This window comes from Diplotaxodon limnothrissa, linkage group LG13 (genome assembly GCF_057381915.1).
Source record: "Diplotaxodon limnothrissa isolate DT_005_m linkage group LG13, D_limnothrissa_male_GT1.1, whole genome shotgun sequence".
NCBI lineage: Eukaryota > Metazoa > Chordata > Actinopteri > Cichliformes > Cichlidae > Diplotaxodon > Diplotaxodon limnothrissa.
Window position 1 is genome coordinate 27,632,435 of NC_140608.1, and position 71,237 is coordinate 27,703,671.

General features: G+C 43.8%; 4 protein-coding genes and 1 pseudogene across 5 annotated transcripts; 1 reads left to right on the forward strand and 4 right to left on the reverse strand.

Moving 5' to 3' along the window:
* Positions 1-1,994: 1,994 nt before the first annotated feature.
* Positions 1,995-3,607, reverse strand: LOC146620408 (uncharacterized). Its single transcript, XM_085369598.1, has 4 exons — positions 3,478-3,607; positions 3,085-3,336; positions 2,427-2,516; positions 1,995-2,254 (listed from the first exon to the last, which is right to left on the reverse strand). The coding sequence occupies exons 1-4, from the start codon at positions 3,605-3,607 to the stop codon at positions 1,995-1,997; spliced, it is 732 nt and encodes a 243-aa protein (XP_085225724.1).
* Positions 3,608-13,383: 9,776 nt separating this feature from the next.
* Positions 13,384-20,799, reverse strand: LOC146620409 (G2/M phase-specific E3 ubiquitin-protein ligase-like). 2 transcript variants are annotated; one of them, XM_085369600.1, is made up of 5 exons: positions 20,632-20,799; positions 20,207-20,396; positions 19,258-19,419; positions 18,880-19,094; positions 13,384-13,619 (listed from the first exon to the last, which is right to left on the reverse strand). In XM_085369600.1, exons 1-5 carry the CDS (start codon positions 20,789-20,791, stop codon positions 13,384-13,386), a joined length of 963 nt encoding a protein of 320 aa, XP_085225726.1. In that variant the 5' UTR covers positions 20,792-20,799. The 2 variants fall into 2 exon arrangements, with proteins under 2 accessions (XP_085225726.1, XP_085225725.1); XM_085369599.1 differs by having other exon boundaries at positions 19,258-19,400; positions 20,194-20,396; positions 20,632-20,791.
* Positions 20,800-21,021: 222 nt separating this feature from the next.
* LOC146620410 (uncharacterized) lies at positions 21,022-23,145 on the reverse strand (annotated as a pseudogene).
* An 8,736-nt stretch (positions 23,146-31,881) lies between these two features.
* Positions 31,882-57,482, forward strand: LOC146620411 (carboxypeptidase D-like). The gene is made up of 2 exons (XM_085369889.1): positions 31,882-32,379; positions 57,315-57,482. The coding sequence occupies exons 1-2, from the start codon at positions 31,882-31,884 to the stop codon at positions 57,480-57,482; spliced, it is 666 nt and encodes a 221-aa protein (XP_085226015.1).
* A 9,475-nt stretch (positions 57,483-66,957) lies between these two features.
* LOC146620412 (uncharacterized) lies at positions 66,958-70,339 on the reverse strand. Its single transcript, XM_085369890.1, has 4 exons — positions 70,059-70,339; positions 68,749-69,809; positions 68,522-68,677; positions 66,958-67,499 (listed from the first exon to the last, which is right to left on the reverse strand). Exons 2-4 carry the CDS (start codon positions 69,778-69,780, stop codon positions 67,182-67,184), a joined length of 1,506 nt encoding a protein of 501 aa, XP_085226016.1. The 5' UTR covers positions 69,781-69,809; positions 70,059-70,339; the 3' UTR covers positions 66,958-67,181.
* Positions 70,340-71,237: the final 898 nt, after the last annotated feature.

Genomic DNA, 71,237 nt, shown 5'->3' on the forward strand with positions numbered 1-71,237 from the left:
CTGGATGACGGCAGATTCCAGCGATATCATCGTCTGTCACCCGGCCAGTTTGAGGACCTGCTTTCCCGTGTCGGTCCCAGAATCGCCCGCCTAGACACCAATTACAGGCGCTCAATCCCACCTGCAGAGCGCCTGTCCGTCTGCCTGAGGTTAGTAAAAGTGGTCAATACGGTAGTCCTTTATTGATACCTGTGCTAATATATGCTAAACCATCCATTTATACACTGCTAACATGGATGTGCTATGCTAACAGTGAATGCTGTCGGTGTTTACTGATGGCATAGCACATCCATGTTAGCAGTGTATCGTGTATACACTGCTAACATGGATGTGCTATAACAGTGAATGCTGTCGGCGTGTATAAACTATCGTTTATACACTGCTAACATGGATGTGCTATGCTAACAGTGAATGCTGTCGGCGTTTACTGATGGCATAGCACATCCATGTTAGCAGTGTATCGTGTATACACTGCTAACATGGATGTGCTATAACAGTGAATGCTGTCGGCGTGTATAAACTATCGTTTATACACTGCTAACATGGATGTGCTATGCTAACAGTGAATGCTGTCGGCGTTTACTGATGGCATAGCACATCCATGTTAGCAGTGTATCGTGTATACACTGCTAACATGGATGTGCTATAACAGTGAATGCTGTCGGCGTGTATAAACTATCGTTTATACACTGCTAACATGGATGTGCTATGCTAACAGTGAATGCTGTCGGCGTTTACTGATGGCATAGCACATCCATGTTAGCAGTGTATCGTGTATACACTGCTAACATGGATGTGCTATAACAGTGAATGCTGTCGGCGTGTATAAACTATCGTTTATACACTGCTAACATGGATGTGCTATGCTAACAGTGAATGCTCTCGGTGTTTACCGATAGCAAACTGGTACTGTTTATAATATTTCTAGTGATACTCAGATGGTCTCATCAAGTCCCGATTTAATTTAATTCGATTTATGCTGTTATCAGTGGTTGAATGATAGCATGGCTGTGGTGTCATAGGTATGGTGAGCCAGATCATCCCCCAGGTAGCGACGGCCATCTGGGACTGTCTAGTGGACGATTTCACGGCTGTGCCTTCAACTGAAGACTGGCGGTCCATCGCAGAGGGATTCCAGGAGCGCTGGAACTTCCCCCTCTGTTGTGGAGCTCTGGATGGGAAGCACGTCCAGACGAAGGCACCCCCCAACTCAGGATCCATGTTCCACAACTACAAGGGAACTTTCTCCTTTTTAAAATTTTCTTAATAAATGGATCTCTACTCCAAAATAACCTAACCTCTCTTTATTCTCTTAAGTAACTTGTCTTCACTATGTTCCTATAACCAGTGTGATGCAAAAGTTTGAGCAACCTTATTAATAGTCATTATTTTCCTGTATGAATCGGTTACAGTAAAAAATGTCAATTACATATATCATATAGGAGACACACACATTGATATACACTACATATTTATGTTATTTCTCTTTTTATGTGTTGCCAATATATGCACCTGCTTTATTTAGTGTAAAGTTATTGCACACTTTCTGTAAATCCAGTGAACTGCATTTCACTTCTCAAATATCACTGTGTGTGTCTCCTATATGATGTATTTAACTGACAATTTAAATTGTGACAAATAACGATTTGTACAGGACAATGATGGCTATTAACAAGGTTGCCCAAACTTTTGCATCCCACTGTATCAGTATATTTTGTCATTAGTATAATATGAAATAAATTCTACTTGTGTCAAGTCGGGTGCCAATATTTGCTGTGTAGTAGAACAGAGACATTTGTCATTATAAATGTTTATTTGATAAAATATATAAATTCAGTAATAAAAAGATTCAACATAAATATATAAAATTTAACTATTTACAGAGAGACAGGAATAAAAAGGACCCAGCTTGGAGTGGAAGAGCCTCAGGGGAGAAGGAGGAGAAGAATAAGAACATTGTTTCTGCCCTGGAGAGCTGCTGCCTCATCAGAAAACTACTGATCATTAGGGTCCAATGTTTCCAAATTTAGCACAGCTGTGCTGTTGTCAAAAACTAATTTATGAATTTGGAATTTCACGAATTCTCGTGTCTGAGGCGGCATGCTCTCCAGAGCAGGAACAAGGCCGAGGAGGAAATACTCTGTTGCAGACGGGCGTGGCCTCTTTAGGGACTCCAGGATAGCCAGCTCCACCGCCGATGGACCATCCTGGGACCCTTTCCTCGACCGCCTACGAGCTCTCCTCCTCTGTGGGCCTGTAAAAAACAGAACAAAACACCACAAAGAAATGAGAAGGCTGCTACTAGATTGTCATTTTCAAAATTGAAAAAAAAACAGGATATGAACAGATTGGTTGTAGATATTTAGTAAAGGTGATCACAAGGGAATCCAAGCAAGTAAAAAGCTATCAGTGCTTGATGTTCATACCTGTGGGTGCAGCAGCAGGAGTGGAGGGACCAGGGACTGGGGAGTCAGGAGAAGCAACAGGGGAGGACTCTGCTACATGATAACTTGACTCTATCAAGACAATATTAAATGTTAACAGGTTGAAGACAATAGTCATAGAGAATATTATATTATTATATACTTATTATTATATACAGTGGTCTCCCATTTATTGCAGCACATGAACAGTAGTCACAGTTCTCACAAGTTGATTCTCAAAGTGCAAACCTTTGTCGATTTTAAAACGTAAAAGTATTATGCAGCGCTTTTTCTCCGTCTGCGGCGCCACTTTTGTGCGCCTTTTTTGCTCCCGGTGCAGGTGTCTATTTCCGAATGAGGGTCATAGTTATGAGTGTTTTTGTGCTGTTTTTTTCTATTTGAAGTGATGGTTATCAAAACCAAACATGATAAGTTTGGCAAGCGCAGGAGACACGACACGGAGGAGATTTGTCATTTGGGCTGCAGAATGCAATGCGCATCGTTGAAAGCTGTACGGTGCAATAAAAAAAATCAGCGAAAAGGCGAGGCAGTGACGGATGAACAGCGGGACTACTTTATACTGTTTATTAATAAACAAAATATATTCCTGTATGACAACACGCATAAATTAACTGCCTACATTAATTAATTGTAAACATACCTTCTGACTGACACTCCCCTGCTGCCTCTTCGGGCTGTCCCTGGTCCTCGGGGGAGAAGTTCTCCACGGTCCGCACCATATTACCGCTGGTCTCCCGCGGGGTGAGGAAGGGGTCCAGAAACCCCATGACCGCGAAGAACTTCCATCTCCTCCCCGATCCTGCTGCAGACCCACTCCTCTTCTCCTTCTCTGTCCTCTTCTCCTTATTATATGTGTCCCTGAGGCTCTTCCACTTTCTCCTGCAGATGTCCTCTGAATAAACGCATTATCTGGTTAGCGGAAAGGTATTTGTACAACAGTGGGAAAATCGCGGGACAGTAGGCGCGCTTGCTAGCTTTTGCACGGCTTCATCGGGTCAGTCTGAAAATTAAAAAGAAGAAGGAATGAACTTACCAGGTTGCCCGATCTCCTCACTTATGTGTCTCCAAGCTAGGTCCTTTTTATTCCTGTCTCGGTAGAAATAGGAGCTGGCATCATATAGCTCGGGGTGGTTAGCCACGGCGCTGATCAGCTTTTCCTCCATACTGAATGAAGAATGAAGGGCTTTGGCTGGATCTGCCCCTTTGACCTAGGTAACAGCCACGTCACCAGGCTCCTGATTGGTTGTCGCGGCGCGATTTGACGCTGGAGTTCAGATTTTTCCAACTCGAGCGGTAGACGCGAAACGCGCGTATGCACAAAGTGCAACACAAAAACTCACGCGCGTGGTTTTATTCGCGCGTCAAACGCGCCTGACGCGCTACACTGACGCGCGTTTCGCGCGTCAAACGCGCCTGACGCGCTACACTGACGCGCGTTTCACGCGTTTTGGCGTTTTCGCGACGCAAATCTGCTTCCAAATTTTCGCGGGACCCGCAATCGCGCATCATCGCGCCTTTCCATTGACTTTACATGTAAACCTGACGCTCTATTCGCGTCCATCGCGTTCGGTGTGAACACACCGTAATACCTTGTTACTTATTCTGTTGAATAAGTGCTGGAGCCACAGTGAACCTTCTGTGTAGGTTACTGGGCGACACCTGAGACACTCTGAGACTCGTCAGTCACACTGGGAAATGTTGCTTTACTCTATAGCATTTGTACTTATGGTCTCCATTTGTTTAAAAAGTAAAATTTGAAATGATTAGGATGAAATCCAGGTAGCTTGCATGACCCTTTGACAGTGTGCTCAATGAGTTATGGATACTTTTAAATTGTTTCCTGTGGATCTGTTCATGTCTTTTATTACAATGATTTGTCAAAAACGAAATCTCTGAGATACTTTGTGAAATTAGCTTTGTTCTTTATAAAGATTTTATTAAGCCAACAGTGGATTTGTGTGGTCTAATTTCAGTTTAGTGCTAACTGCATTAAAACATACAGTGCAATAAACAGCAGTGACAAAAAGCTCCAAATTCTTTAATTTCATTGTCACTTCACTGCAGGTGATTGCAGAAAAAGACTGACCCACACAAGTTCCTTTCATTTCTTTCCGATCTGAAGTCTGTTCAGCTTCATATGATTTTGGACATGACTTTGCTGTCTTTGGACACATGATGTCATGGTCGGACGGTCCTTCCCGGGGCGACCTGCCTGTGTGTGTATGTGTGTGCTTCTCTCTCGCTCTCTCCTCCTCCACCCAGTGGCTGACACACCTGCACCTAATTTGCCACCCAGCTGTCACTGATCATCCTTCGTTGTGGGCTGAGGTATTTAACTGTGTGTCCGGATGGCAGTCGATGCTGGATTGTACTGGAAGCTTGGTAGTAAACAGTGTTTGTTACTTGTAACATAGCTTTAGCCGTCTACCCTTCTCACCTGTTGTTGTCGTCACTCGTTTGTAGGAGGAAGTGATACGGAGCAGAAGGTTGGAGAGAAGGACCCCGCTGGATTAAGCTCTCGGAGGAGAAACACACTTGGATAATCACTTGGGAGACTCACCTGCACACCACTGGGAATTTGGAGATGATCACCGTTGAATTTTTGCACTTCGCTTTGTGTTTTGAGACTGTTTTTGAGCACTGTAAATAAACGCACTGTTTGCTTCGCATCCAGAGCTCCGCGACTGAGTCTGTATATTGTGTATGTCCATTTTTATGGGTTTTTCAGATCGACAGTGCTGGTTCAGTGGATGTCCACTGTCATAAAACACAGTACTATGCTACAGGTGGCTGGTTGTCTAAGGCATGTTTCCACAGTTGAGGAAAAGAAAGACATTGTGTCTGACTATCTCCGGTGGTATATAATTGCTCGAAACTCTGTAATTGACAGGTGAGACTATTATAGAAGAGACTATGCACAACACCGTCATAACAATAATTCTATAATTTCCAACTGAAATGTTTTACATTCTCCAAGGTTTCCAAAGTTCAAAGTGTGTCCATAGTTTGTGCATGTAACTGGTAAATGACAAAAAGTTCTCCTCATTCTTTAGATTTAAAGAGGGTCTTTCAGCACTTAATTTCCTGAGTGCGCTCCAGCAACACCCTACTTTGCTTTCCCCGGTCCTGTGTCACATGGAAAAGAAACTCACAGCTCTTGAACTTGAGAGACTTTTCAAACCTGACTTCAGCCCATCTGGAAGTAACAGGAGACATCTGGAAAGTCAAACTGTGGGCTACTGGTCCAACTATCTGCTTGACTGTGAAGGTTTATACAGTGGGGCAAAAAAGTATTTAGTCAGCCACCGATTGTGCAAGTTCCTCCACCTAAAATGATGACAGAGGTCAGTAATTTGCACCAGAGGTACACTTCAACTGTGAGAGACAGAATGTGAAAAAAAAATCCATGAATTCACATGGTAGGATTTGTAAAGAATTTATCCGTAAATCAGGGTGGAAAATAAGTATTTGGTCACCTCAAACAAGGAAAATCTCTGGCTCTCACAGACCTGTAACGTCTTCTGTAAGAAGCTTTTCTGTCCCCCACTCGTTACCTGTATGAATGGCACCTGTTTGAACTCATCATCTGTATAAAAGACACCTGTCCACAGCCTCAAACAGTCAGACTCCAAACTCCGCCATGGCCAAGACCAAAGAGCTTTCGAAGGACACCAGGAAAAGTATTGTAGACCTGCACCAGACTGAGAAGAGTGAATCTACAATAGGCAAGCAGCTTGGTGTGAAAAAATCAACTGTGGGAGCAATCATCAGAAAATGGAAGACATACAAGACCACTGATAATCTCCCTCGATCTGGGGCTCCACGCAAGATCTCATCCCGTGGGGTCAAAATGATCATGAGAACGGTGAGCAAAGATCCCAGAACCACACGGGGGGACCTGGTGAATGACCTGCAGAGAGCTGGGACCAAAGTAACAAAGGTCACCATCAGTAACACACTACAACGGCAGGGAATCAAATCCCGCAGTGCCAGACGTGTTCCGCTGCTGAAGCCAGTGCATGTCCAGGCCCGTCTGAAGTTTGCCAGAGAGCACATGGATGATACAGCAGAGGATTGGGAGAATGTCATGTGGTCAGATGAAACCAAAGTAGAACTTTTTGGTATAAACTCAACTCGTCGTGTTTGGAGGAAGAAGAATACTGAGTTGCATCCCAAGAACACCATACCTACTGTGAAGCATGGGGGTGGAAACATCATGCTATGGGGCTGTTTTTCTGCCAAGGGGACAGGACGACTGATCCGTGTTAAGGACAGAATGAATGGGGCCATGTATCGTGAGATTTTGAGCCAAAACCTCCTTCCATCAGTGAGAACTTTGAAGATGAAACGAGGCTGGGTCTTCCAACATGACAATGATCCAAAACACACCGCCCGGGCAACAAAGGAGTGGCTCCGTAAGAAGCATTTGAAAGTCCTGGAGTGGCCTAGCCAGTCTCCAGACCTCAACCCCATAGAAAATCTGTGGCGGGAGTTGAAAGTCCGTGTTGCTCGGCGACAGCCCCAAAACATCACTGCTCTCGAGAAGATCTGCATGGAGGAATGGGCCAAAATACCAGCTACTGTGTGTGCAAACCTGGTAAAGACCTATAGTAAACGTTTGACCTCTGTTATTGCCAACAAAGGTTATGTTACAAAGTATTGAGTTGTATTTTTGTTATTGACCAAATACTTATTTTCCACCCTGATTTACGAATAAATTCTTTACAAATCCTACCATGTGGATTCATGGATTTATTTTTCACATTCTGTCTCTCACAGTTGAAGTGTACCTCTGGTGCAAATTACTGACCTCTGTCATCATTTTAAGTGGGGGAACTTGCACAATCGGTGGCTGACTAAATACTTTTTTGCCCCACTGTACAAGGGTAACAGGAAAAGCTATAAACAGCTTGTCCTGGATGGGAGAAAAATAGAATTGAAATCTCAACTGTGATGAGCCTGATATGTTCATCTACACAGATGCAAATGTGGATGCAATTTTGCTCACATACCTATACTAATATATGTATATTCATGCATAGTGTTATCTATATATACACGTACCCATGCACTCATACAGAAATACTGATACACATAAATAGATCTGTGTGTAATTACAGAATTTAATTAGATGATGTAATTAGGTGCCAGTATTAATAATAGAAGAAGACATTTGCTGGAAGGATCTGAAAAGATAAATAACAACCCCGAGAAGTTGAAAGGGAAGCTTGAGGTGGCAGTGTTCAAATCAACAATATTAGTCTGAGTAAGGTGGTTGGTGATTTCCAAAGTTTGACACCATCTTTATTGTCCTTAGACTGAGGTCTGCCAGCTCTATTTTTACTAGAACTAATGGATGTTTTTATTACATTACTTGCATTAAAAAAAATTCTATTATTAATAAAACTGTTACCGCAGTTGTACCAAATATATTGACTGCACTGTTTACTTCTCAAGCACACCATCATACCTACAGTAGAATGGTTGACAAAAGAATGAAAGAACTGCAGTGGTAACGCCTGGTAAAGGTCCAGACCTCTCCTTGAAGGAGTAGTAACAGATCTAACAGTTTATGATAATAATAGTAATAACTGGATGATTGTTTACAAGTGCTGCAGCCTCTGCACTGATAAGGGTAACCCCACAGTGCCTGCATCTGCACTATACAACCTTACTGTCACGGTTCTGTATTCAGTATTCAGTTCAGTATTTTGAGTTTATTATGTTTTGGTTTATTTTTGCATTATGGATTGTTTTCTGATGTTCTGGTGCTTTGTTTATTATTATCATTATGGATCTATTTCTGTTATTCTTGGTGAGGGATCAGTTCTTAGGTTTTGGGTTCTCATGTGTATTGCAGTTTCTGTTCAGTGTCATGTCTGCATCTGGTTTAGTACTTCTTGTTTCCTGTCTTATTGTGAAAGTCTTTGTCTTATGTTAGTGTGTGTGCAGCCTAGCTCCCCCGTCTCGTTAGCCCTGATCTCCCCCAGCTGTGTCTCCCTTCTGTGGCCCATTCCCTCATTACTACCCTGTGTATTTAAGCCCTGTGTTTTCCCATGCTAGGTGTCGCGTCGTGCCATCAGATTATGCCTGTGTGTTTCGGTTCTCCATATTCCATGTTCACTTCATGTTTTGCTTTCGTACCAGCAATAAAGCTGAGCTCTTTGAGTTTCAAGTTAGTGTCTGAGTCCTGCGTTTGGATCCTCCTCTCCGCCTGCCCGCACACAGAGCCCTGACACTTACAGTCTCATTAAAAATAATCATCACTGGCTCATAGTAAAGCTAGTTTCCAGAAACATTACCAAATGTGGCCGCAAGATGGGACTCGTTTACAGGACGGCTGGAGCAATAAAGCACAACAGAATGATTGAGGTTGTCTGCAGCATTTGTTTTGCTGAAAAAAACCCTGCAAGATAAAATTAAGGTGGGCCGCTCTGCAGCTGTCACTATAGAAATGCTGTTTCATGAGTCTTTGTGCTAAATGTTCTGTTGGTTTCCCTTTACATTCAGGTTCTGTTTCCTTTTATTTCCATCTACACATACAAACATCCAAAAAATTCCCTTTGCTATGATCATGTGACATCAGGATCTTGATGCTGCATCTCTTTATTAAAATCCAACACCAGATCATTTCTGTTCACATTCTTCCTGAGCTCCATTTGAAAGCTCGACGATGTAAAGCAACTGGCCAACAATCCATAAGGAAAATCCTTCATCTTGTGTCTTTCTGCCTGGAGCTAAAAGACTGTATGTTATAGAGCTCTTCTCCCTGACTTCAGCTCTATGTCGCTCTGTCTGTATTGTGCTGAAGTCTTGAGAGGACATGATGACTCCATGTTTTTGAAGGGGGACCTCAGAAAGCCAAGAATATCCCCCTGAAGCTCCTGGTCTTAGCGACTAGGGGCTTTCTGGATCTCCACGAGTGCTTCTCACCACTGTAACCGAGTCAGCTGTTCTGGAGTGGAAGAAAGAGGAGAGACATGTGTGTTTGGGTTGGTGGCATCAATTTATTTACTTTTTATTTATTTTAACTAAAGACCAGAGATGGGCAGTAATGCGTTACTATAATCCGATTACTTTTTTCAAGTGACAAATAACGTAAGGGATTACTATCGCACACTATAATTAGATTACTGTTGCTTTCCCGTAAGCTGCCTTACTGCGTTACTAAATTGCCATGATTTTGTTTGTGAGAGTGTCATGAGACACCCTCTTCAATTCTTACCTCTGTACAGACACAGCCTGCTCAGTTTCAGCCATATGGAAGGTTTATTGGACAGGTCTTCACGGTGCAAATGACAATGACGAAAAAAGCAACTGGAAAAACATCCATACACTGCAAAAGATGGACGAATCCCCCATGATGTCACAAAGTTATTGCTCAAATCTAGTTGTGTAATCTCCAGGTGAGCATTTTAAAGGCTGTGACTCTGGTGGCTTGACAGGAGAGGTATATTACGGTGGCTGGAAAGTGCAAATCGCAACAAATTAAACTGCAACAAATTAAAAACCCGCAACAAATTACAAAACCCCACAACAAATTACAAAAACCCGTAACAAATTACAAAAACCCGTAACAAATTACAAAAACCCGTAACAAATTAAAAATCCTTGACGGAAAGGGATTGTCTGAAATACCGGAAGTGACACAACGATTAGGCTTACTCCATATTTGTAGCTCAGAAAAGTGATTTGGGATGTAAACAAACGTCGAGAAACGCACTCCTCACAGCGCTTCCTCATTACCCTGACTGTGCTCGCTGCACTACATAGAGAACCGGAAAATGTTTTGCCCGTTTTGTGGCGTTAGCTTCTGCCTCTTCACCCCTTTTTGTGCTTCCTGTGGACGGTCTCTGGAGCTTTTGCGGGACACAGACCAGGCCGAAGGATCAGACAAGCTACAGTACTGCATTAAATATTTCAACGAAGGTCACTCATATAGTGTTATCATGGACATGATGTTAACTTTGCATGGTGTAAAGACGAGTTTAAGGAGTCTCAAAAGTAAACTCAATAATGCTGGACTTTACCGAAGAAAACATTTTCACTCCAGAACAACAATCATTAACGCAATCAGAGCGGAGCTTCAAGGACCTGGGCGATTGTTTGGGTATCGAACAATGTGGCAGGTACTTAAACAAAAGCATCATCTTAAAGTGAAGAGGGATGATGTGATGAAAATACTCCGGGAGCTTAATCCTCATGGATGCCAGATGAGAACACGCAGAAGATTCATTAGGAGAACCTATCATTCGCTGGGACCCAACTACATGTGGCATGCTGATGGTTATGACAAGCTCAAACCATTCGGTTTGGCCATTTCAGGGTGCATTGATGGATTTTCACGCAAGGTTTTGTGGCTAGAATGTGGACCAACCAATAATAATCCAGTGGTCATAGCTTACTATTACTTGTCATGTGTTGGGAGCCTTGGTGTTGTACCGATGAGACTGAGAACTGACCGTGGGACAGAAAACGGCATTATGGCTGCAGTTCAGTGCGCACTACGTCACCATCATGATGACCACTTCAGCGGAGAGTCCAGTCACATGTTTGGTTCATCAACGAATAACCAGCGAATTGAGTCCTGGTGGTCCATATATCGAAAAGGAAGGTAAATATAACATTTAAGTTTGCCTGATATTTAAAGGTATAACAAATTTGAATGTTGTGCAAAAGTTGATTTATAGTCAGTCTGCCCCAGGGCAGCTGTGGCTACAACTGTAGCTGCCTCCACCAGTGTGTGAATGTGAGAGTGAATGAATAGTGGAATTGTAAAGCGCTTTGAGGGCCTCGAAAAGTGCTATATAAATGCAATCCATTATTATTATTATTATTATTATTATTATTATTATTATTATTATTATTATTATTATTATTTCAGTAATTCAACTTAAAAAGTAAAACCGATATTAAATACTCATTATTTGCCAAACTAGACATTTTTAGCCCATTTAGTAATTATGATGATTATGATTTTGAACTTAAGAAAACCCAACTTCAAAACCAGAATATTGTGAAAAGGTTAAATATTTTAGACTTAAAGTGCCACTCTACTATGAGCTAATTAATTCAAATCATCTGCAAAGGGTTCCTGAGCCTCTAAATGGTCTTTCTAATTTAGGACGACTCACAGGATGGACATGACTGCTGTCCTGACAGCTGTGGGGGAAAAAACACATAATTGACACCCTCCATAAAGAACACCTTAAAAGACATTGGCTGTTCCCAGAGACTATCAAAGCACATTAATAGAAAGTTTTGTCCAATGTAAGTGTGGATGAAAGGGGTGTCACATAGTGTAGTGGCTAAGACCGCAAGGCTGCTACTGAAGCATCCTGGTCTTCCATAACACCTCAACAGATCCACAGACTGATTGCATCCATACCACGCTGCATGGAGGCAGTAATTTATGCAAAAAGGACCCAAACAAATAGAACAGGTTTTTCATAAGTTCTACGTCTTAATTATTAACATTATAACAAATACTTGAAATGCCTCACTTTGTATGTAATGAGTCAATATCGGTAATTTCACATTTAATTTGAATTACTAAAATAAATGAACTTTTGCACATTACTCAAATGTTTTCGATTTTTGCCTGTATGCAATCCCTTTCAATAGAAAACATTTAAACTGACTGGAGTCTATATATGATTCAGTTAAAATGAACTGTAAAGTGCCATGCGATGACATGTTGTGAAACGATGCCATGTAAACTAACTAAACTATTTCTAAACAATTTTTTTAAACAATTTCTGTAGGGCTCAGTTTTGGTTGGAGCTGTTTGCGGATCTTCGAGACGCTGGATACTTCAATGGAAGTCATGAGCATCAGTGTCTTTTGAGATTTTGCTTCACTGACATTGTTCAGAAGGATCTTGATGAATGTGTGAAGTTGTGGAACACTCATCGGATTCGTCCCTCAAGAACAGCTTCATGTCCAGGAGGCGTGCCAAATGAACTGTACTACCTACCCCACAGGTAATGGATAATAATGATCAAATAATTACTTTGTGTAAACATATATTAATGCAATTGTCTTCCATTGACCACAGATACGGCTCCAGGGACTGTGGATTCCTGATTCAACAATCTGAACTGGACACTTTTCTTGAGTCTAGGCTGTCAGTAGTTGTATGTGGGGACTCAAACATACAGGAGTATCTGAATTTTGTAATGGAGCAAAATCATTTTCAAAAGCCAGTCTGCTGGGAGTCTGCCACTGAACTCTACATGAAGTTATTAGAAATTGCAAATTTCAAAAAAAGAAAAAAAAAAAACCCACCTTTTTTCTTTTTTCTTTTTTTTTTTTTTTTTACCAAAACCTATAGCATATGCTGTATTTTTGTACTAGGCTACATGAGTTGGCTGAAGATGCCAAAAGTTTAAGTTAGTGTTTGTAAAAGCACATTCTTACTGCAATGTCTTGCTAATTGTGATCCTTGTTTAGCTGATGGAAGTTGAGATACAGTCCTGAAGATTTCGATAAATAATAAAATCAAATCTTGCACTGTATTGTGGGTTTATTACAACTTTTAAGAGTAGAACACGGTGCACTTTTAAATGCCTTTACTTTTAGCAGCACTGTCAAACATTTGAACAAATCAAGTCAAGCCATTGTATTTTAAATCCCCTTTGAACATATGTACCTACATTTTAGAATAAAAAAAAAACACACGCTCAAATTCATAACTGATTTCTGGATAAGTCCTGTATCAAAAAACCTACAGAATTTACAATGTAATGCCAAGAAGAAGCAGCTGTAAGTGACTGGGTTATCTAATAAAATTACAATAAACCTGGTAAACCAAAATGGATTTGTGCTGTACCACTAGTATGTCCCACCTTCTCCTATTCATAACATATTTAAAAAAAATCTTGACTTAAAAACTTGAGAAACAAATCAACAGCAGGTTTGAAATACAAGGCCAGACATCCTAGAAACATCCAAATCCTGGGGAGTTTTGAATTCCAAAATCCATGTTGGATTTAAACACAGAATATGAGGTTGTCATGGGTAGTTTCAATGAGTTTAAGCATGTATTTGCCATCGGGAATAAAGAGTCATCCAGGAACTGTAGGCTTGGTAGTGGATCTAATCCAGAAGGTGGCAGTGATGTTAGCCCAGTTGCAAACATCAGAACATCGCCCACCGACACAGCAGTTTGTGATTCTGCAAAGAATAAAAAATAAATTAAAAAAATTATATATGTATATGTGAATTCAACACATTGTCTTGTAATGAGTACTAAAAGAAATACTGGTACAGTGGGGCAAAAAAGTATTTAGTCATTGTGCAAGTTCCCCCACCTAAAATGATGACAGAGGTCAGTAATTTGCACCAGAGGTACACTTCAACTGTGAGAGACAGAATGTGAAAAAAAAAATCCATGAATCCACATGGTAGGATTTGTAAAGAATTTATTCGTAAATTAGGGTGGAAAATAAGTATTTGGTCAATAACAAAAATACAACTCAATACTTTGTAACATAACCTTTGTTGGCAATAACAGAGGTCAAACGTTTACTATAGGTCTTTACCAGGTTTGCACACACAGTAGCTGGTATTTTGGCCCATTCCTCCATGCAGATCTTCTCGAGAGCAGTGATGTTTTGGGGCTTTCGCCGAGCAACACGGACTTTCAACTCCCGCCACAGATTTTCTATGGGGTTGAGGTCTGGAGACTGGCTAGGCCACTCCAGGACTTTCAAATGCTTCTTATGGAGCCACTCCTTTGTTGCCCGGGCGGTGTGTTTTGGATCATTGTCATGTTGGAAGACCCAGCCTCGTTTCATCTTCAAAGTTCTCACTGATGGAAGGAGGTTTTGGCTCAAAATCTCACGATACATGGCCCCATTCATTCTGTCCTTAACACGGATCAGTCGTCCTGTCCCCTTGGCAGAAAAACAGCCCCATAGCATGATGTTTCCACCCCCATGCTTCACAGTAGGTATGGTGTTCTTGGGATGCAACTCAGTATTCTTCGTCCTCCAAACACGACGAGTTGAGTTTATACCAAAAAGTTCTACTTTGGTTTCATCTGACCACATGACATTCTCCCAATCCTCTGCTGTATCATCCATGTGCTCTCGGGCAAACTTCAGACGGGCCTGGACATGCACTGGCTTCAGCAGCGGAACACGTCTGGCACTGCGGGATTTGATTCCCTGTCGTTGTAGTGTGTTACTGATGGTGACCTTTGTTACTTTGGTCCCAGCTCTCTGCAGGTCATTCACCAGGTCCCCCCGTGTGGTTCTGGGATCTTTGCTCACCGTTCTCATGATCATTTTGACCCCACGGGATGAGATCTTGCGTGGAGCCCCAGATCGAGGGAGATTATCAGTGGTCTTGTATGTCTTCCATTTTCTGATGATTGCTCCCACAGTTGATTTTTTCACACCAAGCTGCTTGCCTATTGTAGATTCACTCTTCTCAGTCTGGTGCAGGTCTACAATACTTTTCCTGGTGTCCTTCGAAAGCTCTTTGGTCTTGGCCATGGCGGAGTTTGGAGTCTGACTGTTTGAGGCTGTGGACAGGTGTCTTTTATACAGATGATGAGTTCAAACAGGTGCCATTCATACAGGTAACGAGTGGGGGACAGAAAAGCTTCTTACAGAAGACGTTACAGGTCTGTGAGAGCCAGAGATTTTCCATGTTTGAGGTGACCAAATACTTTTTTTCCTCCCTGATTTACGAATAAATTCGTTACAAATCCTACCATGTGAATTCATGGATTTTTTTTTCACATTCTGTCTCTCACAGTTGAAGTGTACCTCTGGTGAAAATTACTGACCTCTGTCATCATTTTAGGTGGAGGAACTTGCACAATTGGTGGCTGACTAAATACTTTTTTGCCCCACTGTATGTCCTCGTCTTGTGCTACTGTTGCTACTGTTACAATACAGACAGAGCGACATAGAGCTGAAGTCAGGGAGAAGAGCTCTATAACATACAGTCTTTTAGCTCCAGGCAGAAAGACACAAGATGAAGGATTTTCCTTATGGATTGTTGGCCAGTTGCTTTACATCGTCGAGCTTTCAAATGGAGCTCAGGAAGAATGTGAACAGAAATGATCTGGTGTTGGATTTTAATAAAGAGATGCAGCATCAAGATCCTGATGTCACATGATCATAGCAAAGGGAATTTTTTGGATGTTTGTATGTGTAGATGGAAATAAAAGGAAACAGAACCTGAATGTAAAGGGAAACCAACAGAACATTTAGCACAAAGACTCATGAAACAGCATTTCTATAGTGACAGCTGCAGAGCGGCCCACCTTAATTTTATCTTGCAGGGTTTTTTTCAGCAAAACAAATGCTGCAGACAACCTCAATCATTCTGTTGTGCTTTATTGCTCCAGCCGTCCTGTAAACGAGTCCCATCTTGCGGCCACATTTGGTAATGTTTCTGGAAACTAGCTTTACTATGAGCCAGTGATGATTATTTTTAATGAGACTGTAAGTGTCAGGGCTCTGTGTGCGGGCAGGCGGAGAGGAGGATCCAAACGCAGGACTCAGACACTAACTTGAAACTCAAAGAGCTCAGCTTTATTGCTGGTACGAAAGCAAAACATGAAGTGAACATGGAATATGGAGAACCGAAACACACAGGCATAATCTGATGGCACGACGCGACACCTAGCATGGGAAAACACAGGGCTTAAATACACAGGGTAGTAATGAGGGAATGGGCCACAGAAGGGAGACACAGCTGGGGGAGATCAGGGCTAACGAGACGGGGGAGCTAGGCTGCACACACACTAACATAAGACAAAGACTTTCACAATAAGACAGGAAACAAGAAGTACTAAACCAGATGCAGACATGACACTGAACAGAAACTGCAATACACATGAGAACCCAAAACCTAAGAACTGATCCCTCACCAAGAATAACAGAAATAGATCCATAATGATAATAATAAACAAAGCACCAGAACATCAGAAAACAATCCATAATGCAAAAATAAACCAAAACATAATAAACTCAAAATACTGAACTGAATACTGAATACAGAACCGTGACAGTAAGGTTGTATAGTGCAGATGCAGGCACTGTGGGGTTACCCTTATCAGTGCAGAGGCTGCAGCACTTGTAAACAATCATCCAGTTATTACTATTATTATCATAAACTGTTAGATCTGTTACTACTCCTTCAAGGAGAGGTCTGGACCTTTACCAGGCGTTACCACTGCAGTTCTTTCATTCTTTTGTCAACCATTCTACTGTAGGTATGATGGTGTGCTTGAGAAGTAAACAGTGCAGTCAATATATTTGGTACAACTGCGGTAACAGTTTTATTAATAATAGAATTTTTTTTAATGCAAGTAATGTAATAAAAACATCCATTAGTTCTAGTAAAAATAGAGCTGGCAGACCTCAGTCTAAGGACAATAAAGATGGTGTCAAACTTTGGAAATCACCAACCACCTTACTCAGACTAATATTGTTGATTTGAACACTGCCACCTCAAGCTTCCCTTTCAACTTCTCGGGGTTGTTATTTATCTTTTCAGATCCTTCCAGCAAATGTCTTCTTCTATTATTAATACTGGCACCTAATTACATCATCTAATTAAATTCTGTAATTACACACAGATCTATTTATGTGTATCAGTATTTCTGTATGAGTGCATGGGTACGTGTATATATAGATAACACTATGCATGAATATACATATATTAGTATAGGTATGTGAGCAAAATTGCATCCACATTTGCATCTGTGTAGATGAACATATCAGGCTCATCACAGTTGAGATTTCAATTCTATTTTTCTCCCATCCAGGACAAGCTGTTTATAGCTTTTCCTGTTACCCTTGTACAGTGGGGCAAAAAAGTATTTAGTCAGCCACCGATTGTGCAAGTTCCCCCACTTAAAATGATGACAGAGGTCAGTAATTTGCACCAGAGGTACACTTCAACTGTGAGAGACAGAATGTGAAAAATAAATCCATGAATCCACATGGTAGGATTTGTAAAGAATTTATTCGTAAATCAGGGTGGAAAATAAGTATTTGGTCAATAACAAAAATACAACTCAATACTTTGTAACATAACCTTTGTTGGCAATAACAGAGGTCAAACGTTTACTATAGGTCTTTACCAGGTTTGCACACACAGTAGCTGGTATTTTGGCCCATTCCTCCATGCAGATCTTCTCGAGAGCAGTGATGTTTTGGGGCTGTCGCCGAGCAACACGGACTTTCAACTCCCGCCACAGATTTTCTATGGGGTTGAGGTCTGGAGACTGGCTAGGCCACTCCAGGACTTTCAAATGCTTCTTACGGAGCCACTCCTTTGTTGCCCGGGCGGTGTGTTTTGGATCATTGTCATGTTGGAAGACCCAGCCTCGTTTCATCTTCAAAGTTCTCACTGATGGAAGGAGGTTTTGGCTCAAAATCTCACGATACATGGCCCCATTCATTCTGTCCTTAACACGGATCAGTCGTCCTGTCCCCTTGGCAGAAAAACAGCCCCATAGCATGATGTTTCCACCCCCATGCTTCACAGTAGGTATGGTGTTCTTGGGATGCAACTCAGTATTCTTCTTCCTCCAAACACGACGAGTTGAGTTTATACCAAAAAGTTCTACTTTGGTTTCATCTGACCACATGACATTCTCCCAATCCTCTGCTGTATCATCCATGTGCTCTCTGGCAAACTTCAGACGGGCCTGGACATGCACTGGCTTCAGCAGCGGAACACGTCTGGCACTGCGGGATTTGATTCCCTGCCGTTGTAGTGTGTTACTGATGGTGACCTTTGTTACTTTGGTCCCAGCTCTCTGCAGGTCATTCACCAGGTCCCCCCGTGTGGTTCTGGGATCTTTGCTCACCGTTCTCATGATCATTTTGACCCCACGGGATGAGATCTTGCGTGGAGCCCCAGATCGAGGGAGATTATCAGTGGTCTTGTATGTCTTCCATTTTCTGATGATTGCTCCCACAGTTGATTTTTTCACACCAAGCTGCTTGCCTATTGTAGATTCACTCTTCTCAGTCTGGTGCAGGTCTACAATACTTTTCCTGGTGTCCTTCGAAAGCTCTTTGGTCTTGGCCATGGCGGAGTTTGGAGTCTGACTGTTTGAGGCTGTGGACAGGTGTCTTTTATACAGATGATGAGTTCAAACAGGTGCCATTCATACAGGTAACGAGTGGGGGACAGAAAAGCTTCTTACAGAAGACGTTACAGGTCTGTGAGAGCCAGAGATTTTCCTTGTTTGAGGTGACCAAATACTTATTTTCCACCCTGATTTACGGATAAATTCTTTACAAATCCTACCATGTGAATTCATGGATTTTTTTTTCACATTCTGTCTCTCACAGTTGAAGTGTACCTCTGGTGCAAATTACTGACCTCTGTCATCATTTTAGGTGGAGGAACTTGCACAATCGGTGGCTGACTAAATACTTTTTTGCCCCACTGTATAAACCTTCACAGTCAAGCAGATAGTTGGACCAGTAGCCCACAGTTTGACTTTCCAGATGTCTCCTGTTACTTCCAGATGGGCTGAAGTCAGGTTTGAAAAGTCTCTCAAGTTCAAGAGCTGTGAGTTTCTTTTCCATGTGACACAGGACCGGGGAAAGCAAAGTAGGGTGTTGCTGGAGCGCACTCAGGAAATTAAGTGCTGAAAGACCCTCTTTAAATCTAAAGAATGAGGAGAACTTTTTGTCATTTACCAGTTACATGCACAAACTATGGACACACTTTGAACTTTGGAAACCTTGGAGAATGTAAAACATTTCAGTTGGAAATTATAGAATTATTGTTATGACGGTGTTGTGCATAGTCTCTTCTATAATAGTCTCACCTGTCAATTACAGAGTTTCGAGCAATTATATACCACCGGAGATAGTCAGACACAATGTCTTTCTTTTCCTCAACTGTGGAAACATGCCTTAGACAACCAGCCACCTGTAGCATAGTACTGTGTTTTATGACAGTGGACATCCACTGAACCAGCACTGTCGATCTGAAAAACCCATAAAAATGGACATACACAATGTAAGCTTATGTGTCTGATTTTCATTCCTGTCACGGTCTGGCTGGCAGACCGTGGGGGATGTTGGAGAAAGGACCCAAACGCTGGACTTAGTGGAATGAGCAGTGGGTTTATTTACAGTGAGGTAAATGTACACCATACAATAAATCTCCAAAGTGCTCCCTCGACTCCCGTGACGTGTCTTCCTCTAAGTGCTGGTATTCCGTGCTCTCTGCTCCCGTGCCTACGCACACCCTGTGCGTCCTGCAGTCCCGTGTTCCGCTCTCCTGAGGGAAAAACAACAGACACCGCCGTTATGGCACCAACTCCAGCAGGCATACACTGACCAGTACTTTAAACACTGACATGCAGTCTAACTCAACGATCCTGTGCCGGAGGAAGCTCCATCGCTCTGTTAAGTAGCTCCCCCGACGAGCCCGATCAGAAGCAGGTGTGTGAGAACCTAGGCATGACCGGCAGCCGGCAGGGCCACGCCCATCAGGCCTGCAGGTGGCTGTCCTTCATTCTTCAGTCACACCCGCAGACACCCACACACCCACACCAGCATGGAACACAAGAGCACAGTGCAGCAAACATACATCCAATACACTAATAACAATAATAATAACAATAACAATAATGGTTCACACTGTTCACGAACCCCGAGTCCCCGGAACCGGGTCCGTGACAATTCCTGTTTTTTCCCTACACAAAGAAAGAATATTTTAATTTCATACAGATGAAGAAACTGTAGTTCTATCCTGCATTCAAATCCTGCGCTGTCCTCACCTCTTGTAAAGCTTTCCCTATGTCGTCATCTGTGACTGAGGCAACTGTTGCTTTTACTGAAGTCTGGCCTACAAGATAATGTACCAGCTCTTCTGACAGGAAATGGGGCCCTGGACCACCATGCACAACTGACACAGCTATCATCTTTCCTGCTAGGTAGTAGTCATTCTCCCTTACAGCTGTGAATGAATACAGTAAATGATAAACTCTCTCACACACACACACACCTCTCTCTATCGATCGATCAGAGCCGATCGATGTCAGATCAATCGACCAGATAGACATACTAATGCTGTGTTGAAATAATCCAAAAAAATATTATGAGTTGCTTCTGATAATAATTTAAAAAAATTGATTTACAAGTCCCAAAAATGTTTTTAAATTAAGTTTATCAAACATCTGATCATTGCATACCCTTTGCATTGTAGACGAGGAATCGATGTCCTTCTGGTCCATCAAAAATGGGAAGATCTTTCATGTGTTTCATTAGCAGACTCAAAAACTCTCGTTTTGGGCCACCTGCATCAAGTCCTTCTTCTAGAATGCCAGCATCATCAGTAAATTTAACCAACATGTCATTGGTTTCAGAGTATGACAACCGCCTGAAACCCCTGACTGCTCCATCCCAGACATTTGCTCTTGAGATGTTGAATCTGCTGACACTTCCATGATGAATAGCACTGGATAAGTTTGCAATGATGTCAGGTAGAGTAATGTTAACGTCTTCCCTGTAATCACAAAAATGAAAGACAGAATGCAAGACTATACAATTTAGTGTTGTTATTTGAAGTAGTATTTGATATTTTACAGTGTTTTGGAATCCATCAGTGAAGTAACTTCAACCAGCTCTTCATCCTCGTCCTCAATGCATGGGGCACACAGGTCTGCATATTTACTGTTGAGAAATTATAATTCCAACATTAGAAAAACTTGTGTTGACCCTATAACTATCTTTACCCATTTCACAAACCCAATCCTGTACTGTAGTTACAGGTTTAAAATTACGTATAAGACACAATTTTATTTACCTATAGGGACTCATGACTGGATTTGTTTCGTTTTGGTGATCAAGATCCTCTGTATCAGATATTACAATCTGAAAAACAAGAAAAACAAGGATTGCATACTGTACATAAACATACATAGCATTGTATTATTTCAACAATAGCAAAAAACCTCATGCTGACATAAATTGCCCAAATACCTGACATGGCTGTATGGTAGATGAAGGTCCTGGAGCATGTCTGAAACAGAATAAGAGTATTGGAATTAAAATGTCCAGATAAGAAGCTCATACAGTTTAATATTTTTTATGATACCAACATTATAAAAATGCTATGAAACCAATAAATATTTTTATTAGGGCGGGGCAATAAAATAACAACAATATGTATTGCACTATACTTTTTTCTCAATGGAAATATGAGACTATTGCAATAGAGCTATCCATCCATTTTATATGCTGCTTATTCCTCTAATCCCTCTTTTTTTTCATTGACATAAGAATAGTCAATCAATTCAATTCAATTTTATTTATTTATTTATATAGCGCCAAATCACAACAAAAGTCGCCTCAAGGCGCTTCATAGATACAGAGAAAAACCCAACAATCATATGACCCCCTATGAGCAAGCACTTTGGCAACAGTGGGAAGGAAAAACTCCCTTTTTTAGTTATCTGAAACGAATGTAATATGTTAATACATCTGTCTGTCTGAACGTATGACAGGAAATAAATATTTAAATCAAAACAAGCTTCTGAGGATTTCACATCTTACTTATGAGCAACGGCACATTTAATATGCACAAATCTAGCTGTTTATATTGTGATGTATATCAATATTCCCTGAAATAAAACAAAGAAATATTGTGACATATTGTATTGCCCAACTCTAATATATAGCAGAACAAGCTCTGAAATAACTTACTCCTTCTCTGCATGTTTACCATTAGGGGTACTCTGGTCTTGTGGTTTGAAAACCTAAGATGAAAAATATGCACTTTTCAAAGCTTTCAACAACTTCGTATTGCATTTAGATAGTTCATCAAAATAATAATAATAATTTTTTTAAAGAACATACAATCACACAATGAAAATAATCCACCCATGGATGTTACAGAATTATGATCATTATAGAGAAAAAAATAGAGCACTCAGCCTGGGCCACTCACAGGCCTCTGGCATGGTGGAGGGGGGAAAAAGTACACACCAATGTGTCTGCCTGGTTGAACTCAGCTGTGCTTCTTGATGTAATCACAATCTCAGGGTCTGAGTCTGAGGTACCATCCTCTGCAATCAGAGCTGAGAAAATAAACACATTATTAGTTGTTGTATATGTAAATACATCAAAATATAAAATTAACAAACCTTGTTTGAAGTGGCTCTCTGGGCAAATGAAAAGAGAAATCCTGTTGTAGTTCTTTCCTATTTCCTCTTTGTAGTCTGCCAGTCGGAGTGGCCTTTCTGTCCCAGGCACATTTATCACCTCTGTGCAGTCGGGATACAAAAGGACATATGGTCCCTCCACCAAGTCCTTGTTGAATGTTATCATTTTTTCTACAGCCTGCTTTCAGGAGGTCAGGGGCTGTAATTTCGGGGCTAATAAATAAGGGCAGTGTTTTCCCTCTTAGCGGTTTTAAGTCCGTTTGTTGTGACACCATTATTCCTATATTGATCTAGAAACAAATAATAAAAGCAAGATCACTTTAAGAATAATTGCCAAATCCTCGTTTATAAATTTACCTGTGATGGCTTACCTTGACAGGTTTACTCTGTAACTTGAGTTTAAATTTTGCTCCACAGTTGAAGGCTTGACGCTCTTTGGATTTTGATTTTTTGTACTCCATGAACTGCTTGTATGACGGACATGTTTGTTCTGGTTGAATGAAAAACGTTTAACATCAAAACGGGGTTATAAGCACTCTCCATTACTAAACGTAGACGAGAATACAGTATAAGGAAACATAAAAAGAAATCGGAGCCAAAATGGTAAATAAACGTGCTATTTAACTGAAATAGTATAGACTGTCTGAAGAGAAAAAAAGTGAGTAATATATCAAAATTACTTTGTACAGAATTTTTTGTATGTTTTGATGTCCCTGGGGAGTTTGATCCTTCGGCCTGGTCTGTGTCCCGCAAAAGCTCCAGAGACCGTCCACAGGAAGCACAAAAAGGGGTGAAGAGGCAGAAGCTAACGCCACAAAACGGGCAAAACATTTTCCAGTTCTCTATGTAGTGCAGCGAGCACCGTCAGGGTAATGAGGAAGCGCTGTGAGGAGTGCATTTCTCGACGTTTGTTTACATCCTGAATCACTTTTCTGAGCTACAAATATGGAGTAATCGTTGTGTCACTTCCGGTATTTCAGACAATCCCTTTCCGTCAAGGATTTTTAATTTGTTGCGGGTTTTTGTAATTTGTTGAGGTTTTTTTTTTTTAAATTTGTTGTGGGTTTTTGTAATTTGTTGTGGGTTTTTGTAATTTGTTGTGGGTTTTTGTCATTTGTTGTGGGTTTTTTAAATTTGTTGCGGGTTTTTTAAATTTGTTGCGTTTTTTTTTTTAATTTGTTGTGGGTTTTTGTAATTTGTTGTGGGGTTTTTTAATTTGTTGCGGGGTTTTTTTGTAATTTGTTGTGGGTTTTTGTAATTTGTTGTGGGTTTTTGTCATTTGTTGTGGGTTTTTTAAATTTGTTGCGGGTTTTTTAAATTTGTTGCGTTTTTTTTTTTAATTTGTTGTGGGTTTTTGTAATTTGTTGTGGGTTTTTGTCATTTGTTGCGGGTTTTTTAAATTTGTTGCGTTTTTTTTTTTATTTGTTGTGGGTTTTTGTAATTTGTTGTGGGTTTTTGTAATTTGTTGTGGGGTTTTTTAATTTGTTGTGGGTTTTTTAATTTGTTGTGGGTTTTTGTAATTTGTTGTGGGTTTTTGTAATTTGTTGTGGGTTTTTGTAATTTGTTGCGGGTTTTTTTTTATTTGTTGCGATTTGCACTTCCCAGCCACCGTAGTATATGAAGCTGAAAATGAAGACACGAAGTTGCAACAATTTATGAACTTACACTATTTCTCTCTTTTGATATTAACTGAACATGAACTTAGTGTTTTATTTTGTATGATTTGGCACTATTTGAGAATGATTTGAGCCCATACATTAATGAGGTTCCATCTGAGGGAGTCTTTGCAGCTTAATGAGTTACCCCCTGCAGGTCATTAATTGGGATTTTCTGAATATTGTAGCTGCAGAGAAGAATAAAGTGAAGTTCCAAATGGAGTTAGGGTTTTTGAGATGTTTTTAATCCAATTTATTTTGAAAGTGTAATTTAGGGAGCTGAAATCTATAAAATCTAAGCCACCATTGTTATAATTGTTCATAACTACGGATTTGCAAATGTAGTGAATTTTGTTTTTCCACAGAAAATTAAATAATATTTTATCAACAGATTTGCATGCAGAGTTATTGACATGTAAAGATTGAGCAGCATAGGTCAGACGAGACAAACCCTCGGCTTTGGTGAGCAGTGTTCTACCCTTTAGGGACAAATCCCTTTGCAACCAATTGTTGAGGACATTTTGAGTTTTATTGATGATAGGGTTAAAGTTTAGAGCGTTCCTAGAATTCATATCCTTGGTAATAATGATTCCCAAATATGTTACACAACTTTTCACTGGGATACCGGAAACATAGGACCAGAGATGGGCAGTAACGCGTTACTTGTAACGCGTTACTGTAATCTGATTACTTTTTTCAAGTAACGAGTAAAGTAAGGGATTACTATTGCAAAATCGGTAATTAGATTACCGTTACTTTCCCGTAGGAACGCTGCGTTACTGCGTTACTAAAACCGTGATTTTATTTGCGAGAATGTCTCATGACAGTGACGTAAGCAAGTGCGACGTTGGTGACAGCAGCTGTGTGCAGATCAACAATGGATAATATATCGAGTGCGGGAGAGAGTATGAGCGTGCAGCGTTTAAAGCGTGGAAGTACTGACCTTACTTTGAGTTTGATTCCATAAAAAGTGACAAAAACATTAGCGTCCATCGTGCGTGGGAAGAAAACTTCTTTTTACAGCGAAAAAAACCCCTAAACTTCCGAGCAAGCACCGAGTAGCTACGACGTGATGGGAAACTCACAGAGACACTCGCGCGGATTCTTCAACTGACCGCAGCACACCTACACCAGGGTAACCCTCCGCCTACCCTGCTCCTGCTTTACAGGTGAAAATAGAGCAAAAGGACCGCTGAGTCTTTGACTTTATTTATTTTCTGCTGTGTTTTACTTGCATCTGTTTGAAAGAGTGAGTGAAAACACAAAAAATATTTTATTTTATGTGCTGGAATGTGCAGAAAATAGGTTTAAATGTTAAACTAATTTATTCAAGTCAGAGAATGTTGCATATAATTAAATGTTTTGCTTGATGCATAAAGTTAAAAGATTAAAACTGATAAAACAAGTTAAAAAAAGAGACTTTTCCATTTGATTACATTTTGTATGATGGATTATGTAGAAAAAGTAGAATTGGGCTGAAAGATCTATCACTTTATCACCTCTTCAGGTTGTAAATCGTGTTTTTAAAAAGTAACTAAGTAACTAAGTAACTAAGTAATTAATTACTTTTGAAAATAAGTAATCAGTAAAGTAACGGGATTACTTTTTGGGGGGAGTAATCAGTAATTAGTTACTGATTACTTTTTTCAAGTAACTTGACCAACACTGCATAGGACACGGTACACTTGTTCACATCTTTAAGGAAGAGCACTGTGTCATCTGCCAGCTGACTGATAAAAATCTTTCTTCCTGAGGTCTGAGTCCAGCTTTCCAATGCCAGCCAGGTCACATGACACAGGGGTGTGCTCTGATGTCAGCAGGCAGGTCAGTGGATCCCTCTGGTGATGGATATATGGCAGTGAAACAGGAGGAGGCCTGAGAACAGATAGCAGGCTTAACTAGCAGGACAAAGTAGCATGTAGTACTTGAAGGAGTCATCACAGCCAATCAGTTCTCAGGAAAATGGAACATCACATAAATATTTCTCTTCTTTGATTTTCATCAATGTATTTCCTTTGATATATTTTCTGTCAATAGTTCTGCCTGATTAGAAGCTCATAGGCACTTCCTGTCACTCTACAATAAAATGATGTAAAGGCTGCCCTCTCTGCCCTCCCACTAGCTGACCTAACTGACACAAGTAAACTGTGCTAAGATACCCTACATGGACTAAGGTTCTTGGCCACATATATATAGATTTGCTTGGCTGTAGAAATCCATGTCATGGAGCTCCCAGCGCACATTTTTGATGCTTCTGTTTGTGGCAGAGGAGGTTTGGAGCTCTGCAGAGCCTTGGTGACTTTTACTGACTGTGCACCCCTACCCATTTATTATGAAGAAACAGCACAAAAGTTTTTGCTTTTTTTTTGTATAATACAGATGTATGATTTAGATTTATACTTATGTGGCAGCTATTTACTGACCTGACAAAGTTATTGGAAATGATTTCATGTCATGAATTACACAAGTTATTTTCCATGAAAACTAAAAGTGGGGAGATTTAGATTGTCCAATCAATGTTGCTACTAATTCCCTGATTGATACATTTCTTTACATTTGCCCATTTTTTTGTTGATTCAGAAATAATTCATTTATCAAATTAAACTCCAATTCCTGCAAGCTTTGACAAAGCTGAGCATGTTCGGTCTGTTGTGTATACAGTCGTGGCTCTAAATACAAACTGAAGTGGCAAAGTGCGCAAAAGTAAACTTTGTACTACTGACAAAACATGAGACCACAACTGTATTCATAACTCAGGCTGACTCAGGCTCTGTTAGAGCTTCTGCTCTGTAACCCTGTTTTGCTTGGCTTCAATAAGTCATTTCAGCCAGGGATGATTCTGAAGTTCCTCTAGGGTGAGGCGGTCTTCATGGTTCTGACAGAAACAACCCAACAGAAAACACTTGTCCTGCTAGACCTTAGTGCAGCGTTCGATACTGTCGACCATAATATCCTATTAGAGCGATTAGATCATGCTGTAGGTATTACAGGTACTGCACTGCAGTGGTTTGTATCATATCTATCTAATAGACTCCAATTCGTACATGTAAATGGAGAGTCTTCTTCACACACTGAGGTTAATTATGGAGTTCCACAGGGTTCAGTGCTAGGACCAATTCTGTTTACATTATACATGCTTCCCTTAGGCAGCATCATTAGAAGACATAGCATACATTTTCACTGCTATGCTGATGACACCCAGCTCTATCTGACCATGAAGCCAGATAACACACACCAATTAGTTAAACTGCAGGAATGTCTTAAAGACATAAAGACCTGGATGGCCGCTAACTTTCTGCTTCTTAATTCAGATCAAACTGAGGTTATTGTACTCGGCCCTGAAAAGCTTAGAAATATGGTATCTAACCAGATTCTTACTCTGGATGGCATTACCTTGGCCTCCAGTAACACTGTGAGGAACCTTGGAGTCATTTTTGACCAGGACATGTCCTTCAATGCACATATTAAACAAATATGTAAGACTGCTTTCTTCCATTTGCGCAACATCTCTAAAATTAGAAATATCCTGTCTCAGAGTGATGCTGAAAAACTAGTTCAAACTTGATGAAAAGCCTTCAGTTAATCCAAAATGCTGCAGCAAGAGTCCTGACAGGGACTAGAAAGAGAGAGCATATTTCTCCTGTTTTGGCTTCCCTTCATTGGCTTCCTGTTAAATCCAGAATTGAATTCAAAATCCTGCTCCTCACATACAAGGTCTTAAATAATCAGGCCCCACCTTATCTTAATGACCTTGTAGTACCATATCACCCTATTAGAGCACTTCGCTCTCGCTCTGTAGGCCTACTTGTTGTTCCTAGAGTATTTAAAAGTAGAATGTGAGGCAGAGCCTTCAGTTTTCAGGCCCCTCTTCTGTGGAACCAGCTTCCAGTTTGGATTCGGGAGACAGACACTATCTCTACTTTCAAGATTAGGCTTAAAACTTTCCTTTTTGCTAAAGCATATAGTTAGGGCTGGACCAGGTGACCCTGAATCCTCCCTTAGTTATGCTGCAATAGACGTAGGCTGCCGGGGGATTCCCATGATGCATTGAGTTTTTCCTTTCCAGTCACCTTTCTCACTCACTATGTGTTAATAGACCTCTCTGCATTGAATCATATCTGTTATTAATCTCCGTCTTTCTTCCACAGCATCTCAAATTCAAATTCAAATTTTATTTGTCACACACACACAACCATACACAGTATGACATGGGGGTGAAATGCTTGTAGCTGTACAATGCCCGACCATTAAATGACAGAAGAAAAGTTTTACAATATTTACAATTTACTACAAAAATGTACAAATTAACTTAGGAATTTACAGTAAAGAATGTGCAAATAGCAGAAGAGATTATAAAGATTATAAAGATTATAAATTATAGGAATTATAGGATTATAGGAAATGTGTGGTGGTGCGTGTGGTGACGTGTGTGAGAGTCCAGTCTTATAGTGACGTGTGTGGGAGAGTCCAGTCCTACACCTGGTTCAGGCCCCGAATAGCCTGGGGGAAGAAGCTCCTCTTCATTCTCTCTGTTTTGGCCTTAAGGGAGCGGAAGCGCTTCCCAGACCTCAACAGTGAGAAGAGTCCATTGTTGGGATGGGAGAGGTCCATCATAATCTTCCTAGCTTTGGACTTGCACCGCTTGGTGTAGATGGACAGCAGGTCAGGGAGCTCTGATTGAATGATGCGTTCTGCCGAGCGCACCACCCTTTGCAGATCTCGTCTGTCCTGCTTGGTGCTGTTCCCAAACCAGGTGCAGATGTTTGACGTCAGGACGCTCTCGATGGTGCAGGAGTAGAAGTTCTTGAGCACCTTCAGTGGCAGATGGAAGTCTCTAAGTCTTCTGAGGAAGAAGAGACGCTGACGGGCTTTCTTAACCAGGGTGTTGATGTGACAGGACCATGACAGGTCCTGAGTGATGTGGACACCCAGGTATCGGAAACTGTCCACTCTCTCCACTGGCGTGTCACTGATGATGAGGGGTTTGTAATTCCTCGCCTGCTTTGTAGTGAAGTCCACGATCAGCTCCTTAGTCTTGCTGATGTTTAGGAGGAGGTTATTCTCCTGGCACCAGGTCTCCAGGTTCCTAATCTCCTCCAGGTAGGCCGTCTCGATGTTGTCAGAGATCAGGCCCACAACAGCAGTGTCGTCAGCAAACTTGACAATGGAGGTGGTGTCGGATGTGGCTACACAGTCATAAGTGTACAGTGAGTACAGCAGGGGGCTTAAAACACAGCCCTGAGGCACTCCAGTGCTGAGTGAGATGGAGGGGGAGACTTGTTTTCCCACCCTCACTGATTGGGGTCTGTCTGTGAGGAAGTTGAGGATCCACTGACACAGTGATGAGCTGAGTCCTAGATCCGTCAACTTGGTGAAAAGCTTAGAGGGAATTATTGTGTTGAATGCTGAACTGTAGTCCACGAACAGCATCCTAACATAATTCCCTCTGCCAGTGTCCAGGTGACTCAGGGATGTGTGGAGCAGGTGAGATATGGCATCGTCTGTGGAACGATTAGTCCGGTAAGCAAACTGAAGTGAGTCGATGGTGGCAGGAAGTGAAGAAGTGATGTGATCTCTCATCAGTCTTTCAAAACACTTCATCACAATTGAAGTCAGTGCTACTGGACGGTAGTCATTGTGGCAAGCGGGCTGTTGTTTCTTTGGAACAGGGACAATAATGGACCGTTTGAAGCACGTGGGAACCACAGCTTGGGCCAGGGAGAGGTTGAAGATCTCCGTGAACACCGGTGCTAGTTGATCAGCGCAGGCTCTAAGGACCCGGCCAGGGATTGCATCTGGTCCTGCTGCCTTCCTGGTGTTCACCCTCCTGAAGGTGTTCCTCACGGCATGCTCTGTGATGACGAATGCATTTTCTTCACTGGTGCACTCCGAGCGCGCGCAGCCGTTTGTTGTTTTTATTGCTGCGGCGTCGAAGCGAGCATAAAACGTGTTCAGCTCATCAGCCAGTGAAGCATCGGCATTCATCATTGAAGAAGCTGGTCGTTTATAGTCCGTTATAGTCCGCAGTCCTTTCCACAGGCTCCTAGAGTCACACTGTCGTAGCTGTGACTCTAGTTTTTCCCCGTAGCTCCGCTTTGCCTTTCGGACCGCGCTGCGCACGTTGTAGGACGCAGCCTTGTATAGGTCCATATTACCGGAGACAAGCCCTTCATTGTAGGCAGCGGTGCGTGATCTCAGAGCGTCGCGGATGTTTTTATCCACCCACGGCTTCTGGTTGGGAAACGTTCGGATGATAGTTCTTTCTGCTGTGTCGTCCGCTAGTTTCCCGATAAATCCCACAACCGCTTCTGTAAACATGTTGATGTCATCAGAGCTGCGCCGAAACATGTCCCAGTCTGCGTCATCCAGTGCGTCCTGCAGCGCGGCCACCGATTGGTCCGTCCAGCGAGCGACCTCCCTCCTGATTGGTGGTTGCTGCTTTAGCCTTTGTTTGTAAGCAGGTATGAGGAAGATGGCGGAATGGTCCGATTTTCCAAATGCCGGCAGGGGTTGAGCCTTGTAACAGTTCTTGAACGGGGTGTAGCAGTGGTCTAATGTCCTCGTGCCCCGGGTGGGGCAGTTGATGTGCTGGTGAAGGTTGTGAAATGTCCGTTTGAGATTCACTCTGTTAAAATCTCCCATAACAATGAGTGCGGAGTCCGCGTGAGGCGGAATGTAAACAGTGCAGGCAATGACCGCAGTGAATTCCCGAGGGAGATAGAAAGGGCGACATTTAACGATCAAAAGCTCCAGATTGGGCGAGCAAGAGCGTGTGAGTGGGGAGATGTTTGTGCTGTCGCACCATCTGTTGTTCACCATCAAACACACTCCACCACCTCTTTTCTTCCCCGACTCCATTGTCCTGTCCATGCGGTAAACCGAAAAGAACCCCGTCGGCTGCACGGCGTGGTCTGGTATCGCTGGGTTCAGCCAAGTCTCGGTGAAGCAGAGGAGGTTGCAGTCCCGAATGTCTCTCTGGAACTTGATTCTGGCTCTGAGGTCATCAAGCTTGTTCTCGATGGATTGAACATTGGCTAGCAGGATACTGGGCATGGGTGCGCGGTGTGCGCGAGCCCGTAGCCTGTTCCTGATGCCGGTTCTTTTACCTCGAGGCCGTCGCTTAGGGTCGCGTCCTTTGTTCTCTCTCAGGATCTCCTTTGGCCAGGTTGGGTCCGGAGTTAAACATGGTGAAATGTTTGTGTATTGCAGACCAATAGAAACCAAAGTGTCTCTACTGTAGCGGATTTGTGTGTTTTGCATGATGCCCATGCAAGATTATCGCAGATATAGCAAAAAGTGACGAAAAACTGCAAAAAGTGGAGAAGTTAGGGCAGAGCATCCAGCACGGCAGCCGACCTCACCGGCGCCATTTTTTTCGAGATCTCGAGATCACAATTCGGATTGTCAATATAACACCCAGCCAAGAAGGCAGATGAAACCTCAAACTGTCCCACAAGGAGGGGACACAACACTGGCTCAGAAGACAGGTCAACATGGTGGCTGACTGGGAACGTGTCTCGATGACGCTGAAACTAAACGTTTGCAGTCGTTAGCCCAGAAATACCCTCACGTGGCTGGCCTGTCGACTGTGGGGCAGTCCGTGGAGGGCAGGCAGCTGTGGGTGATGCGGATCGCCAGGGACCCCGACAGAAAGTCACTGGGGAAGCCTAAATTTGGATACGTTGGGAACATGCACGGCAACGAGGCCGTGTCCAGACAGGTGCTGGTTTGCCTGCTGGCCAGATACGGGGAGGAAGAGCGCATCACTGAACTGGTTAACGGCACAGATGTTTGCATCGTTCCCGGCATGAGTCCCGACGGCTTTGAGAGGTCCACAGAGGGGGACTGCAGTGGTGATCACAGTGGTCGAAATAACGCCAAAAATAAGGACCTAAGCGGAGGCTTTCCTGACCAGTTCGACAAGTCTAACGTGGATCCAGCTGATATCCCCGAGGTGATGGAGGTGATGAGATGGATCCAGGAGATGGGATTTGTGCTGTCGGGGGGCCTGCATGGTGGCACTGTGGTTGCCAGTTACCCTTTTGATGACTCAGCCTCCCACGAGCAAGAAGGTCACTACAGCCCGTCGGCAGACGATGGTCTGTTTCGCCAACTGGCCCTGGTATACAGGGAGTGCAGAATTATTAGGCAAGTTGTATTTTTGAGGAATTTTATTATTGAACAAGAAACATGTTCTCAATGAACCCAAAAAACTCATTACTATCAAAGCTGAATGTTTTTGGAAGTAGTTTTTAGTTTGTTTTTAGTTTTAGCTATTTTAGGGGGATATCTGTGTGTGCAGGTGACTATTACTGTGCATAATTATTAGCCAACTTAACAAAAAACAAATATATACCCATTTCAATTATTTATATTTACCAGTGAAACCAATATAACATCTCCACATTCACAAATATACATTTTTAATTGCACCTTAGAACACACATGCATCAACACTACAATGAGCGGGTGGAGGGAGGTTTGGAGTCTTCTCTCACCCCCGTTCTCTGCGGCCTGCTGGAGCGGGGGGGCTAGGAGGAGGAGTTGGCCGTCCGACTGCGGTCTGGAGTGTGGGGCCTCCCTGCTGCTGCGGAGTCGGGGTGGTCTGCCTCTCCCCACCGCAGGGAAAAGGGTAACACCACCTGGGTCTGGGTGCAGTTCCCCCCCTCCAGGGGCAAGGGTACCTAGACCCGGTTTGTAGAGTACGCTTGGGGAGTGTGATCGTGTGTACAGTGTCTCTTTACGTCTGTCTCCACGTTGGTTGAGTGTGGAGTAAGTGCATATGAGAGCATGAGGGTGGGAATGGATGTTTGTATCTGTGTGTGCCTGTATGTCTGTGTCTATATGTCAGGTTGAGTATCAGACGCCACCTCTCTGGGGACATCTCAGGCCCTCCAAGGTTTGGAGGCCTATCTCCACCCACCACCACTTCCCCTGCCAGTGGCGGACTCCCTCAGACATCGGTGCATTGGTGGTTCTTTGTGGCTGGGGATGGGCGTCCGGGTACACACCAGCTCACTCCTTGGCAGCCGCTTATCGGGGCCTGGAGCCTGGGGCTCGCTCGGGCCACTTCGGAGGTGGGGTGCCCCCGGCCTCTCGGCCTGGGGCTCGGTCACTCAGGCACAGCTGGCTGCCGGCGGAGCTCACGGGCGCGTCACTGCAACTCCCCCTGGCTTCTGCTCCGCGGCTGCTGAGTGAGCCCTCATCTGGGACTCTCCTCAGCTCTTACTGGGACAGTGGCACGGCTGCCCCTCTGTTGGTCTTCCTTGGTCTCTTGTGTTCTGGGGGCCTCTGCATGTCTGGAGTTTTGATCTCCTCCATACCTGCTTCATACCCTGGAGGACGGGGCTGTGTCTCCCCACACTCCCTAGCAGATCGTTACATGGAGAAACCTTTGGAATGCAAGCATGCTGATCCACACAGGTATGCACACAGGTGTCCACACGGGTATTCACAGACGCGGACTACAGCTTTCTTGGCTGCTGCCTCAAAGCACACTGTGCGCTGTCTATCTTGCGTGCTGCACAATATCGTTTATTATTTAGTATCTACTGATATCTACTGCTAGCTAGTTTATTGTGATGGTGCTTTTTTTTTTTTTATTATGTTGCTCTTTGTTGTTTGCTTTCTCTTCTGTTTTTTTTCTCCATACAGGTGACCCAGGTGTTTTTTTGTTTTGTTTTTCTTCTTTTTTTTTCTTTTCTTTCTTCCCCCCTTCTCACCGTCTCTTCTCCCCTTTGGTTTTCTTTCTCTCCCTCTTTCTTTCATTCTTTCTCCCTGTCCTATCCCCCAGTCATGTCTGCATGTTAATGCAGCACTACGGGCAATACCTACAACCACGATTACCGACACTAACAAGCTGATCTACAATACGGCAACAGTGATCAGTGAGATGCTTGGCTACAAGTTGAACAGCGACAAGGGGCAGTACCCTCCATGGAGAAGGAGGCTAGAGGGCAAGATCAAAGTAGCATGGAGGGAGGTTAGCCAACTAACGGAGTTGCAGAAAGGTGCGACAAATAAGGTGCCTACGAAATACAGCAAGCTGTCCATACCTGAGGCCTTGGAAACTGCCAAGCAAAGACTCACAGCCTTGGCCAGCCGCTTGAGGAGGTACACCAGAGAGATAGAAGGCAGGAGAATAAACCAGCTGTTCTCCACAGAACCAGCAAAGGTGTACTCTCAGTGGCAAGGGAACAATAAGAGAACAGCACCACCAAGGCTGGAGACGGAGCAATACTGGAAGAGCATATGGGAGAAGGATGCAACCCATAACGGCAATGCTCAGTGGCTAGAGGATCTGAGGGCTGACCACAGCGACCTCCCTGAACAGGGTCCAGTAACCATCACAGTGGCAGATATCCAAGAAAGGGTCTCCAGTATGAAGAGTTGGACAGCACCAGGGCCTGACATGGTTCACGCCTACTGGCTGAAGAAGCTGACTGCACTCCACGAGCGTCTGGCAGCACAAATGAACCAGCTGCTAGTTAACGAGAGACACCCGGAATGGCTAACTGAAGGCCGGACGGTCCTGATCCCCAAGGACCCCAAGAAGGGACCGGTCCCCTCCAACTACCGACCAATAACCTGCCTCAGTACTACATGGAAGCTCCTGTCAGGCATCATATCGGCTAAGATGAACAGGCACATGGGTCAATACATGAGCGGGACACAGAAAGGAATTGGCAAGAATACCAGAGGCGCAAAACACCAGCTACTGGTAGACAGAACAATCAGCCGAGACTGCAAGACCAGACTGAAAAACCTGTGCACTGCCTGGATTGATTACAAGAAGGCCTATGACTCAATGCCCCACAGCTGGATACTGGAATGCCTAGAATTGTACAAGATCAATGGGACCCTAAGAGCCTTCATCAGGAACTCAATGGGGATGTGGCGTACAACACTAGAGGCCAACTCCAAGCCCATAGCACAAGTCACCATCAAGTGCGGGATCTACCAAGGAGATGCTCTGTCCCCACTGCTGTTCTGCATAGGCCTGAACCCCCTCAGTGAGATCATTAACAAGACTGGCTACGGATACCGACTACGGAACGGAGCAGTTGTCAGCCACCTCCTGTACATGGATGACATCAAGCTGTATGCCAAGAGTGAACGAGACATCGATTCACTGATCCACACTACCAGGCTATACAGCAATGACATTGGAATGTCGTTCGGACTGGAGAAGTGTAGTCGGATGGTAACAAAGAGAGGGAAGGTAGTCAGAACTGAGGGGATTGAACTACCAGAAGGCAACATTGCAGACATAGAGGACAGTTACAAGTACCTGGGGATCCCGCAGGCAAATGGGAACCATGAAGAGGCCGCTAGAAAAGCTGCAACCACCAAGTACCTGCAGAGGGTCAGGCAAGTCCTGAGGAGTCAGCTGAATGGTAAGAACAAGATCCGGGCCATCAACACGTACGCCCTGCCCGTGATCAGGTACCCTGCTGGGGTAATAGGCTGGCCAAAGGAGGAGATAGAAGCCACTGACATAAAGACAAGAAAGCTCCTTACCATGCATGGAAGGTTTCACCCCAAATCCAGCACCCTGAGGCTGTACGCTAAGCGGAAGGAAGGGGGCCGGGGACTGGTGAGTGTCAGCACCACAGTCCAGGATGAGACAAGGAACATCCAAGAATACATTGGGAAGATGGCCCCAACTGACCGAGTGCTCAGTGAATACCTCAGGCAGCAGAAACCCAAGAAAGAGGAGGGAGACGAGGAACCATCATGGAAGGACAGGCCCCTGCACGGTATGTACCACCGGCAGATAGAGGAGGTGGCTGATATCCAGAAATCCTACCAGTGGCTGGACAAAGCTGGACTGAAAGACAGCACAGAGGCACTAATCATGGCAGCACAAGAACAAGCTCTGAGCACAAGATCCATAGAGGCTGGGGTCTATCACACCAGGCAAGACCCCAGGTGCAGGCTGTGTAAAGATGCCCCAGAGACAATCCAGCACATAACAGCAGGGTGCAAGATGCTAGCAGGCAAGGCATACATGGAACGCCATAACCAAGTGGCCGGCATAGTGTACAGGAACATCTGTGCCGAGTATAACCTGGAAGTCCCGAGGTCAAAATGGGAGATGCCCCCAAGGGTGGTGGAGAATGACCGAGCTAAGATCCTGTGGGACTTCCAGATACAGACGGACAAAATGGTGGTGGCTAACCAACTGGACATAGTGGTGGTAGACAAACAGAAGAAGACGGCCGTAGTGATCGATGTAGCGGTTCCGAATGACAGCAATATCAGGAAGAAGGAACACGAGAAGCTGGAGAAATACCAAGGGCTCAGAGAAGAGCTCGAGAGGATGTGGAGGGTGAAGGTAACGGTGGTCCCCGTGGTAATCGGAGCACTAGGTGCGGTGACTCCCAAGCTAGGCAAGTGGCTCCAGCAGATCCCGGGAATAACATCGGAGATCTCTGTCCAGAAGAGCACAGTCCTGGGAACAGCTAAGATACTGCGCAGGACCCTCAAGCTCCCAGGCCTCTGGTAGAGGACCCGAGCTTGAAGGATAAACCGCCCGCAGGGGCGTACTGGGTGTTTTTATATATATATACACTCAACAAAAATATAAACGTAACACCTTTGTTACTGCTCCCATTCCCCATGGGATGGACGTAGAGACCTAAAATTCATTCCAGATACACAATATAACCATCCCTTCCAAACAGTGGTCACAAATCAGTCCAAATGTGTGGTAGTGGGCACATCTGCCATATTGAGATAATCCATCCCACCTCACAGGTGTGCCACATCAGGATGCTGATCTGACATTATGAGTAGTGCACAGGTGTACCTCAGACTGCCCACAACAAAAGGCCACCCTGGAATGTGCAGTTTTTTGCGCTATTGGGGGTCTGGGGACCCAGAACCGGTCAGTATCTGGTGTGACCACCATTTGCCTCATGCAGTGCAACACATCGTCGCATGGAGTCTATCAGATTGTCAATTGTGGCCTGTGGAATGTTGGTCCACTCCACTTCAATGGCTGTGCGAGGTTGTTGGATATTCGTGGGAACTGGTACACGCTGTCGTATACGCCGGTCAAGCACATCCCGAACATGCTCAATGGGTGACATATCCGGTGAGTATGCTGGCCATGCAAGAACTGGGACATTCTCAGCTGCCGTCTGCCCTGAACAATGTGAACCATGATTCATCCGTGAAGCGCACACCTCTCCAACGTGCCAGACGCCATCGAATGTGAGCATTTGCCCACACAAGTCTGTTACGGCGACGAGCTGGAGTCAGGTCAAGACCCCGATGAGGACGACGGGCATGCAGTTGAGCGTCCCTGAGACGGTTTCTGACAGTTTGTGCAGAAATTGTTTGGTTGTGCAAACCAATTGTTGCAGCAGCTGTCTGGGTGGCTGGTCTCAGACGATCTTGGAGGTGAACCTGCTGGATGTGGAGGTCCTGGGCTGGTGTGGTTACACGAGGTCTGCGGTTGTGAGGCCGGTTGGATGTGCTGCCATATTCTCTGAAACACCTGTGGAGACGGCTTATGGTTGAGAAATGAACATTCAATGCACGGGTGACAGATCTGGTTGACATTCCTGCTGTCAGCATGCCAATTGCACGCTCCCTCATTGCTTGTGGCATCTGTGGCATTTTGCTGTGAGACAAAACTGCACATTCCAGGGTGGCCTTTTGTTGTGGGCAGTCTGAGGTACACCTGTGCACTACTCATGATGTCAGATCAGCATCCTGATGTGGCACACCTGTGAGGTGGGATGGATTATCTCAATATGGCAGATGTGCCCACTACCACACATTTGGACTGATTTGTGACCACTGTTTGGGAGGGATGGTTATATTGTGTATCTGGAATGAATTTTAGGTCTCTACGTCCATCCCATGGGGAATGGGAGCAAAAACAAAAGTGTTGCGTTTATATTTTTGTTCAGTATATATATATATATATATATATATATATATATATATATATAGAAACAACCCTTGGTTTTCTCCTCAGCTCTCCAGTCTACTAAAAAAAAAAGGGATGCTGCCTGGGCTAAGTGTCACGGTCCTGGGTCTCCTGACCCAGCGTTTTTAGTTCTTTGTGATGTTTGTATTATTGTACTTGTGAGTTATTCTATGGTTTCTAGTTTCGATCCCTTGCCCTTCATGTTTCTCTGTGTCCCCTCTGTTCTGTGTAAGTCTGTGTCTGCATGTTGAGTTCCCCTCTGTGTCTTTCGGTTCTTAGAGTCCTCTGCCTTATGGTTTATATCTCTGTGTTTCTTAGTTGCTGTCTCCACTGTGTCAAGTTCGTGTCTCTGTGTGAAACTTCCTGTTTTACTTTGAAGGTCCGTGTCTTATGTGAATGCGTCCTGCTTTGCTTGTCTCGTCAGTCCTGATTTCTCCCAGCTGTGCCCTCCTTCTGTGTCTCATTCCCCTCGTTACTCCCCAGTGTATTTAAACCCTGTGTTTCTCTGAGTCAGTGTCGCGTCGTCCCTCATGCTGTGTGGATCTCCCTGTGAGTTTTAGTCCATTGTTTCCCAGTTTAGCTTAGTTTACTTTGTATGCTCATTTTTCTGTGACCAGCCAATAAAGCTGTGATTTTGAGTTCATCCCCTGAGTCTGAGTCCTGCATTTTGGGTCCAACTCCTGCCTGCCGCACAGCGATTCATGACACTAAGGCCAGAAGATCTAAATCCGAAGCGGACTGGCTGATTTTTAGACAGCTCAGAAACCGTTCAACTCCCTTAATTAAAAAGGCCAAATCAGAATTCTATCTTTCAAAAACTACTAAACATTTGAACGATCCTAAAAAAGTCTGGAAAATAATAAAATCTTCTTAAGGGGACATAACTACAAATGAGACGCCAACTTTTGTTGTAAAAGACTCTTTTACACTTTAACAGAGAAATGCGACATTCTAAACTGCTTTAATGAGCATTTTGTTTCTTCAGGATCTCTATTTGAATCTTTATATCCAGATTTAAAATAGCTTAATCAACAAGAGGCTCTCTCTGCAACCGCTCAAACTGAATCTGTGGTCCAACCCTTCAGTTTTTCTCCGCTAAATGTTTTTGAGGTCCACAGGGCTTTAAATCTGTTGGCTCTAAATAAATCTGCAGGACCAGATCAACTTGATCCCTATTTTCTTAAGTTGGCTGCAGATTTTATAGCAGAACCGATAACTTACATTTTTAATCTTAGCCTCTCGAACAGTGAGATCCCTGTAATATGGAAATCTGCCTATGTTGTCCCTTTGCTCAAAGGAGGTGATCCTTCAGATGTTAATAACTACAGGCCCATATCTAAATTGTGTGTTCTAGAAAAGTTCATTAGTGAACAACTGAAAGACTTCTTTAATTCAGTTCTTTCCCAACATCAGTCAGGATTCAGAAAACAACACAGCACAATAACTGCTGCTATTAAAGTGGTTAATGACATTGTTGATTCAATGGACTGCAAAAAATACTGTGCTGCTCTTTTTCTTGATTTGTCAAAAGCTTTTGACACAGTTGACCATGCTATTTTATTAAATAGACTAAACAATATTGGTCTATCTGTAAATGCTGTAAGTTGGTCTTCAAATTACTTGTCAGCAAGAAAACAGTGTGTCCGTGCTGCTGGGTCTTCTTCCTCTTTTCTCCCAGTATCCAAAGGAGTTCCGCAGGGCTCCATATTAGGACCATTGCTATTTTCTCTTTACATAAACAACCTTTGTGATAATTTGTCAAATGCAGCATTTCATCTTTATGCAGATGATACAATTATTTATTGTTCATCCCCTTCAGTAGCACAAACCCTGCAATTTCTGCAGTCTGCCTTTGATGTCGTTCAGTCCCATTTAACTCAACTTAAGTTGGTGTTAAATCAAGAGAAATCCAAGTTCATGTTATTCTCAAATGGCAAAGAGTTGTTAGCTACGTCTCCTAAGATTAAAACAATTCAAGGATCTGAAATTGAAATGGTCACATCTTACAAGTATCTAGGGATCAACATAGATCAGAATTTGTCATTTAAGACTCACATTCAAAGGCTTGTGTCGAAGTTAAAACTAAAACTAGGTTACTTTTTTAGGAACCAATCCTGTTTCTCCCTCCAAGTGAGAAAACATTTGATTCGTGCAACCTTTTTACCTTTATTGGATTATGGTGACCTGCTTTTTATGAATGCACCTGCCCACTACCTAAAGAGGTTGGATACTGTGTACCATTGTGCTTTAGGTTTTATTACTGGCTATGGAAATCGTGTACATCATTGTTCTTTGTATGCTGCTGCTAAATGCCCATCTTTGCATATTCGCAGACTCTCCCATTGGTTGATCTTTATCTATAAATCTCTCCTTGGGCTGGTTCCATCTTATTTATGTGTTTATATGTGTAAAAACCACAACCAATACAGCCTTCGTTCGCACAATATCATACAATTTATTGTCCCGAAAATCAGAACAGAATTGGGGAAAAAGGCTTTTAAATACGCTGCCCCTGCTTCCTGGAATAATCTGCAGAAGGAACTGAAATTATCAGAATTGGTTACCTTGGGAGAGTTTAAGTCTGTCTTAAAGGAACGAGAAAACAGCTCTTTTACTCAGTGTGATTGTTTTTAATGTACTCTTAATTTGATCTGTTATTGTATATTTTACACATGTTGGTATGGCATATTGTATTTGTTTTAAATGTTATATACCTATGTGGTATGTGACTTTTGTTGCCATGATGCCAGGTCTCTCTTGGAAATGAGATTTTTAATCTCAATGAGATTTTTTTTACCTGGATAAATAAAGGACTAATAAAAAAAACAAAAAGTCTTTATCCTGTCTTCTTTCTCTCACCCAACCAATCACAACAGATGGCCCCACCCCTCCCTGAGCCTGGTTCTGCCGGAGGTTTCTTCCTGTTAAAAGGGAGTTTTTCCTTCCCACTGTTGCCAAAGTGCTTGCTCATAGGGGGTCATATGATTGTTGGGCTTTTCTCTGTATCTACTGTACAATATAAAGCACCTTGAGGTGACTTTTGTTGTGATTTGGCGCTATATAAATAAAAGTGAATTGAATTAAACACGGTGGCACGGTGGTTAGCACTGTTGCCACACAGCAAGAAGGTCCTGAGTTCAATTCCACCATCAGGCCAGGGTCTTTCTGTGTGGAGTTTGCATGTTCTCCCCATGTTTACGTGGGTTCTCTCCGGGTACTCCGGCTTCCTCCCACTGTCCAAAGACATGCACTTATTGTGGATAGGTTAATTGGTTAATCCAAATTGCCCATAGGTGTGAATGTGCGAGTGAATGTGAGTGCAAATGGTTGTCTGTCTCTGTGTGTTGGCCCTGCGACAGACTGGCGACCTGTCCAGGGTGTGCCCCGCCTCTCGCCCTATGACAGCTGGGATAGGCTCCAGCGACCCTGAAAAGAATAAGCAGACGTGAATGGATGGATGGATGAATTAAACTTGTAATCTGTTCAGAAATACAATAGAGTGGTTTGAGTTTATATGTTGGTGTGTATATAAGTCTGCGTGTGCATTAGTGATACAGATAACACTGAAAACAGAATTCTCAATCCTTGTAATGCGACAGGTTAAAGAATTAACATTCAGCTTACCCTCTGAAATGTCAGTGTGCATCTCAGATGTGTTGTTGTCATCAGGGATGATGTGATGTACCAGCCAATCCATCACCGCACCCAGCTGCAAAACTGTGACGCAATCTGCTGTGGTGGCATTAAAGTCCTGCCAGTTTACAGCGGCTGATTTGGTCCCTAAAATCCAGAAAGTAATTATTCATGGTAAGGAATTCATGTGGACACTAAACGTGTGGGCAGGCAAGGACATTTAAACAGTGAGGCTGACAACCTACCATTTCTTCGTGTGACTGCTTCTGGTCTAAAAGGGACTCCAACACCAAAATCGATGAATTTGACACATAGAAATGCTGGATGATCAGGCGATGTGTCAAACACAATATTGTCTGGCTTAATGTCTCGATGGTAGACACCCTTGGATTGCATTTCAGCGGCTGCATGTACCAGCTGTCTCATTATGACCAGACAGACAAATGAAAAACATGTTCAAATAATCAGATTTACATTATCCATTAAAGTTTGCCATATATGTCATCTTGACCTTAACCTCCCTCTCGTGCACAAAGATTCTTCTGTTTGCCAGGTAGGCTTCCAAGTCTATGTTTTTTTGGCCTTTAAAAGAGCATAATGAGTTCGTCTTCCAAGTCATACCAGTCGTTTAAAATGGGCGTCACATTGCTGCTCGTACCCTCTGGTCCTGCCCCCACTTTTATTAGCAATGCCACCTCCTTGGGAATCTCGGTCATTTTACCATTAAGAAGCTTGAGAAACAGAACATCAAGGTCAGTGTTCAAACATTAGGCCCTTTGAGGTACACGTTGGGGGAAAACAACAGAAAAAGACAAACATTTCTTACCACTGGTAGGTAGCTGACTAAAAACTGAGCAACATGCTTAATCACCACCTGCATTACAGAGAAAATGTGTTATAGAAAAAGAGAACAGGAGGAACTAGAAGAATTGTAAAGTGCACACATAAGAAGCCTGTTGGGTTTGTGTTTCCACAAACCCCACTAATTCTAGAGACTTATTCATCATGAAGAAAACAAAACAGTCGATCGATCGATTATTTGCACAAGGGAGGCCTCGTCTGTGTCCACCACGAAAATGACCCCCAGATCTGACCTCCTCCTGCTACCTTTTATTGGGAGACAGTTCACACAAAACACATCAGAACAAAGCCACGCCCACATGGTTCTAAGACAAAGCATTTTATGTATATGTGTGAACGTCTGTAAGTGTGTGTGTGTGTGTTATGTGAGAGTGTGTGTGTGTGTGTGTGTGTGTGTGTGTGTGTGTGTGTGTGTGTGTGTGTCAGACCTCCTGCTGACCAAAGGGTCGTAAACGCAGGAAGCTTACATCAAAAGAAACAAATCTTTCAGATAGGATGTATCTACAATAAAACCTCCCCCAGCACAGAGTGGTTGGAGAGGTGGTCAGGATCAAAGGAATGGCTTTGATCCTACTGCTTGAACTAAGACTGTACAAATTTAAGAAACACAATGGCAACATTCAACAATTAGACTTAACAAAGCCATACTGGGAAATTGTCTTCTCTGCGTTTTCCAAAGAAGACAGTCCCAAAGCCTCCTTCGCCCAGCTTACCCTGCTCTTCGTATTTTTCTTCTAAGTCCTCTAAAGAGAGACAAAACAAACACAGGGGTTGTGATTAGTTGTATGTAGGAAAGCTGACTTTGCCTCAATGTACACATTCATACAGTCTTTGTTAGAAGCTTCCTAGTGATTAATTCAATTCAATTCAATTTTATTTATATAGTGCCAAATCACAACAAAAGTCGCCTCAAGGCGCTTCATAGATACAGAGAAAAACCCAACAATCACATGACCCCCTATGAGCAAGCACTTTGGCGACAGTGGGAAGGAAAAACTCCCTTTTAACAGGAAGAAACCTCTGGCAAAACCAGGCTCAGGGAGGGGCGGGGCCATCTGCTGCGACCGGTTGGGCTGAGAGAAGGAAGACAGGATAAAGACATGCTGTGGAAGAGAGACAGAGGTTAATAACAGATATGATTCAATGCAGAGAGGTCTATTAACACATAGTGAGTGAGAAAGGTGACTGGAAAGGAAAAACTCAATGCATCATGGGAATCCCCCGGCAGCCTACGTCTATTGCAGCATAACTAAGGGAGGATTCAGGGTCACCTGGTCCAGCCCTAACTATATGCTTTAGCAAAAAGGAAAGTTTGAAGCCTAATCTTAAAAGTAGAGATAGTGTCTGTCTCCCGAATCCAAACTGGAAGCTGGTTCCACAGAAGAGGGGCCTGAAAACTGAAGGCTCTGCCTCCCATTCTACTTTTAAATACTCTAGGAACAACAAGTAGGCCTGCAGAGAGAGAGAGCGAAGTGCTCTAATAGGGTGATATGGTACTACAAGGTCATTAAGATAAGATGGGGCCTGATTATTTAAGACCTTGCATGTGAGGAGCAGGATTTTGAATTCAATTCTGGATTTAACAGGAAGCCAATGAAGGGAAGCCAATACAGGAGAAATATGCTCTCTCTTTCTAGTCCCTGTCAGGACTCTTGCTGCAGCATTTTGGATTAACTGAAGGCTTTTCAGCGAGTTTTTTGGACATCCTGATAATAATGAATTACAGTAGTCCAGCCTGGAAGTAATAAATGCATGAAGTAGTTTTTCAGCATCCCTCTGAGACAGGATATTTCTAATTTTAGAGATGTTGCGCAAATGGAAGAAAGCAGTCTTACATATTTGTTTAATATGTGCATTGAAGGACATGTCCTGGTCAAAAATGACTCCAAGGTTCCTCACAGTGTTACTGGAGGCCAAGGTAATGCCATCCAGAGTAAGAATCTGCTTAGATACCATATTTCTAAGATTTTCAGGGCCGAGTACAATAACCTCAGTTTTATCTGAATTAAGAATTAAGAAGCAGAAAGTTAGCAGCCATCCAGGTCTTTATGTCTTTAAGACATTCCTGCACTTTAACTAATTGGTGTGTGTTATCTGGCTTCATGGACAGAGAGAGCTGGGTGTCATCTGCATAGCAGTGTAAATGTATGCTATGTCTTCTAATGATGCTGCCTAAGGGAAGCATGTATAATGTAAACAGAATTGGTCCTAGCACTGAACCCTGTGGAACTCCATAATTAACCTCAGTGTGTGAAGAGGACTCTCCATTTACATGCACAAATTGGAGTCTATTAGATAGATATGATACAAACCACTGCAGCGCAGTACCTGTAATACCTACAGCATGTTCTAATCGCTCTAATAGGATATTATGGTCAACAGTATCGAATGCTGCACTAAGGTCTAGCAGGACAAGCACAGAGATGAGTCCACTGTCAGAGGCCATAAGAAGATCATTTGTAACCTTCACTAAAGCTGTTTCTGTGCTGTGCTGAGCTCTGACACCTGACTGAAACTCTTCAAATAAACCATTACTCTGGAGATGCGGCGTGCAGCTCGGATCTCAGCTGACCCTTCTCACCCTGGACACAGTCTGTTTGACCTGCTCCCCTCAGGCAGGAGGCTCCGGTCCATTCGCACCAGAACCTCTCGCCATAAGAACAGTTTCTTCCCCTCTGCTGTTGGACACATGAACAATAACCATATGACTGTTCCCACCACTAACACATGACCCTACGCTGTGTTACTGCATCATTCCATGTTTGGCACTGATCACCACCTGCACTCATGTATATATCTTTCTACGTAGCACTCTTAATTCTTATTCTCATGTATATATCTCATGTATAGCTCATGCACATATCTTTCTACGTAGCACTTTTAATTCTTATCCCTACTTTTATTTTTTCATGTCTATTTAAGTGCTATTTATGACACTGTTTAAGTGCTATTTATGACACTATGTTTGCACTGAAGCACCGCAGCAATTTCCTAATGTTGTAAACCTGCTCAACATTTGGCAATAAACCCCTTTCTGATTCTTTCTGATTCTGATTCTGATTCTGAGATGATCTGTTAGCTGTTTGACAACTACTCTTTCAATGATGTTTGATATGAAAGGAAGGTTGGAGATTGGCCTATAATTAGCTAAGACTGCTGGGTCTAGAGATGCTTTTTGAGTAAAGGTTTAACTACAGCCAGCTTGAAGGCCTGTGGTACATAGCCGATTATTAGAGATAGGTTGATCATATTTAAGATCGAAGCATTAATTAATGGCAGGACTTCTTTGAGCAGTTTTGTAGGAATGGGGTCTAAAAGACACGATGGTTTGGAGGAAGTAATTATTGAAGTTAACTCAAATTCAAATTCAAATTTTATTTGTCACGTACACAGTCATACACAGTACGATATGTAGTGAAATGCTTGGACAACTGCTCGTGACCTAAAGAAAACAAAAAAGGAAAGGCTATGAATAAGATAGGAAATAAATATGAAAAATTAAAAAGGGTAAATTTAACTAGGAAGGAATAAAATATAAATTAAGGTTAAAAATGAAATAACTGTACAACACAAATTACAATGAAGGGTAAATTTAACTGGGAAGAATAAGATAAAATATATAAATTAAAGTTGAAAATAAAATAACTGTACAACAAAATACACAATATAGAACTATATAAGAATGTATGAAGAAATCTAAATATAAATAAATATATACACAATAACAGCAGCTGTACAAGTATTAACTGGAAATGAAGAATATAGTGACCAGTGTTGTGCAAAAACAAAGTCCAGAAAGTCCAGTGTGTGTGTAAGAACCATATGTGTGGGTCAGTACTGTGTGGTGGTGTGATTGAGAGACCGTATCGCCTGCGGGAAGAAGCTCCTCCTCAGTCTCTCTGTGTTGGTCTTCAGGGAGCGGAATCGCTTTCCTGACCTCAACAGAGAGAACAGTCTGTTGTTGGGATGGCTGAGGTCCTTCACGATCTTCCTGGCCTTGGTCCAGCACCGCCTGCTGTAGATTGAGTGCAGGTCAGGGAGCTCGGAGCGGATGGTGCGCTCAGCTGACCGCACAACCCTCTGTAGAGCTCGTCTGTCCTGCATGGTGCTGTTCCCGAACCAGGTTAAGATGTTTCCCGCCAGGATGCTCTCTATGGTGCACGAGTAAAAGTTCCTGAGCACCTTGGAGGGCAGTTGGAAGTCTCTCAAGCGTCTGAGGTGGTAGAGACGCTGTCGGGCCTTTTTCACCACGGTGTTGATGTGACAGGACCATGACAGGTCCTGCGTGATGTGAACTCCGAGGTATTTGAAGCTGTCCACTCTCTCCACTGGGCACTCGTTGATGACGGGGGTCTGGTAGTTCCTCTCCTGCTTAGTGCTGAAGTCCACTATCAGCTCCTTTGTCTTACTGACGTTTAGAAGGAGGTTGTTCCTCTGGCACCAGTTCTCCAGATTCCTAATCTCCTTCAGGTAGGCCGTCTCGTTGTTATCAGAGATCAGGCCCACCACGACGGTGTCGTCAGCAAACTTGATGATGGTGGTGGAGCTGGTAGTGGCCACACAGTCATATGTGTACAAAGAGTACAGCAGGGGGCTCAGAACACACCCCTGGGGGGCTCCAGTGCTGAGAGTGGTGGAGGCTGAGACATGTCCGCCCATCCTTACTGCCTGTGGTCTGCCAGTTAGGAAGTTGGAGATCCACTGACACATAAATGAGCTGAGTCCCAGATGCTCCAGCTTGGTGGTGAGTGTGGAGGGAATTATGGTATTAAATGCAGAGCTGTAGTCTATGAAGAGCATTTTAACATAATTCCCCCTTCTAGTGTCCAAGTGAGTGAGTGATGTGTGGAGGAGATGAGAGATGGCATCGTCTGTGGAACGATTTGGACGGTAAGCGAACTGTAGTGGGTCCAGTGTGTCTGGTAGTGAAGAAATGATGAAGTCTCTGACCAGGCGTTCAAAGCACTTCATCACTACTGAGGTGAGGGCTACAGGGCGATAGTCATTGAGAGAAGCAGGGTGGGGTTTCTTCGGGACAGGAACAATGATGGACTCTTTGAAGCATGTGGGGATCACCGACTGAGATAAAGAGATGTTGAATATCTCAGTGAACACAGGAGCTAGCTGGTATGCGCAGTCTCTTAGGATACGACCTGGGATGCCGTCTGGTCCTGCTGCTTTCCTGGTGTTCACTCTCTTGAAGGCTCTCCTTACTTCATGCTCGGAGATGACGAGCACGTTTCCGGTGCTGGCAGTATCTTCCTGTCTGCAGCCGTTAGCGCCGCTAACACTAGCATTGTTGGAGACCTTAGCTGCAGCCTCGAAGCGAGCATAGAAAGTGTTCAGCTCGTCTGCCAAAGTCACGGCCGCGTTCGTCATACCGGTTGTTGGTGCTTTATAGTCCGTTATTGTCCTTAGTCCCCGCCACAGGCTCCTAGAGTCACTCTGTTGGAGTTGTGACTCTAGTTTCCTCCCGTAGCGCTGCTTCGCCTCTTTCACCGCCCTCCGCACGTTATATGACGCGGCTTTGTACGGGTCCATGTCCCCCGTCATGAGTCCCGTGTTGTAGGCAGCGGTGCGGGATCTCAGAGCGTCGCGGATGGTTTTATCCACCCACGGCTTCTGGTTGGGAAACGTTGTGATAGTCTTTGTCTCCACGGTATCATCCGCTAGTTTCCCGATGAATCCCACAACCGCTTCCGTAAACACGTTGACGTCATCGTCGGAGCTGTTTCTGAACATGCCCCAGTCTGCGTCATCGAGTGCGTCCTGTAACGCGGCCACCGATTGATCCGTCCAGCGCGCGACCTTCCTCTGAACCGGAACTTCCTGTTTCAGCCTTTGTTTGTATTTTGGCATGAGGAAGATGGCGGCGTGATCAGATTTGCCAAACGGGGGGCGGGATTGTGCCTTGTAGCCGTCCTCGACCGTAGTGTAGCAGTGGTCCAGTGTCCTTTCACCCCTGGTGGGGCAGGTGATGTGTTGATAAAAGTTCGGCGCTGCGCGTTTGAGGTTGGCGCTATTAAAGTCCCCCGTCACAATAAGCGCAGCGTCCCGGTGTTGTGTCTGGTGCTGTGTGAGTGCCTCATGCAGCTCGCATAAGGCGGTGACCGTGTCCGCTTGTGGTGGAATATAAACGGCACTTACAATGACCGATGTAAATTCCCGAGGTAGATAAAAAGGACGACACATGATGGACAGTAGTTCCAGATTTGGTGTGCAGGAGCGTGTGAGAGGAACAACGTTCGCACTGTTGCACCAGTTGTTGTTCACCATTAAACACACGCCGCCTCCCCTTGACTTCCCCGAGTCCCGTGTCCTGTCCATGCGGTGAACCGAGAAGAACTCGGCCGGCTGGATGGCGTGGTCCGGCACCGCTGGGTTCAGCCATGTCTCGGTGAAGCAGAGGAGATTGCAGTCCCGAATGTCTCTCTGGAACTTTATCCTGGCCCTGAGGTCGTCAAGCTTGTTCTCCAGTGACTGGACGTTGGCGAGCAGGATGCTAGGCAGAGGTGTGCGGTGTGCACGAGCTCTCAGCCTGTTCCTGACGCCGGCTCGCTTCCCTCTAGGCCGCCGCCGCTTCCCTTTGTTCTCCCTCGAGATCTCACTCGGCCAGCTCGGATCCGGAGTTAAAAACTTCGAATTGTGAGTACATTGTATACCAATAGAAACAAGAGTGTCACTGTCATACCTAATGTACCCAATGGTGATGATTTTGCCGATTTAGAAACGCTGAAAACTAACTTAAAAAACAAAGACAAAGAAAAAGTGGTCGGAGCAGTCGTGACGGCAGCCGACCTCACCGGCGCCATCTTAACTCAGAAAGATCAATTGGAGAAAAAGAGTCTAACTTAACATCAATGGTACTAAGAGTAGCTGTAGATAATATTACATCTGTGGGATGATTACTGGTAATTTTTTCTCTAATGATAAAAATTTTATTTGTGAAGAAGTTCATGAAGTCATTACTAGTTAACGTTAAAGGGATTGTTGGCTCAAAAGAGCTCTGACTTTTTGTCAGCCTGGCTACAGTGCTGAAGAGAAACCTGGGGTTGTTCTTATTTTCTTCAATCAGTGATGAATAGTAAGATGTTCTGGCTTTGCGGAGGGCTTTCTTATAAAGCAGCAAACTATTTCTCCAGGCTAAATGATGATCCTCTAAATTTGTGACACGCCATTTCCTCTCCAGCTTACGAGTCATCTGCTTTAGGGTATGTGTTTGAGAATTATACCACGGAGTCAGGTACTTCTGATTTGAGACCTTAGTTTTCAAAGGAGCTACAGTATCCAGAGTCGTACGTAGTGAGGAGGTGAAATTATTAACAAGATAATCGACCTCTGTTGGGGTAGTGTTCAGATAGCTGCTCTGCTCTGTGTTGGTACAGGGCATTTAAGATGATAACAGTGGGTGGATTATATTCTTAAACTTAGTTACAGCGCTTTCAGAAAGACATCTACTTTGACAAAGTCTACTCTCCACCACTGTGTAATCAATTATTGTAAATGTTATCAGGAAATGATCAGACAGGAGAGGGTTTTCAGGAAACACTGTTAAATGTTCAGTTTCTATGCCATATGTTAAAACAAGATCTAGAGTGTGATTAAAGTGGTGGGTGGGTTCTTTTACATTTTGAGAGAAACCAATTGAGTCTAATAACAGATTAAATGCCATGTTGAGGCTGTCACTTTTAGCATCTACATGGATGTTAAAATCACCCACAATAATTATTTTATCTGAGCTCAGAACTAAATTAGATATAAAGTCTGAGAAATCAGACAGAAACTCTGTGTAAGGCCCAGGTGGATGATAGATGATAACAAGTAAGACTGGTTTCTGAGTTTCACAGCTGGGGTGGACGAGGCTAAGCATCAGGCTTTCAAATGAATTAAAAGTCTGTCTTGGTCTTTCAATAATTAATAGGCTGGTGTGAAAAATTGCTGCCACACCGCCCCCTCGGCCTGTGCTTCGAGGTTTCTGGTAGTTAGAATGACTCGGGGGTGTTGATTCATTTAAACTAACATAATCATCCTGCTGCAACCAGGTTTCTGTAAGGCAGAGTAAATCAATTTGTTGATCAATTATTAAGTCATGTACTAACAGAGACTTGGAGGAGAGAGACCTAATGTTTAATAATCCAGATTTCACTGTTTTACTCTTTGGTTCAGATGTGGATGCTGTATTGTTCTTTCTTTGTAATTGTTTATGTTTAAGTTGTTTGTTGCTGGTTTTTAGTTGGTTTTTTGTCTTTTTGGAAGCTGACAGTCTCTATGGAGATGGGTTTTTGGGGGGGTAGCAGGAGGAGAGAAGCTGCAGAGAGGCGTGTAAGACTGCAACTCTGCTTCCTGGTCCCAACTCTGGATAGTCATATTTTGGGGGGTTTAATAAATTTGTCCATATTTCTAGAAATGAGAGCTGCTCCATCCAAAGTGGGATGGATGCCGTCTCTCCTAACAAGACCAGGTTTCCTCCAGAAGGTTTGCCAATTATCTATGAAGCCCACATCGTTTCTGGGACACCACTCAGACAGCCAGCAATTTAAGGAGAACATGCGGCTAAACATGTCACTCCTGGTCTGATTGGGGAGGGGACCAGAGAAAACTACAGAGTCCGACATTGTTTTGGCAAAGTTGCACACCGATTCAATATTGATTTTAGTGACCTCCGATTGGCGTAACCGGGTGTCATTACTGCCGACGTGAATTATGATCTTACTGAATTTACGTTTACCCTTAGCCAGCAGTTTTAAATTTCCTTCAGTGTCGCCTGCTCTGGCCCCTGGAAGACAATTGACTATGGTTGCCGGTGTCTCTAGCTTCACGTGTCTGAGAACAGAATCACCAATTACCAGAGTTTGACCCTCGGCGGGTGTGTCGCCGAATGGGGAAAAACGGTTACACACATGAACGGGTTGGTGGTGTATCTGGGGCTTCTGTTTAAGACTATGCTTCCTCCTCACCGTGACCCAGCCGCCCTCTTTCCCCAGCTGCTTGGGTCTGCCGGGGAACAGCTAGCGGGGCCTACACTATCTTCGGCTGCACCAGCTACAGGGGCCTGGCTAGCTACAGGTGAATGAAGGTTGCGAAGCAGAGTCTCCAATTCAGTAATCCTGGCCTCCAGAGCTGCAAATATGCTACATTTGTTACAGATATCATTACTGCTAAAGAAGGCCGAGGAGTAACTAAACATCTGACACAATGAGCAAGAAAGTGCAGGAGGGACAGGTGAAGTAGCCATGGTGCTAACGAGTCGGCTAACAGTACAGAGACAGTGAGTGAATACTTTGGCTATAAATTAGGTAGTGAGTACACAGAAAGTGTGCTTTGGATGAAGCATGTGAAGATTATACTATGAAAAAAGAATGTATTTAAAAGTTGTTAATTAAATTGCTAAGCAAATAAGCTACTCAGAAACACCACTGTGTTTGAGCAGGAACAGGAAGTGATACTCTACCGCAGAGCGAGCGAACACCAAGTGACAGCGCCACCAAGAGTGCAGGTGGATACCAGCTAAACTCTGAGAGCCTGGGAAAGAGGCTCTATCACTGCAGGTGTGGTGTGAACTTACCTATGTACTTCTTACCTTTAGTGTGACTTTTGTATGTGCTGTGTGTAGATACACCAGGGGAACCAGGGATCAGTGTGGCGGTCTGCAGGTTGTACAAAGATCACTTGGTTACTGAATCAAAACACCTGAAGTAAAAGCCCAAAATTAAACAAATTGAATTTAACAGGTAAAGGAGACTTTACTCACCTATATTTTTACGCACACCCACAGCACGTGGTGTGGTAAAGGTCGGCCAAGATTTTGACCACATGTCAGAAACTGGTTCAAAATTGGACTAAACTCACTTGAACTCTGACTTTGTCTGCACTTAGAACTATCACAAGACATTAAAACAAAACATCGGGCATTGATGACATCACAGGAATCTAACATTCTAATCTATGCAAACTGTCTCCAAGGCTACATAATATCAAATTAAATCATAGCAAAGGAGTAAAGAGCAGGATCAGTCTTAGAGTGTATGTTACATGTTTGCCAGTTTGGATGAGTGAGTGCAATACTCCATCGGCCTGTGTTGTAGCAACCTGTTGAACCTGCTGAGAAACTTTTCTTTGTCCACTCTGCCCCAAACTTCACATGCTCCATAAAAGTCGAGGCCTAGAGACCTCTGCATAGTTATTGCAATTAGCATTAGGTTATCAGTATCATCTGATATATGACATTTATAGTACAGTACTCACACATGACATACGAGGGAATAAATATGAACTTTTTGACATAAATTTGATCATATGAAATTGGATTTTTTTAAAAATGTGAAACTTTTCGAGAGAGTTCGTCCGTTAGTCGAACCTCAGATACAGGAGGAACAATGCGGTTTTCGTCCTGGTCGTGGAACACTGGACCAGCTCTTTATCCTCTCGAGGATACTTGAGGGTGCATGGGAGTTTGCCCAACCAGTCTACATGTGTTTTGTGGACTTGGAGAAGGCATTCGACCGTGTCCCTCGGGGTGTCCTGTGGGAGGTGTTGCGGGAGTATGGGGTGTCTGGCCCATTGCTACGGGCCATTCGATCCCTATACAACCGTTGCAAGAGCTTGGTTCGCATTGCCGGCAATAAGTCGGACTCGTTCCCGGTGGGTGATGGGCTCCGCCAGGCTGCCCTCACCTATGGCCACGAGCTGTGGGTAGTGACCGAAAGAACGAGATCGCGGATACAAGCGGCAGAAATGAGCTTCCTCCGAAGGGTGGCTGGCCTCTCCCTTAGAGATAGGGTGAGAAGTTCGGCCATCCGGGAGGGGGCTCAGAGTAGAGCAGCTGCTGCTCCACATCGAAAGGAGCCAGCTGAGGTGGTTCGGGCATCTGACAAGGATGCCCCCTGGGCGCCTGCTGGGTGAGGTGTTCCAGGCATGTCCCACCGGGAGGAGGCCCCGGGGCAGATCCAGGACATGCTGGAGAGATTATATCTCTCGGCTGGCCTGGGAACGCCTTGGTGTTCCCCCGGACAAGCTGGAGGACATGGCTGGGGAGAGGGAGGTCTGGGCCTCTTTGCTTAGGCTGCTGCCCCCGCGACCCGGCCCCGGATAAAGCGGATGAAGATGGATGGTGAAACTTTTTTTCCTTCCGTCATACTTCAGAAATATAATATATTAAGTTTTGAACATTTTAAAACATTTAAGTTTGCTCGTTGTATTTATAAGATCCTACATGGACGTGCTCCACAATCATTGGTCAGTCATGTTAAAATCCATTATCAGTGGAAAACAAACCTGATCCTCTACTAGAGGCGATTGTGCAATACCTTTTAGACATAACAATCAGGAAACAGTTATTATCAGTTAAAGGTAGTGAGATTTGGAGTGATACATGACACATGACGGAATAAGACTCGCAGACTTAACATGACGAACCGACGAGGAACACGTACACTGTGAATACATACAGAGGGAAAAGGGGACTGGAGATGAGACATGGACATAACTAAGCACAAACAGAACATGATGGCTGGGGGGGGAAACACACGTGACAGAAGGAATGGGTCACAAGGGCAAAACATGTAAACGAGAGGAGGAGACGGGAGAAAAAGACATTACTGAAATACATGAAGGGCCAGGGCTGGGGCAGCCAACCAGTCACAGAGCCACAATTTTTACTGTGTCACCGCAAAGAGCCACATCATACACCTGGGCACACATGAGCATCACCCCAAGCCGGGTTTGTTTGTCCTTGTTTCCCTCTCCTGCCGAGTTCCTCCTGACGGAGTTCATAAGCCAGTCAAAGATCTGCACGTCACAATGGACTGAGATGTCAACTTCCTCCCACCAAAAAAAAAGAAAAAAGTAAAGTCGTCATGAAGCATGAGAACAAAAAGTCATACTACAGCTATATGTCTGTGAAGGTTCTCAGTCATCCAGGTCATCGTAGTCAAAGGAGCTTGCAAAGAAAAGCGTCTGGACTTCTTTAAGTTACTTGTAGACGTTTCACCTCTCATCCGAGAAGCTTCTTCAGTTCTAAGGTCAAATGGTGGAGAGTCCCAGATATAAACCTAGTGGGAGTTTCCCCCCACAGAGGGACAAAGGGACCCCCTGATGATCCTCTAATCGCCTGAGCCAAGGTGTGAAACTGGGTGTGGGTCCCAATCAGCCAGAGTTTCGGGTGAGTTCATTGTGAAACCTGGCCCCACCTTATCATTCCTGATCTCAGGAATTCGCATGACAAGGTGGTAGTATGGTCAAGCTCTTTTGACCATACTACAGCTACTGCACCCCTCGAATTTGTTAGATTCTTTCAATTATGTGTTTCATAGGGGCCTCGGAGCACTTCTGCAAACTAAATGAGCTGTGCTGGAACTTACACCATCATGTAACACATAAAGGAAATCTCTTATTCAAAAAAAGAAAAAAATGTTTGCTTTGATTACTCCTTGAGAAACTGAATGTCACGGTCCTGGGTCACTGGCTCAGTGTTTTTTATTTTGTTTTACTAATTTTTGATTTCTTGACGTGTCTTTGTTAGTTCTTAGGTTTTGGTTCTGTGTCCCCGCTGTTCTGTGTTAGTACTGTTGTTACGTCCCCCCCGAAGGGGTCTAGGCATGCGAGTGAGGGGACCAGTAACAAATGAGTCCAGAACAGAATGAAAGGAAAACAGACAGGTGTTCTTAGTAAATAACAGTCTTTATTGTAGATAATCATAACATAAGGAGCCGGCAACGCCGTATTACCAATAACATGCCGAAAAAGGGAAAAAAGGTTGCAACAACAAAGAACAACAACCAAACAAAAACTCCACACCACGAGGAGGCACTTCCAGGGGCCCACAAGCTCACCCTGTCACTAACAGCAGCTGGCTTTACTGCTGCCAAGGCCCACAAGCCCACACTACTCACGTAAAGCAGCTATACTGCTTCCACAACTCCACACTTCAGGCAGGCTACCTACACACCAAGCAGAGACACCCCACACACTCTGCTCACAGCTCATCCCCAGCTTATATGACCTCAGAGAGGTGATTGCTGACTGGGCCCAGGTGGTAAGTGAGTCCAATGAGCAGCAGCTGTGTCCTGGGGAGAGAGAGAGCAAGAGAGAGACAGGGGGGTGGAGCAAAAGAGGAGGAGGCGGAGAAAAACACCACGCCCACACAAGGGCAGTATCAGGAGGCCCAGCTAGGGCCGTAACAACTGTGCCTCTACATAAATAGCGTCATAATTTCATATTTTGTCAGCACTTCCTAGCAGTATGGCCTGCCTGCATGGCCTGCATTTTGTATAGCGCTTTACTAGTCCCTAAGGACCCCAAAGCGCTTCACACTACATTCAGTCATCCACCCATTCACACACACACACATTCACACACTGGCGATGGCAAGCTACATTGTAGCCACAGCCACCCTGGGGCGCACTGACAGAGGCGAGGCTGCCGTACACTGGCGCCACCGGGCCCTCTGATCACCACCAGTAACTACACAATAAATGTCAGGGTTTGCGTATCGAGATATGAATGGAGGACCCAAGATGCAGGCACTGCTGATGTGAGTGAGCTTTATTTATGGAGAGTGACATACAAACAAAGGCGAGGGAGGCGAGAAACAAAACTAGGAAAACCTAAACTGGGAAAGCTGAGAACCAAATAACAAACCTGGACACGAGGGAATGGAGTTAAAACACAAAGGCTGACAAGCAGGAAAAAAGCATGGAGGAACACAGACGGACCAGTAACGCACACAAGAGGACGAATGCTATAAATTAGTGATGGCCAGCTTGAAGCTGACGCTCCGGCGCGTGTGTCAAAAAACACCAACACACCGCTTCAGAAGCACTCTGTCGATGCTTGATTCGTTTGGCCACAGTCACGTGATCAGTGACGTCCAATTGTGAACTGAGGATCTTAACGTAGTTTGCTGGGACGAGCCGGTGGTCTCACCGTCCACGCTGGCCAGGAGCCAGCCACGCACACGGGGCTGTAGCTCTAAACACGAGGGAGATAGTTGTAAACATGGGGCACGCACACACAAAAGAAGAGCCCTCATCTGTTATTTCTAAGATAAGGAAAACAAAAATAGAAGGTTTTGGGTCCAAGCACTCAGAATCAAATGTCCTGCAACTAGTAAAAAGCTCATCACCTTTAGGAGCGAGGTTGAGCATCTCTCCAGCTCGCATAGAAAGCTCCTCCTGAGAAGCAGCTGTAAAGTCATATTCTCCTCTGGCCACCACGTGGTTGTCCTCCTCGCTCGCCCAGTTAGTGTCTAAACCAAGCAAGGAAACTGAATGAAAGACATTCATAATTTTAACTGGTCTTAACCAAAAACAAGTCCTTCTGCTTTTCCTCACACTTTTAAAGTAACTAATGGCATATGGAGCTATGGTACCCAATTTATTTGTCACTGAGTTACACAAAGGCACATATGATGTCGTACAAGCAGACTCATCTTTACACGTGTACTGCAGCCCTGAACATTACCAGGTTCGGATTCTATTATCAAACTTTGCAACAGCATCCTTAATTACTTTTAACTCAAAACAATTAGCACCTGCAGCCACTGTCCTGTGTTGAGTACACCTCTCAAAACAACAAAATGTACTCATATGAATATGTGAGTGCTTGCTGTTCCATCTCTTCAGCCTGCTGCACAAACCTGCTGGGGGGATGTCCTCAAGGTGAGGTGTGTGTCTGTATCCTCCCAGGCTGCAGCCGCCACCGTAGCTGTAGCTGTAAGGCCTGTGGCCACCACAGATGGAGCTCCCATAGGGGCTGTAAGAGGGGAGAAGGAGCTGTTGGATGGACAGTAAGACTGCTAGACCTGACGAGGGGGCACCGGGGGCGCCATCCTGGGCAGGACAGAAGAGCCAGCGGAGGTGGAGGAGCCTGTAGCTAATCCCAAATCTGTAGAGCTGTTTGGTGACAACATAAAGATAGAATATCAGTAAAATCCACCCATAATTCATTGCAACATTAATTGAGCAAAGCATTAGTTCAGAAACGTCATGGAGTCAAGCTAAACCACAAACTGAATGAACAGCTCATAGAGTGGCTCTCTTCCACAGCGTGCCCTTTGTCCTTTCTCCCTCCCCTCAACCCCAACCAGTCCTCAGAGGCTGCCCCTCCCTATACCTGGTTCTATTGGAAGTTTCTTCCAGTTAAAATGGTGTTTTTCCTTCCCACAGTCACCAAGTGCTCGCTCAAAAGGGGTTGTTTTGATCATTTAGTTTTCTCTGTATTACAATAGGGCCTCCACCTTGCAGTATAAATTGTCTTGAGGTGACTGTTGTTGTGATTAACGCTATATAAATAAACTGAAATTGAATTGAGTCAACTTTTCCTCCTGCCTTATCTCCAGCTCTGCTACTCTTCATCTGTACAGACTGTGGAAACACACAATAAATTCACCATCAACCAGCAGCTAGCGGCAACTTTTAGCATGGGATGTTTTCTCACATGAGCTGACGTTATGAACCAGTCAACACACCTTAAATATCCTTAAATATCATTATCACAGCTCTGATTGGTCAGCTTCTCCAATCTGATGACCATATTCTCTTAACCTTAAAAAGATATGTTGATATGTCCAAAAAAGATAAAGATGTGTCCAGATTTAATTCCATTTCCTCACTTAAAGTGGAAAAAAGTGTCAGGGTGGGGGGACTGATTGAACTGTGATTGTGGAATTTGCCTCACACAGGTGTGTTCGCTGTTGCTTGTTTGAGAATACTGCTGTATATATACAAATGCTGACTGCATAAACAAACTGTTGTACATATATTTTTAAAATTATCTGAATATATTAAGAAAAAGACAATAAAAAACAATGACTTGCAGCATCAAGCGGAGGAGTTTAATCTTCTCTTGTTTACGAGTTTGGGGACAGGTGAGCAGAGGACTGACAGATGAAAAACACGAGCTTTCTCTAAGGGTGTTGCCTCTCCCTTAAAGACAGGCTGAGGAGTTCAGTTACTCAAAAGGGGCTCAGAGTAGAGCTGCTATTCCTACACGTTGAAGAGAGGCTGATGAGAAAAGGAGAAAGAGGCCCAGGGCAGACCTAGGACACTCTGGAGAGGCTATATCTCTCAGCTGGCCTGAGGATGTCTTGGTGTTATCCCAGAAGAAGTGGAGGAGGTGGCTGGGGAGAGGGAGATGTGGGCTTCTCTGCTTAGGCTGCTGCCCGGGTAAACTAGTCCTTGATAAGCAGAAGAAAGTGGATGGATAACAATAATAAGCAGAAGAAGCTAAAAGACACAAATTTAGAATAAAACATTATTAGTTATGAATTGAAAGATATAATTATTCAGTTATATAATAACTCAGCTTATAAATATATATGTAGGCATTTTTTTGAAGTAAATTATCGGGTTTGTTGGCAAACAGCACCAGGAAGACAGCAGTTACATTTTCTTCTGAACTGACAGTTAGCAAGTACAGAACAAACAGAAATGCAACGAAAATATTTCTGCAGCTTTTATTAATTTCACTTATTAACCAGAACTGCACAAAACAAACAAAAACTCTCAATTAACAGAAGAGAGAGAAATCTAGTGAGACACACTGACTAGGACACGGCCTCAGAGGACCAAACTAGCAGTCAGCCACTTGTATGGCTGTGCAGATAAATAATTAGTTGCTTTTTTATTCCTGGGACTTCTGATCCTCTCCAAATACACAGGGAAGTACCTGATGCAGATAGTTTTGGGTACTACCATCACCAAGCATTTAAAAAATCTATTAGAGGATAATAAAGTGTTTTCACCAGCTTGGCCCAGAAGAAAAACATATTTTAGCGTATAAAATAGCAGTCTCTTCCAAACAAGTCCTTTAGCATGCTGATGTTAAAAAATATCATGTAGAGTGAGACGGGCATAGAGAACAGCACTGACTGGGAGAGGCTTTGAACAGATGACATACTCAGATCACTTCAACATATAAGACTTTAACAATGCACAAGCATCTATCAAAAACCTATTTAATCTATCATCTGTGATATTATTATATACAATTATAATGTATTGTTCATCTCCCTTAAATAAACAGGCAGCCTTAAGGTATAAAATATTAATTTGTCTACTGTTTCAGTGGCTGATAATGCCCCACAGGCCTCAATGTACGGAGCCCCGCAGGGGACATGGGAGAAAAAAAATTAAGACTGACTTTTGCGAGATCTCGCAAAACTAACTCGGGATCTCGCAAAACCCATTTTCTCCTGTTTTGGTAAGGTCAGGGGTGCGGGATTTGTGTAGATTTGTTTTGTTTATTGTTTTGGCCTTGGCTCACCCTGAAGTGTTGACACTCCCGTTTTGGTTCCTTTATTTCACATTGTAAATTAATCACCTTGTATCTAACGGATTTGTTTCTTGTGGCTGCTTGGGTCTTGGGGGGGAAGCGAGTGCCTCACTCATGTTATGGCCTGGCCCTAGACGGGTCGTAACATGAATTGGGGGCTCGTCCTCTGCCTTTTTCTGTGGTTTTCGTGTTTTTTGGTCTGTTTGGCAGTTTTCTTGGTGTGGGGGTGGTAGGTGTGTGGGATGATGGAGTTTTCTTTGGATGATTTTGTTACTTCGCCTTCATGGGATAAAATAGTGAAGTGCAGGAAAGCGGATTTGCTTATTATTGCTAGTTGTTATGATATTCAAGTGTCCTATGGATGGGATCAGCCACCAACACAGGCCCTGGTGAAATGTAATTGGCCTCAGCTATGACCACCGGCCCTGGTAAACTGTAAATATCCTAGGCCAGGCACCACAGGCCCTGGTATGGTGAAGATGGCCTCACAGGAAGCACTGTCCCTGGAGTAAAGTGTATGTCCTCAGCCAACAACACTGGCCCTGGTGAAATGTGGATGGTATTGGTCAGGACCACACAACCTGGTGTAATGTAAGCCTTAGCCAACACCACTGGCCCTGGTGAATTGTGCATGATATTTCTCAGGACCACAGGCCCTGGTGTAATGTGGATGTCCTCATCCAACAGTACAGGCCCTGGTGTGGTGAAGATGGCTTCACAGGGAGCACTGGCCCTGGTGTAATGTTGATGGCATCAGCCAGTAGCACAGGCCTTTGTATATTGTGGATGGGATCAGCCACCAACACAGGCCCTGGTGAAATTTAAATATCCTCAGCCAGTAGCACAGGCCCTGTTGTAATGTGGATGGCCTCATCTAACAACACTGGCCCTGGTGAAATGTGCATGATATCGGTCAGCACCACAGGCCCAGGTGTAATGTGGATGGCATCAACGAGCAGCAGAGGCCCTGGTGGCGTGAATGTGGCCTCACAGGAAGCACTGTCCCTGATGTGATGTGGATGGTAGAAGGCGGCATCACAGGCCGTGATTTAATGTGGATGGTATTGGCCAGTAGCACAAGACCTTGTATATTGTGGATCGCATCAGCCAGCAACACAGGCCCTGGTGAAATGAGGATGGTATCAGCCAGAAGCACAGGCCCTGGTGGGGTGAATGTGGCCTCACAGGAAGCACTGTCCCTGGTGTAATGTGTATGGCATCAGTCAACAACCGTGGCCCTGGTGAAATATGGATGGTATTGGTCAGCACCACACACCCTGGTGTAATGTGAATAGCCTTAGCCAGTAGCACAGGCCCTTGTGAATTGTGGATCACATCAGCCAGCAACGCAGGCCCTGGTGTGGTGAAGATGGCCTCACAGGGAGCACTGGCCCTGGTGTAATGTTGATGGCATCAGCCAGTAGCACAGGCCTTTGTATATTGTGGATGGGATCAGCCACCAACACAGGCCCTGGTGAAATGTAGTTGGCCTCAGCCATGACCACAGGCCCTGGTAAAATGTGAATGGCCTCATCTAACAACACTGTCCCTCGTGAAATATGGATGGTATTGGTCGGCACCACACATGTGAATGGCCATAGCCAACACCACTTGATCTGGTGAAATGTGCATGATATCATTCAGCACCACAGGCCCCGGTGTAACGAGAATGTCCTAAACCAACACCACTGGCCCTTGTGTATTGTGGATGGCATCAGCCAGTAGCACACTCCCTGCTGTGGTGAAGATGGCCTCACAGGAAGCATTGTCCCTGGTGTAATGTGGATGGTAGAAGGCGGCATCACAGGCCGTGATGTAATGTGGATGGCCTCAGCCAACAACAGTGGTCCTGGTGAAATGTGGATGGTATTGGCCAGCACCACAGGCCCTGGTGTAATGTGAATGTCTTCAGCCAGTAGCACAGGCCCTTGTGTATTATGGATCACATCAGCCAGCAACACAAACCCTGGTGAAATGTGGATGGTATCAACGAGTAGCACAGGCCCTGGTGTAATGTGAAGGGCCTCATCCAGCACAAAAGGCCCTGGTGTAATGTGGATGGCACCAACGAGTAGAATAGGCTCTGGTGTAATGTGGATGGCATTACCCAGCAACGCAGGCCCTGGTAAAATGTGGATGGTATCAGCCAGCAGCACAGGCCCTGGTGTGGTGAATATGGCTTCAAAGGGAGCACTGGCCCTGATGTAATGTGGATGGCCTCAGCCAGCAACGCAGGCCTTGGTGTGGTGAATATGGCTTCAAAGGGAGCACTGGCCCTGGTGTAATATTGATGGCATCAGCCAGTAGCACAGGCCTTTGTATATTGTGGATGGGATCAGCCACCAACACAGGCCCTATTGAAATTTAAATATCCTCAGCCAGTAGCACAGGCCTCTTTGTAATGTGGATGGCCTCAGCCAAAAGCACAGGCCCTGGTGTGGTGAAGATGAACTCACAGGAATCACTGTCCCTAATGTAAAGTGTATGGCCTCAGCCAACAACAGTGGCCCTGGTGAAATGTGGATGGTATTGGCCAGCACCACACACCCTGGTGTAATGTGAATGTCCTCAGCCAGTAGCACAGGCCCTTGTGTATTGTGGAACGCATCAGCCAGCAACACAAGCCCTGGTGAAATTTGGATGGTATCAGCGAGTAGCACAGACCCTGGTGTAATGTGGATGGCCTCATCCAAAGACACTGGCCCTGGTGAAATATGGATGGTATTGGTCAGCACCACACACCCTGGTGTAATGTGAATGGTCTTAGCCAACACCACTGGCTCTGGTGAAATGTGCATGATATCGGTGAGCACCACAGGCCCTGGTGGCTTGAAGATGGCCTCACAGGAATCACTGTCCCTAGTGTAAACTGTATGGCCTCAGTCAAAAACAGTGGCCCTGATGAAATGTGGATGATATTGGCCAGCACCACAAGCCCTGGTGTAATGTGAATGTCCTCAGCCAGTAACACAGGCCCTGGTGTATTGTGGATGGTTTCGGACATCCCCACATGCCCTGGTGTAATGTGGATGGCATGAGCCATTAACGCAGGCCCTGCTGAAATGTGGATGGTATCATCCAGCAGCACATTACACCAGGGAAAATGTGAAAAATAGCTCTAACTTTTGATAGAAGACTCATACATACATATTTATGGCTTTATGTTATAGAATTCAATATCCCCGTGCTGGGCAAACAGGTTTTGCAGTTGTTTGTGCTGAGATTTTCAAGTTATTCACATAATGAAAATCTATACTTTGTTTCGGGCGAATTCCCCATTTAAATGCATGTAATCGTAAGAAACACACTGTCTTGACGAAATGAAGTGCTTTTGTACAACTTCATATAAATAGCTGTAACTTTTGATAGAAGACACACATATTCATGGCTTTATCTTATAGAATTCAATTCACAGGGAGCACTGGCCCTGTTGTAATGTGGATGGCCTCAGCCAACAACAGTGGTCCTGGTGAAATGTGGATGGTATTGGCCAGCACCACAGGCCCTGGTGTAATGTGAATGTCTTCAGCCAGTAGCAAAGGCCCTTGTGCATTATGGATCGCATCAGCCAGCAACACAAACCCTGGTGAAATGTGGATGGTATCAACGAGTAGCACAGGCCCTAGTGTAATGTGAATGGCCTCATCCAGCACCACAGGCCCTGGTGTGGTGATGATGGCCTCACAGGAAGCACTGGAAGTGGTGTAATGTGGATGGCATCAGCCAGTATCACAGGCCCCTGTGTTTTGTGGATGTCATCAGCCAGAAACACAAGCCCTGGTGAAAGGTGGATAGTTTCGGACAGCTCCACAGGCCCTGGTATGGTGAAGATGGCCTCACAGGAAGCACTGTCCCTGGTGTAAAGTGTATGTCCTCAGCCAACAACATTGCCCCTGTTGAAATGTGGATGTTATTGGTCAGCACCACACACCCTGGTGTAATGTGTATGGCCTTAGCCAACACCACTGGCCCTGGTGAATTGTGCATGATATTGGCCAGCACCACAGGCCCAGGTGTAATGTGGATTGCATCAGCCAAAAGCACAGGCCCTGGTCTGGTGATGATGGCTTCACAGGAAGAACTGTCCCTGGTGTAATGTGGATGTCCTCATCCAACAGTACAGGCCGTGGTGTGGTGAAGATGGCCTCACAGGAAGCACTGTCACTGGTGTAATGTAAATATCCTCAGCCAGTAGCAAAGGCCCTGTTGTAATGTGGATGGCCTCATCTAACAACACTGTCCCTGGTGAAAGATGGATGGTATTGGTCAGCACCACACACCCTGGTGTAATGTGAATGGCCTTAGCAAACACCACAGGCCCTTGTGAATTGTGGATCACATCAGCCAGCAATGCAGGCCCTGGTGTGGTGAAGATGGCCTCACAGGGAGCACTGGCCCTGGAGTAATGTTGATGGCATCAGCCAGTAGCACAGGCCTTTGTATATTGTGGATGGGATCAGCCTCCAACACAGGCCCTGGTGAAATGTAGTTGACCTCAGCCATGACCACAGGTCCTGGTGAAATGTAAATGTCCTCAGCCAGTATCACAGGCCCTGTTGTAATGTGGATGGCCTCATCTAACAACACTATCCCTGGTGTAATATGGATGGTATCGGTCAGCACCACACACCCTGGTGTAATTTGAATGGCCATAGCCAACACCACTTGATCTGGTGAAATGTGGATGGCATCAGCCAGTAGCACAGGCCCTTGTGTATTGTGGATGGCATGAGCCAGTAGCACAGGCCCTTGTGTATTGTGGATGGCATGAGCCAGTAGCACAGGCCTTTGTATATTGTGGATGGGATCAGCCACCAACACAGGCCCTGGTCAAATTTAAATATCCTCAGCCAGTAGCACAGGCCCTGTTGTAATGTGGATGGCATCAACGAGCAGCAGAGGCCCTGGTGGGGTGAATATGGCCTCACAGGAAGCACAGTCCCTGGTGTAATGTGGATGGCCTCAGCCAACAACAGTGGCCCTGGTGAAATATGGATGGTATTGGTCAGCACCACACACCCTGCTGTAATGTGAATAGCCTTAGCCAACACCACTAGCCCTGGTGAAATGTGCATGATATTGGTCAGCACCACCGGCCCAGGTGTAATGTGGATGGCATCAACAAGCAGCAGAGGCCCTGGTTGGGTGAAGATGGCCTCAAGGGAGGCACTGTCCCTGGTGTAATGTGGATGGTAGAAACCGGCATTACAGGCCGTGATGTTTTGTGGATGGCCTCAGCCAAAAGCACACTCACTGGTGTGGTGAAGATGGCCTCACAGGAAGCACTGTCCCTGGTGAAATGTGGACGGCATCAACGAGCAGCAGAGGCCCTGGTCGGCTGAAGATGGCCTCACAGGAAGCACTGTCCCAGCACAAAAGGCCCTGGTTAAATATGGATGGTATTGGTCAGCACCACACACCCTGGTGTATTGTGAATAGCCTTAGCCAACACAACTGGCCCTGGTGAAATGTGCATGATATTGGTCAGCACCACAGGCCCTGGTGTAATGTGGATGGCATCAGCAAGTAGCACAGGCCCTGGTGTTGTGATGGTGGAATCACAGGAAGCACTGGCAGTGGTGTAATGTGGATGGCCTCAGCCAGCAACACTGGCACTGGTGAAATGTGGATGGTATTGGCCAGCACCACAGGCCCTGGTGTAATGTGAATGTCCTCAGCCAGTAGCACAGGCCCTTTTGTATTGTGGAACACATCAACCAGCAACACAAGCCCTGGTGTAATGTGGATTGCCTCATCCAACAACAGTGGCCCTGCTGAAATCTGGAGGGTACACTCAAAAAAATAAAACATTAGATTTACTTAAAGTTATGTCAAGTGGTTCCACACAACTGCTTTAAGTAACTTTTAAGAAATGTTGTTACTTAGTTTGAACTCAATACTGTTAAGTTAGATTTACGTAAGTGTATTGGCTAAATGTAACTTAATTGCAATGCTCAGCTGATACTTATCTTTGTTGCTTTAAGCCTACATAACTTGTTTAGGCAATATCTTTGTAATACTGTTACTTAGCTGGTACATAACTTTTCTGCTTTAGAAGGACATAACCTGGTTAGGTAGTATCTTTGTAAAACTGTTATGTAGCTGCTACATAACTTTGTTGCTTTTGAATTATATAAAATTGTTAAGTAATTTCTATTCATTACAATTACAAATAAATCATTTACACTGGTTACTTCCATACAAAATAGCAAAGTTTCTTAAAAGTTACTTAAAGCAGTTATGTGGAACCACTTGACATAACATTTTTAAGTAAATCTTAGGGAGATATTTTAGGAAGAAATGAAGACAGCACCCAAATTATCAAACACAATCCTGCCTTTAATAAGCACATTCAGTGCATATAAAATACTTTTTTCCAAGCACAACAGCTTAACACAAAGTGCAATCAATGCAACTTGTTACAAATTCCAAGTGAATATTTTGTGCAGAAAATGTAGATCAGTATAAAGTGCTAACCAACTTGTCGTCAAACTAAAATGATTTAAAAAATGATCCAACAAAGTCCTGTCTTTACTAAGCACATTCAGTGCATATTAAATACTTGTTGACAGACCGAAAAGACTGTAGAGCCGTAGCTTAACACAAAGTGCAATCAATGCAGACAACTTGTTACAACTTTAACTAAATACTTTGTGCATAAAACAATATTTTACTTCAAAGATCAGTGAAGTGCTAACCAACTTGTCTTTCAACTGGTCCAGAAAGCATCCAAATTATCAAAAAAAATCCTACATATTACAAGACGTTTCAGGAATTATTTTCAAACACTGATAAGCATGAAAGAGCAAACTAAACTCATTTAAAACAGTGAAAATTGGCTGTTTTGTTCAAAAACTGTACTGTAAAACAGTGCTACTCAGTTTTTCAAGTTATGGTTACATCCCAAGTTGCAGACAGCTGCCAAATGTCACATTCTTTGAAATATCAAATCACAGCGGCCTAACCGCTAAAACTTTTAAAAATGTCTGTCATTTTCTGTATGTTGTCAAGTAGCAGTAGAAGAAGTGCAACACCAATTTTTTAAGTAACAGTATTTTGCTAAAATGCAAATGAACATTATTGTTCTCTAAAACTGGTGAATGTTCCCAAGAAACAGTACTGACAATGAAAAAAAGTGTTTATGAACAACTTAACTATACCTGAACGTAAAGCATTCAAACTAAGTTAAGCAATAAGGGCCTCCCGCTTCCTCCTCTTTATTCAAGGAGTTTGTTTCTGAGCACTTGAACTTTGTTTGATAGCTTCTTAGCATCAAGTCCCATCAGTACTTTCTGAAAAAACTCAAAAGTGTACCTGAGGTTGGATGGGTAGCTCATGTTTAAAGTGTAGATCAGGCCGAACAACAACACAACAGCAGTGGCAACATCAGGAAGATCTCGGAGCACAGCGACACCCTCAATTATGATACCAATGTCTTCTGCCGGGTCAAGGTCACGCTCTCCTTCTGGTTTGATGACGTAGATGCCAATGAGTGTCTTCTCCATTTCACTTTCGGCCTCATGGAAGTCCACATCCTAAAAAAATAAATAAATAAACATAATAATACAAGTTGCAGGGTTTCTTATCAATTAAAGGGATATTCCACCCAAAGTGGAAATTTGTCTATTACCATATTGCCAAGAGTTAGATAAGTGAGAAAAAAGCATTTTGTAACCAGCACAGTACATTTCTGATCTTATACCCATTGTTCCTGGTGAGCTCAATAATCATGTCGACTGCAAATGAAAAGTAAAAGTTTTGCAAGGACAAATGAAAAAACAGTTGTAGTACTAAGCCAGGGTTTCCCAAAACCCTGGTCCTCAGGGCCCACTGTTCTGCATGTTTTCCATGTCTCTGCTTGAGTTTGGGTCACTGAACTCGTGTGTTGCACAGTGTGTCACGTCTCTAGAGTCCTAAGAGTGTGTCATGGGCAGCCGTGTGCGACGGCCGAAAAAACGCATGGTGTGATCCCGGCACAAAACAACCAACAGCAGAGGACATCCAGGACCACAATCTGAATATTACAGACAACACCAACAAGTACCAGATTCAAAACTGTTTGTAATGTAAAGCATGTTGGTGCAATAGCTTTACTTTTGAGCTGATTTTATAAGACAGACCATCGCATCATTACAGAGTGATAAATCCGAATCTGTGAGCCGCGTAAATGCGGCAAGGCGCAAAAGTGAAAAGTGATAAAACTCAGCTCAGAGACCTCCCTTTATCCCGTCTTGGTTTGAAAGGTGCCTGATGGCAGTTTATTCTAGCTTCAGCTTTTCTACTGTAAATGCCAAAATTCTCCCCAGGGAGCCGCGGCAAATCCCGTTTTGGAAACGCTACGGTCCTGTAAAAAACAGCTTTTAATTCTGGCAATTTTTTTTATGAAGTATCCAAATCAACTTAAAACTTTATTACTGTGACAACACTATCATGAAAAGGACAAAGAATAAACAATCCCATAATACCAACATTAAACTTTACCTTACAATAGAAGGAGACAACAAAATCATATGTATTAAAAGAGGGAATGAAGCATTCAAAAAAATTAATTCCAAACCTCATCAATTGCAGCCATGATTTCTGTGATCTTGCGTCCAGATGTTCCTCCCTTGTTTCTGAAGACTTTGGTCAGTTTGGTTGTGTTGTTGTCCAGCTGTGCCATAAATGTGGATGTTAGCGGGACCGTAGTGATGCGCTGGAATTCAGCATTTATCTGTAAAATAAACAAATGTTTAGCGTGATGGGTTTAAAATATTGCATTTGCAGATCAACTGATTCAGTTACCTCACGTGGAGAAAAAAGAGCTGGCCATCGGCTTTTAAAGTCAGCTACGAAGGGCATGTCCTGAAGAATTTCTTGCCTCCGGTGAGGAAAGGTTTGGGCCATTTTTGCTTTGATGGTTTCATCGTTGTTCTTCTTCTTGAACTCTGAAAGCAGCACCAACCTTTCTTCTTCCTGACTCTCTCGGGTTTCTCCAGCTGGATAATCAGGGCAGAAATTCACCTCCGCTCTCCTGGGTTTCTTGACTTGGTTGGGATGCACATTACTGTTCCCTCTTCTTTTGAGAGAATTGATGACCAACTCACTACACCCTAAGTTCTTCAGTTTTCCACGATAGTTTGACATTTTATACTTCAAACTGATCTTCCATGCAGAAAATCCAGTTTCTGAACCCTTCTCTTTCAAGCATGGATGCTTTACAACCAAAGCTTGGCAAACATCACTAAGATTGCTGTCTGAAGGGTAAGCTTTGTACTTCATAATTTCTGAAGACAAGCTCTCTAAAATGTCAGACTTGAGCTTTGGTTTTAGGGTTAAAAGTGTTCCATTGGCTTGGAATTCCTGGTTGCCTTTTGTCAATTGCAGCTCTACATCGAAGCTAAACTCAGGTATGCGAAAGTCCAGTGGCCAGGCTTCTGATCGCAGCGTGGAGTTTGCTGAGCTCGAGGAGCTTGATGACCTGGATTCTGGCGATGACAGTATATCTGTGTCATAATCAGGGTTGTGGCCAGAGCAGGGGCTACCCAAGTTAAATGAGGACACACTGCTTTCATTACTACCAGTGGATGTTTCTGGTACACCTGTTTTAATCACTTTTATTTTGTCCATGTCTTTTAGATCAAATGTGGATGTCATGTTAAGGAACTGATTAAAATCTGTGTCCATGTACTGCAATCTGAACTGTTCAGAAACTCCGCACTGATTTTCAATCTCCGCTTTGAGCTCGTTAACATTCTTTGGTATCCCCAAAGGAAGGGTTAACTTGAGTGCGTTGTTCTCCCCCAGGATTATCAGAAGCTTTGTTGGGGCTGTCATTTCTGATGTCCCAATCTCCAACTGTTACTCTAAAAAATAAGTGCAAGAACATGAGCAGGTGGTTCCCAAACATTGTACATGTTACAATGGTGAAGCAGGTATTTTTTTTAGTGGTATTCAGAATTTCGCAGCACAATTTTTTTTCTAGTATTTTTACAAGGCTTGAAACATATCCGAGTAGATTTAAGTTCTGGTCCAACTATTTTTAAGAACCAAACTTTGAGAAGAACTGCTATACAGCACAAAAATTAAATCGGCAACATGGACATTAAAATTACCTGAACAGTGTATGTATCTCTTTAATGTAACCATGCGAGAAGCTCCGACTTGGTAGTCACAAAGTGGATAACAATCCACCAGATCCTCATGTGCAACAAGAGAAATTTCCTTTGGAGATGGGTCAATTTTGAAGGATCCATAGTGTTCAGTGTACCACGAGCTCAGTTTTTTTTTACTATAAACACCAACGAATCTGCCAAAATACACATCTGCAGGATTTCAGCAAACTCTGGCAGACCCCCCAGTGATCCATGTACTATTAACATGCCCTTCCTGTAGTAGATGCCCACAACAGACACACTCTGGGCAAGGCTAACTACAGCTGTGTCAGGGTACTTTTCAGCAAGACAATGTGCAATTTCACGTTTGAGAAGTTCTACTGGGACTGCCGAGACTCGTGAAACCTCAAAAGTGGCTTTGCTACAGCCTGATGAATGCATGTAATGGCCAATCATGAGCTGGTGTTTGGTTGACAAAGACAGGGTTATGTTTTTGAAGCAGTTTGTGTGTCTAGCAACTTTTTTAAAAAATGTGTGCTTTGCCTCGAATCTGATTGTCCATAATAAGGCAAGTGGACCAAAATGGCGAATTATTGAGGGATAATGAGCCAGAAAGTGATGTTTTGGCAATGGTCTTCTATCTGGGCATACTTCTTTGTACCTTTGATGGTGGTCTAAAATCTTACTCTCCAGGTATGCAACTGAGTCACTATTATGAACAGGACACACAACAAGCTCAACAATATTCTTCAAATCTAGTAGAAGTTCCCAAGCTGGTTCGTTTTCAGGTATGTGTTGTCCAATAATAAGTGGCAGAAGTCTTAGTAAACACCAATTTTCATGTGCATTGCCACCAACAGTTTTTTTACTAAGAAAATTGTGAGGCAATTTCTGAGGGCGATTAGTCTGATCCCCTCCTTTGTAGGGAAATGACTGAACAAGTCTATTTAGATTTTCAAAAGTGATGTACTTCTTGCCTATTAGTATTCGAAGGCACTCAGCTATCTCAAAAGGCACAATACCTTCAAAAAGGTCATGTGCAAGATCAGGGGGGAATCCTGCAGTGACCTTGAAGAAAGACAGACTGTCTGCCAAGACACACGAGCTTTTCACACCACAACAAGCTACCCCTGTCTCACGTGCAGTTGCTATGTACACGATGGAGCTCCTCAGTTCTCA

Excerpts from the sequence above, each read along its gene's own strand:
- LOC146620408 (XM_085369598.1), bottom strand. The coding sequence starts at position 3,607 with ATGGAGGAAAAGCTGATCAGCGCCGTGGCTAACCACCCCGAGCTATAT. Across the intron at positions 3,337-3,477 it reads TGAGGAGATCGGGCAACCTG|AGGACATCTGCAGGAGAAAG; the intron begins GTAAGTTCATTC and ends GCGTTTATTCAG. Across the intron at positions 2,517-3,084 it reads AGGGGAGTGTCAGTCAGAAG|AGTCAAGTTATCATGTAGCA; the intron begins GTATGTTTACAA and ends TTGTCTTGATAG.
- LOC146620409 (XM_085369600.1), bottom strand. The coding sequence starts at position 20,791 with ATGTTGGTTAAATTTACTGATGATGCTGGCATTCTAGAAGAAGGACTT. Across the intron at positions 19,095-19,257 it reads CGAAACTCTGTAATTGACAG|ATTTAAAGAGGGTCTTTCAG; the intron begins GTGAGACTATTA and ends CTCATTCTTTAG. Across the intron at positions 13,620-18,879 it reads CTATCTGCTTGACTGTGAAG|AATCACAAACTGCTGTGTCG; the intron begins GTTTATACAGTG and ends TATTCTTTGCAG.
- LOC146620412 (XM_085369890.1), bottom strand. The coding sequence starts at position 69,780 with ATGACAGCCCCAACAAAGCTTCTGATAATCCTGGGGGAGAACAACGCA. Across the intron at positions 68,678-68,748 it reads CTCTTTTTTCTCCACGTGAG|ATAAATGCTGAATTCCAGCG; the intron begins GTAACTGAATCA and ends TTTATTTTACAG. Across the intron at positions 67,500-68,521 it reads TCATGGCTGCAATTGATGAG|GATGTGGACTTCCATGAGGC; the intron begins GTTTGGAATTAA and ends TTATTTTTTTAG.
- LOC146620411 (XM_085369889.1), top strand. The coding sequence starts at position 31,882 with ATGCGGATCGCCAGGGACCCCGACAGAAAGTCACTGGGGAAGCCTAAA. Across the intron at positions 32,380-57,314 it reads TGTTTCGCCAACTGGCCCTG|CCTGCTGCACAAACCTGCTG; the intron begins GTATACAGGGAG and ends CCATCTCTTCAG.